This window comes from Mchenga conophoros, linkage group LG23, assembly GCF_057382185.1.
Source record: "Mchenga conophoros isolate Kocher_MC1m ecotype Shallow Benthic linkage group LG23, M_conophoros_male_GT1.1, whole genome shotgun sequence".
Lineage (NCBI taxonomy): Eukaryota > Metazoa > Chordata > Actinopteri > Cichliformes > Cichlidae > Mchenga > Mchenga conophoros.
In genome coordinates this window covers 28,669,405-28,741,493 of record NC_140547.1, presented here as the reverse complement: position 1 = coordinate 28,741,493, position 72,089 = coordinate 28,669,405, and the positions used below count along the sequence as shown (strand labels likewise).

General features: G+C 41.6%; 1 protein-coding gene across 1 annotated transcript; it reads right to left on the bottom strand.

The window, feature by feature from the left end:
- Nucleotides 1-45,624: 45,624 nt before the first annotated feature.
- Nucleotides 45,625-71,594, bottom strand: LOC146547428 (sodium/potassium-transporting ATPase subunit alpha-1). Its single transcript, XM_085263690.1, has 23 exons — nt 71,290-71,594; nt 58,992-59,105; nt 58,232-58,291; nt 55,933-56,034; nt 55,708-55,809; nt 55,409-55,522; nt 55,014-55,148; nt 54,389-54,506; nt 54,046-54,314; nt 53,658-53,966; nt 51,706-51,840; nt 51,336-51,528; nt 51,073-51,248; nt 50,838-50,974; nt 50,294-50,444; nt 49,074-49,242; nt 48,829-48,983; nt 48,558-48,681; nt 47,565-47,710; nt 47,354-47,484; nt 46,556-46,657; nt 46,325-46,416; nt 45,625-45,991 (listed from the first exon to the last, which is right to left on the bottom strand). Exons 1-23 carry the CDS (start codon nt 71,299-71,301, stop codon nt 45,963-45,965), a joined length of 3,075 nt encoding a protein of 1,024 aa, XP_085119816.1. The 5' UTR covers nt 71,302-71,594; the 3' UTR covers nt 45,625-45,962.
- Nucleotides 71,595-72,089: the final 495 nt, after the last annotated feature.

Genomic DNA, 72,089 nt, shown 5'->3' with positions numbered 1-72,089 from the left:
GGTCGAGTTTTCATGAGAAACAGGGGGCATGAGCACTTCTAACTTTAATGCGCAAGGAGATTACTTCTGATTGGACTACTTCCAAACTTGTCTCTCCAGAACATTTTAATCTTGTCTTTATTCTAAGTGTGTCAATTTTGTCATAGTTTTTGTCCTCATTTATTCATTTTTATTAGGTATTGTTTTGTTTTTGTAGAAAAAATAAACAATGAAAATTATCGGTTAACACTTCTAGCTAAAGTACAAACAGGTCGATTAATGCTGATGACTGCCTTGAAGTATCCTCTACGCTCCCATATTTCTATTGAATTATCATACATTGGGACACCAACAAGCTCTGTCTCTGCTCAATGCTTTATAAACTAATCTGTCTTTCCTCCTTCCTCCTCACCTTTACGTCTTGCATCAAGCTTCCAGTGTTTGTACCTGTGACAAAGATGATAGTGTCTGTTTCACCTCTTATTTCCCATCCACTCTCACTGTGCATAATAAAAAAGGACAACACTGTTTTGTGCAAGAGAGAAAGACAGCTTCCATTAACAACCATTAGAGCGAGTGCTAAAGGCTCTATATGACATTTAATGTTTCTGCTCTCTCTGATTTAAAGTGGTCAAGACAATGATAAAAGGAATGAAGAAAGTGAGAGGAAGAAGATGTGAATATATCGGAAGGAGGAAGCCTTTGAGTAATGGCAACGAGTGCCAAATGAGAAAAGGGGTTTTAATTATTAAGCAGCTATTCTTTCTCGATTTCGGGGCAATCGTGAAACCCAAATCGTCCTGTCATTACATCAGACATAAAATCAAGAACCAGAAGCAGGATTAGGCGAATGATTTCGCTCACATCTGACTGCTTTCTCACACAAAAGTGGAGCTCATCTTCCACTCGTGCTTCTTCCCCATCGTCAACCCGCTCCATCTTACTGTCTGCTGCAGCTTCAATTCTCTTCTTCTTCCCCCTCGCACTTTTAGCTTATCTCGTCCTTATTTTTATGCCTTGAAACACCTGCCTCCATCTCCTTGCCGAGTAGTCCAGTTTTTCACAGCGTCACTCGTGGTCTTAATGACACTCTCCCCCCTTTCTTCTTTTTTTTCTTTTTCACATCCCTCTGATCGGTCACTTTCATCCTATCTCTCTACAGATTGCATTTGTTTATCTGTCCAACTCTCAATATGTTGTCATTTATTATTCATGAACCTGCTTCAGATTGAAAAAAAAGAAAGAATAAAGATACATCTGCATCATGAAGAGGATCCTTTCTGCCTGAATGCGTGTGCGTTCGTCTTCTGCTCAGCTCTGCATTGGTGAAGTGAAGCAGCTTCCGACTGATTTTACTGCAGTGTGCTCGACTAGACTTTCGAATGCTTGACTAAAGAGTACAGATAGAAAAATCTACTAAAATAATCATGCTGAATGTTAAATGATGGCAAATACAGGGGAAGTTGAGCACAAAATGTTCCGACAGAGCACATACATCTGATAAGTGACAGCTACAGATAACGTGGAGCCAATTTTATGAGTTTTCAGATAAATAAAAGGCATCTTTTTGCCTGATTTAGTTTCTTTTTCTGTTTACCTGGTCTGTCTTGGTGGGAGATGAATGGACTGATTGCTTGTGTGACTGGGACTCTGGAGGGTCTGCATGTCAAATTCAAATAAAACAACCGCATTTCTTGGGTTTACTCCATCACAAGAACATGACAGGAAATTTACACCAGTTTACAAAGACAAGCTCACTTTTAACTCTGTTCTTGTCATGGTCCGGAGTCTGCGACTCCGTGTTTATGTTTAGTCTATTAGTATTCTGTGGTTTTGGTTACCTTGGGTGTTTGTATTCTTCTGTTCATGTTCCTATGTTCTGTGTCCCCCAGTCTGTGTTTAGTTGGTGTGTTATGTCATTGCGTGTATGTGTTTCCTGTTTTATTGTGAAGGTCTGCGTCTTATGTGAGTGTTCTCAGTTTGCCTCCCTAGTCTCGTCATGATAATCACTCCCAGCTGTGTTCCCCACCTGCGTGTAATCTCCCTGTGTTCTCTGGGTGTATTTAAGTTGTGTCTTCTGTCATGGTAGTTGCTGGTTCGTCTGTGTTATTTCCCTTCCACCCTTCTGTGTTGATTCTCTGGTCATTCTCCCTGCATGTCACGTTCGTATTCCGGTTAGTGTTTTATTTAGTTTTCCCAGTTTAGAGTTTTCACCGTTCTGTTCCTCGCCACCCTGTCTGTTGTACCTTTTAGTTGCAAATAAACTCACCCTCCACTTCAGCAGCCTGCAGTTTGGATCCATTATTATTCACACGGCTTGCCCCGGCAAACCGTGACAGTTCTGGCCTTTCTGAAAATGTGGCGGTGAACAGAGTAAGTGCTATGTTGGTTACATGCACCAGGCCAGGAAGAAGTCAAATAAACTCGGAGTAAAAAGTAAGGAAATTGTGAGGAAATTGGTTGATTATTTATTTGTTGTCAGAATGCTTCTTGGCATTACAAGCTATACCGTTGGAAAACCTGTTTATTTCCCCTTAAATGGTGCCACATTTGTAAAGATTATGCATTTATGTCTCGAGCACATGGAGTCCGACATGGTTTTAAACTACTTTCAGTACAAGGTTGCTTAACTTCATTATGTTTTACTACTCTCAACAATGTCACATCCACTGGCATACAGTCATCCGGTGCGCGCACACGCACGTAACAAATGTGAGTCTCTGTTTTTTGTGAGACTTCAAATAGCCGAAATACCTCCACACTACGGAACTTCTCTGGCCTTTCCTTTCGACAATCTCTCCGGCATTGGAACCGTCATCTGTGTTCTCTTCGGTAACCTGGTCACCCAAGCTCTCGGTTGATTTTTCTCTAGTCGGCACACTCATTTCCTCCATTACCCGGCCGCACGGCGGCTGGCTGATTCCCAAACAAATACACATGTGCGGCTTGGCACTTGAGCTGTACGTAACAAGTTACGTGACGTGACGCTGCGGCTGTGATTGGTTCGGTTCTGTGCTACTTAATTTGTATTGGATATTCATCTTTTTTATAAGAGAGGAAGAGAGAGAAAGATGAGGTCCATCATAATAGTTTCATTTTTCTATCGAGAAAAAGTTATTTCGCAATACATATCATTATCGTTCTATCGCCCAGCTCTAGTTTCAAGTTACAAGTACGAATTCTGACCCCGTTTTTCTTCCTTTCATCTGATTGGCCAATGTCATGTCAATCACAAATTTAACTATCCAATCAGAGAACAGATGGGTTTGACTGTCGGAGGGGCACTTTTTTTGAACTGCAGGTCCTTGAAGGGTAATACAGTTTGAAGCTGGAGGATCTCTATGTAAATATCCGATAGAAGCTAGGTCCCCAAACTTTCAGTAGCTGTTGAAAGGATAAAGTTGTGGTATATCAGTGGTTAGAAATACCATTATTACTTTAGGATTAGTTTAACACAAAGTCAGGGCTGACCCGGGACCATGGCTGTGAGTCACAGTGCGCAGCATAAAGGTCCTTTCACATCGGACACAGCATGTGCTGCTAATGCTAACTGCTAACTAAAAGCCAAGGATCCAGAATTTGTTGCGCTGGCTGCTGAGCTCTGTGGGTTTTTGCAGCAGCTCTACCTGTACTAGATGCACCTGCTCCTTGTTGTTTGTATCTCTGACTTTATTTCCTCTACAAGAGTTTTTTTCTTTTTTTTTTTGCTGGTTCTTCAAATATTCAATAAAAACATGTATGCTCATTCAGAACGAAGAAAGCTTTGTAACTATCCCCACTAGTGAAGACTGTCATTTCCACAATACTGAGACCCCCCAGGTCCACAGCGCTGTTGAAAAGGCTCTGGAGGTCCCTGTATTAACCCTTTAAAGCCGGTCGGAGCGGACACGCTCCATTTTGCGTAACTAATTTTAAATCACGGTAGCACTGCAACCACGTAAGCTAGCGCAATAATTTTTTTTTGCATATGAAACCGGAGGAGTTGTACTTGCATCTTATGCCATCAGCTTGTCCTAGGTCACAGTTTCCTTCCACATACAGCTTTGCAAAAACTGCGTAAAAAGCACTTGCAGCAAAAAAACATAATATTCCAGAAACACGCTTTGCCGATCCGATCAGCTGTTTGTAACACTTCCTAGTCCATCAGCGCGAACTATCGCATGTCCGCCATGTCCCGCCCGAAACCGGAAGTGACGTCATTTTGCGGAAATGTAGTTTTTTACCATCAGGGCCTTATGAGCCTATATTTGTGTTTTTAAAACTTATGTTTGACTTTATGACTTTCTGTGTCGTTTCTGGGATGCTTAGGACTCATATTGCACTGCTGGAAATAGTTTATTTTGATGCATATGCTGTTTTTTTTACAAATTTGCACTCTAATATTTATTTTCGTTTTTCCTGCAGTATATTAAAATTGGTGTATTTCAAAAATAAAACTATGAAGACACTCAAAATAAATTTCCTGTGGTGGGAAACTATTTTGTGCAACTTTTTTGTATTTACAAAGCCTCTTAAATTTCTCTAACTAGAAATATATGTTAAAAAAACAAAAACGATTTTCAAATTTTTTTTAGTTTATTGCATATTTTGCAATTTATGTAATTACTATGCACTTAATGCTTACATATTATTAAAATGTGGGCTTTAATGGTTGATTTGATGTATAGCGACTTGGAATGCTCCCACAAATGGCACTACAGCATGTAAAAATATAATATAAGCTCTGGCGGCCTTGGTTCTATACTAGGTCTTAAAGGGTTAAGCACGTAAACCTGTGTTTTCCTTCGTGGCGATGAAGGAAAACGCTGGGCTGGCATGTAAAAGGGCATTTATTCCCTTCAAGGACCTTAAGCTCCATAAAGCACACCTCCAACAGCCAAACCCACCTGTTCTCTGATTGGATAGTTAAATTTGTGATTGACATGACATTGGCCAATCAGATGAACTTGAGTGCAGTTTCACACGTATTTTTTGGCTAAGTCCACACACAAATCTTTTTTACGCACACACAAATTCTTTTTACACATACAAATCTTTTTTTACACACACACACAAATTCTTTTTACACATACAAATATTTATGACCGCAATTTGAGCCCATACCAGTCTGCATGACTGAGTGCTTGATTTTATACACCTGTGGTAATGGAAGTGAGTGGAAAACCTGAATTCAATGATCTGGATAGGTGACTGAATAATTTTGGCAATAAAGTGTAATAAAAACAGCAAAGCACAAGTATCTTCAGTCTTTGCAGGGACTGCGGTTAGTCTTGCCGTGTGTTTAAGTGGACGTCTGTAAGTACACCGCAGAACATTGCAATGTCATAATAATTAATGTAGTTCATTTCATCTGTCATTAGTTTCAACGGTTGGTGTATATGCCTATAAATAACCATCATACTATACCCATGATCACATCTTGCTATGCCCCAGGCTCCGCTGGTCCTCTCTAATACAAAGCGACAGACACCCACTCATGTAAACACACATGCTGCTAATTTAGATTCAACCACTTATTCATCAAGCACAATCTATTTGCCAGTATGATTTGCACAGACAGACCCATTTATGTTAATCACTATGATTGAGAAGCACATCATCTGCAGATTAAGCAGATCTTGGTTGTACAGCCCGACCTTCTTCAAAACTTTCTTGCTTTTGTTGCTCTGTGTGTTTTGTACTATGTGAGCATTTCTGATCCAATGCTTGTCCTTTTTGGGTTAATTTAATTTTAATTTGAATAAAACACATTATGCTCATCTGATAATTTATTTCGCCAGATCTGCATCTATTCATCTTCAGTCTACAAGAGAAGAACCTGTTTTATCATCTCCTATAAAGTATTGTGTCCACTCTCAAGGCTGTTTGAAGCAGCTTCAAAGGGGGCCCACTCATTCGAAATTCATTTCAAGTAACACGTGAAGCCGCTTTTCATGGGCTAAAAATAGTTCTCATTCTCAGTCAGGTTCGGTAATAGAGGCAAAGCATTAGAAACACGGTGTGCAAAGCTTTAACTGTCTGTTCTTTGTGAATTTCTGAGAGGTCTCATTTGAAAATGCTACCATTCTTTGTTCGAAGAAAAACAAATACAAGAAATAACGTCTCTGCTGTTGAAATTATTTAACAGACAGTTGGCAGCACATGTGCCTGCATTTGTAATCCAAATTTATTTTCTCTGTCCACTGGTCCATGTGATGTTGATGTCCAAGCTGGTTGAGATATGTTCCAAAATGTTTCGGGTGCCGTTTGAACAGTTCAGCATCTTGTTTTTCAGATGCTGCATATACATGAGTTGAATTTTAATTCTACTCTTGTATATGTGTTGCTGTTTTCTCCTACATCTGTCATGGTCCTGGGCCATGTTGGCCCAGTGTTCTTAGTTTTCTTGTATGTTTGTATTTTGTTCCTTATTTAGGCCATGTTTTCTGAGTTGCCCTGTTGTGTTGTTCCCTAAGTGTTTTCCCTTCATGGCTTTTACCCCCTGTGTGCCCCTCTGTGTATCTGTGAGCCCTCGTCTCTCCTTATGTTTTATTCCATGTTTCCCCTGCCCATTATGTCCAAGTTCTCCCCGTGCTCTCTCTCCCCCCCCTGTGTGCCCTGTGTATTTATGAGCCCTCATCTCCCTTTGTGGTTGTTTCATGTTTCCCCAGCCCGTTATGTCTGTGTTTTTCCCCGTGCTCTCTCTCCTCCTGTCTGAACCTCTGTGCACTTCCTGTTTACTTTGTGACTCTCACGCCCGTACATGTCATGTTCAGTTCACCCCGCCCTGTCTCGTTATGATTATCAGTGTCACCTGTGTTCCCCGTGTGTTCCCACTTTCCTCGTTTACCCTCTGTGTATTTCTGTCTGCGTCTCCCTCTGTTCGGCGTGACGTCGTCCCTCATGCTGTGTGTGGATCTCCCTGTGTGTTCTTAGTTTATGGTTTCCCAGTTTAGTCTAGTTTGTATGTTTGTTCTCCCAGCAAATAAAGCTGTGTTTTGAGTTCACCTCCCCGAGTCTGAGTCCTGCATTTTGGGTCCAACTCCTGCCTGCCGCACAGCGATTCCTGACAACATCATCAGAATAACATCAGCAACTGACCAGCCATGCTGTCTGAGCATTCAGAAAGCGTTAGCTGAGAAGTTAGCTAATGCTATTAGAAACTATCACAAACAAACCAACATGAGTGACCTAAATTCGACTAACAGCAAAGCTAACTTGAGAATATATTTGTTATATTTGCATAAACAAATAAAGAAAACGCTTGAAGTGGTTAGCATTTGTTCCAGAAATGAGGTTTCGATTAACAAAAGCATTTTTTTCTTCTTTTCCCACCACATTCCAAAGCTATGACATCACAATTACATAATTGGTCACTTGCAATGGTGGACCAATATTTTTATGATGATGCAGTAACAACTATAACACATGGATATCAGATGTACCTCTTGAAATTGTGAAGCAGGGGCTACAGAAAGAAGCTTTACTATAAGAACTGTAGAAGAAGTGAATCATCTCTGGGAGCTCGCAGTCAGGTCTGGAGGTTCACTGATGCTGACAAATTGGCTTTTAGTAATTTGCCATGACCAGATGTGACTAATGAACTCTCTACTTCTGGTTTCTACCGTATTTTCACGACCATAAGGCGCACTTAAAAGTCTTAGATTTTCTTCAAAAAGTACGGCGCGCCCTATAGCGCAGTGCGCCCTGTGTGTTGTAAGGAGGACGTAGTAGAGAACACCATGAGAACGCTAAAGGGTGAAGTGTGGGCGTTGATCGTATATACCGGACAATCGCACATACCTGTATAAAAGGACAGGTATGTGCATTATGTGGAACATCGTTGTTTTAACAACCCTGAAAATGGCAAAGAGACACGCTTATGAAGCACAGTTTAAACTGAAGGCCATCAGCTATGCGGAGGAACATGGAAATCGGGCGGGGGGGAGAGAATTTAAGATTAACGAATCGATGGTTCGCAAATGGAGGAAGCTAGAAAACAAGCTCCGGCAGGTCAAGAAAACGCAGCTGAGTTTCCGCGGACATAAGGCGAGGTGGCCCGAGTTGGAGGAAAGACTCGAGCGGTGGATCATCGAGCAAAGAACGAGCGGGAGAAGCGTTTCGACAGTCACCATTCGGCTAAAAGCAGTTTCACTAGCTGAAGAGATGAACATTGAACATTTCCAAGGAGGTCCGTCTTGGTGCTTTCGTTTTATGAAATGGTGCCATTTTTCCATCCGGACCAGGACTACGGTAGCGCAGCAACTTCCAGCGGATTATAAGGAAAATCTGGCCATCTTCCGCTCCTACTGCAGCAAACACATCGGCGACAAAAACATCCAGCCCAGCCACATCACAAACATGGACGAGGTCCCGCTCACTTTTGACATCCCGGTGAGTCACACTGTGGAGAAGAAGGGGACCAGCACGGTAGCGATAAGCACAACGGGGTATGAAAAGTCTTCTTTTACTGTTGTGCTTGGCTGCCATGCTAATGGACAGAAACTGCCGCCTATGGTGATTTTTAAGCGAAAGACTTTGCCTAAAGAGAAGTTTCCAGCAGGAATCATCATTAAGGCAAATGAAAAGGGCTGGATGGATGAGGAAATGATGAAAGAGTGGCTGAGGGAGGTGTATGTAAGGAGACCAGGTGGTTTTTTCCACGCATCACCATCGCTGTTGATCTGTGACTCTATGCGTGCCCATCTCACAGCCAATGTGAAAAAACTAGTGAAACAAATGAACTGTGAGCTTGCTGTCATTCCGGGAGGCCTGACAAAGGAACTCCAACCGCTGGACATCGGTGTGAACCGCCCGTTCAAAGTAAGGCTGCGAGCGGCCTGGGAGCGATGGATGACCGATGGAGACCACAGTTTCACCAAGAGTGGAAGGCAGCGCCGGGCGAGTTACGCCACAATTTGCCAATGGATTGTAGATGCTTGGGCTAACATGTCTGCTGGCACTGTTGTTCGAGCTTTCGCAAAAGCCGGCATCATTTCCGAGGAGCCGCACGGCACGGAAAGTGACTCTGACAGTGAAGAAAGTGAACTTGGCATGTTTGATGGAGATTTAGTGCAGCTGTTCAATTCAGACACAGAGGATGAGGACTTCGATGGGTTTGATTGATGATAAAAATGTGAGTACCAAACTTTGTTTTGCTCCTGCTTTATTTTTAAATACGCACACTTGTATGCTTGTGTGTTGTTGATGATGACGATTACTGGTAATAAAAATGTGAGTACCAAACTCGGTTTTGCTCCCGCTTTATTTTTAAATATGCACACTTGTATGCTTGTGTGTTGTTGATGATGACGATTACCGGTAATAGAAATGTGAGTAAGGTACCGAACTCAGGTTTGCTCCCACTTTATTTTTAAATACGCATACGGTACTTGTATGCGCCCTATAATCCAGTGCGCCTTATGTGTGTGTTAAATACAGTAATGGCACACATAACTGAGACTGCGCCTTTTAGTACAGTGCGTCTTATGGTCGTGAAAATACGGTAAATCACTCTGAGTGCCAAGTCTGACCTCTGTCTTAGATAACACCAGTGAATAAACAGATGGTAGTAAAGGTGAAGAAAGTAAGATGTGCTCATTTTGTACAATATTCTTTTATTTGTATTCCAACTAGAAGAACAATGACTGTGATTTTTTTGGTTCTATTAAGCAAGGGTGGTGTATTTACCTCCAACTGTGTTTGAGAATCACAGTTCGTCCCAGCCACTATGGTGGTAAACTGATTCCACGTTTTTTCCCCTGTGTTCGATCTTAGCAAAGTTGGAGCTCCTGTTTCTCCTTCAGCTCATTGCTCCGCTCTCCAGTGGATTCACATGCATAGCTAACCTGCAGCTTCCTGTGGAGCTCTCCGTTCAGAGCCAGAGTCAATTCGTCTTACCCTCGCAGCCTGCCACCTCCACTTTGGATTCCAACCTGCCTGCTCAACATCCTGCCCTCAAACAGCCATCTCCCTCTTCATTATTCATTCTCCCACCCCAAATAAGGGATCTAAACTACCCACATCTGCCCATACAGTCTAGTGTTTCAGCTCCGGTCTCCAATCTCTCCACTCAGCTTTTGATAGATTCAGGATTTGTAAATAAAACCCTTAAACTTGCTCAGCGCTGTCATGTCTGCTCCTTGGATCCAGAAAACCTGGTAATCATGAAAGCCACATCGTGCAAGTGGGAAAGGAACATGGACAGATTTATTTAGATTTTCTGTTATTCTCATAACAAAAGCAGGTGCTTGTTGCGCAGCTATCCTTTGCGATGATAGTTAAAGACTCAAATCATGGCTAGAAGTTAATATGAAATCAACTTTCCTTAAATTTCCTTGTTTAATTAAAGAAAACCACCAAGTGTAACCATTTCCCAACCCCATCTTCCCCGCCCCCCAAATAAAAGATCATTCACTGTGTATGTGTCATGATAATCAGCTCATCTGTGAATGATGACTCCTCCAACAGTCTGCCTTTTCAAACTGTGGCATGGTTTCCAATTTGGCAGGAGGCACTTGATCTGCTGAGGCAACGAGTGCAGAGAGACTTTAACTATTTATGGGCATGTTTGGAAGCCCGTTCAGACTGGAAGAATAGAAGAAGACAGCGGGAGAGAGGAGGAGGAGGAGGCAGTGGGGAGGGGAGAGCTGTGACATAATGCTGTGAGGCAGAGCTCCGTCTGCTGGGACTTCCATGATCCCACTCGGTTCCTGGTAAACACACTGCTAACAGCTAGGTGAGGGAGCGGCTATTAATAGCTCTCCGCGTACCCGCCGCACCCACCCTCCATGCCACACACACACACACACTCATGCATAAATGTATTCAGTGACACATGCATACAAGCAGCCGCGCTCATACATAAACAAACACAGGTGGATGCACATGCTGCCACGGTCACGCTCTCCTCTCCTTTCTTTTGTCCCTCATCTTTCTCCCCCACCCCACCCTCACCCTCTGTACGTCTCTCCTTTGTGCTCCCATTCTCCCTCCGTCTCCTCTTGGCACCACCAACTCTTCTCCCACTTATCATATGCTCTGTAACAGATGGTGGATATGATAATTACCAAACAGAATAAACAGTAAGTAAATGAAAAAAATCCTCAGTGACTCCATCTCTCTCACACACACGCTTTTGCCACCTCTGACAGTCTGACGACGTTGTCCAGGAGAGAAGAGCAAATCCTAGGTAGGATTTATTTTTTATTTTTTTTTGGGCAAAAGGCTTAAGGTTTCGCAGTCACAGTTACACAATTTCATGAAATAAAGATTGCAGATCTTTATCCCTGCCGTTATCAGTGTGACAGTAACTCTCTCCCCAAGAGCAACCAAACCAATTACAGCGCCAGCAGTTTTAATGAATCCTTTGATTAGAACGAAACACCCCGATTGCAGTTTCTGGTGCTAAATCCTGCCCCTCATTACAAACCAGAATAGTACATTCCCTCTTGCCCCCTTTTCCAGCCCATCTTCCTTCATTTCTCCACATGTGCCCTGTTTCTTTTCCTCTATTTGCACATCTGTTATGAATGCCCCATTTTCATCATGCTGTTAGATTAAGTGGGCTACGAGTATTACAGGTGGGTGCCATCAAAATGCTAAAACCTCTTGACTTTTATTTTTTCTTTATATTATTAAGTAGGTCAAGCAGACAGTACAAAATGTGGGTTAAAAAATATGAAGCTCAGCCCAGCGGAGAGCTACACGATGACAGCTAAACTGATTATCAGGATTATTGTGATCAACACTGAGATCACACTGAGTTATTTATTATGATCATTAGTGAGGAAAACTGTTTTACTGAGCTGTCATGTAAACAAAACACTGCATTCACAACCACGATGTGCTGCATTCCTGCATGTCCAAATCATTGCATCCAAATAAAATGAGTCCTCCATATTCTCTTAAATTCAGCAGCTCTTAGAATAACCATAAAAAATGAATTTTTACTTTGTGCTGAAAACTTGAGTCTTTCGGCAAGTGTTCAGCAGCTGTGAAATCCATCTCCTTTTCCCATGCAAAATGTTGTGCCAGTGCAGAACTGTAATCTGATTACTTTTTCAAGTAACTAGTAAAGTAAGGGATTACTATTGCAAAAACGGTAATTAGGTTACCGTTACTTTCCCGTAGGAACGCTGCGTTACTAAAACCGTGATTTTTTTTGCGAGAATGTCTCATGACAGTGATGTAAGCGAGTGCGATGTTCCTGACAACAGCTGTGTGCAGATCAACAATGGAAAATATATCGAGTGCAGGAGAGAGTATGAGTGTGCAGCATTTAAAGCGTGGAAGTACTGACCTTACTTTGAGTTTGATGCCATAAAAAGTGACAAAAACATTAGTGTCCATTGTGCGTGGGAAGAAAACTTATTTTTACAGCGAAAAAAAAACCCCTAAACAAGCACCGAGTGCGCAACGACGTAATGGGAAATTCACAGAGAAACTCGTGGATTCTTCAACTGACCGCGGCACACCTGCACCAGGGTAAACCTCTGGTGCTGGGGTAGGCCCAGTCCTGCTTTACAGGTGAAAATAGAGCAAAAGGACCGCTAGTCTTTGACTTTATTTATTTTCTGCTGTGTTTTACTTGCATCTATTTGAAAGAGTGAGTGTAAACACAAAAAATATTTTATTTTATGTGCTGGAATGTGCAGAAAATAGGTTTAAATGTTAAACTAATTTATTGAAGTCAGAGAATGTTGCATATAATTTTATTTTTGCTTGATACATAAAGTTAAAAGATTAAAACTGATAAAACAAGTTTAAAAAAAGAGACTTTTCCATTTCATTACATTTTGTATGATGGATTATGTAGAAAAAGTAGAATTGGGCTGAAAGATCTATCGCTTTATCACCTATTCAGGTTGTAAATCGTGTTTTTAAAAAGTAACTAAGTAACTAATTACTTTTGAAAATAAGTAATCAGTAATTAGTTACTGATTACTTTTTTCAAGTAACTTGACCAACACTGCTCACCACCATGTTTACTGGAAACATACACTGTATTGCTAAAAGCCTACACTGGTCCATCCAGACGTAGGCAGACTGAAAAGGTGTGTGATTGAGAGGCGGTCTAATATCTGTTGCATATTTGTCTTTTACCGTTACTGTTTACCTTGTTACCATCTGGCAGACGTTACAGGAGTCTGTCTGCTCGGACTACAAGACTTAAAAACAGTTTCTACCATCAACCCATACGACAGCTCAACCACAACACTTTAAACACACACAACACAGTCCACAGAACGCACTCAGAAGCTACCCTGCAGCTTCACAAGTACTCTGTATAATCTGCACTGGTCACTCCACTTTACTGATATTTATATTTAAAAAAGAAAAAAAGTGCAATACTGTAAAACAGAGCGTTCTCACTCCCGAGGCGTAACATGCCGACGTTTTGTCACGTCCCGCGGCGTTCCTGAGGAACGCGAAAGGAGACCTTCGGCGTTCTTATGGTACGCGGCGGGTTATGGCTGGAATCCAGTGCAATGACGCTCCCGCGGTAGTAGACGTTCCAGCCCTGTATTCCAGCCCTAAACCTAACCTTATCCCTAGCCCTGACCATAACCTTATTCCTGACCTTAACCAGGACTTTAATGATGTTAAATAGCGTGTTTCTAAGCGATTTGAAGAAAAAGAGCTAACATGTGTAGGTTCAGTCCAGACGGTTCTCATATTTCCTCTTTTTCCGAGGTCGTCATTTAGGAACGTGGTGGGTAGCCGAAAACGTAATATGGTGACGATTTGTCACCTAGCGTAAAATGTTACGCTTTGGGAGTGAGAACGGGTTGTGTAAAAAGTGCCACTAAAAAACTTTTGTACTGTTCAGTAGTGATGGGTCGTTCGCGAACGAAATGACTCTTAGAGCCGGCTCCTTGACATGAACGATGCGAGCTGGCTCCTTATCGCGAGCCGTCACGTGGGTTTTGTTTTTTTTTTTTCTCTCAGCCTCTCTCTCGCACTTTTTTCCCCGCTTCACTCTGCACGCAAGCCTTGTGGTTTACACTGGGCAGAGGGGGAAGGGGCGGTAGCAGTAGCACAGGAACAGAGCCAGAGAAAGAGAGCCAGGGACAACAACGTCACATTAGAAAGGTATAGTAATCATCCACAACTATTTTCAGTTGCAGATGATAATGGATTCAGAAAGTTTATTCATGCAGGCCCATATGACACAGAATATGCATCTTCTTTTTGTTTTCATATTTTAATTTATATTTAATTGTGTTGTGGTTTGCAGTGTTTTGTGTTGTTTCACTTTAAATTTGTAAAAGGAAAAAGCTGAAAATTTAAATAGTTAAAAGTTGAAATGTGAATAGTTGATTTTTGTATTATATGATTCATTTATTACATTTTATGTGGAGTGAATAAATAAAAGTATATTTACGGTGGCCCCTAGAGACAAAGCACGTACAAACTTCAAATCATGTACGAACTCTGAAGCACGTACAAACCCTAAAGCACGTACAAACTCAAAAACACGTAAAAACTCCGAAGCACATAAAAACTCAGAAGCACATAAAAACTCAAAACACGTACAAAACACAACAGAAGTGCTCCAGGATGCTAGGCGCAGTGTTGAGCTTTTGTTACCTAGTGGCTACACAAGCCAGCAAGTACCAACGACTGGATTTGGTGTGTGGTAGTAACAGGTAAATGAACCGTTTTTTTTAAATTATTTGAATATATATGAGTGCCTGTGTATAAATACACAAACAATACACATGCTTTCAATTGTGTAATTTAAGTGATCTAGTAGCTCTGCTTTGGAAGTTCAGTTCATGCTAGAAATGTGTTTTGAAGTTTGTACGTGTTTTGTCTCTAGGGGTCACCGCATATATTTATATATAAACATATATAAATAAAACCACTTTTTTTTTTTTACGTTAGTAATTCCTTTTGTGCATAATTTTATATTATTGTTAATAATAAATAAATTAAAGCAACAAAACAACCTGAAGAGCCGGTTCGGAGCCGAAAGAGCCGGCTCTTTTTAGTGAGCCGAACCGAAAGAGCCTGATCTCTAAAAAGAGCCGGAAATCCCATCACTACTGTTCAGTTTGTACTGCTGCTCATTCCTGCCACTGCAATATCCCATCTGCCGCCCCCCGTCACATTGCTATTTAAGATTTTCTTTATTTAATCACTAGTGTGTACATATATTCATTAGGGGTGCAACAATACTCGTATCGATATTGAACCGTTCGATACAGTGCTTTCGGTTCGGTACGCATATGTATCGAACAATACAATTTTTTTTATTTATTTTATCAACTTTTCTTCTGATGATGCTGTCTGCGTTGAGCGCTCAGTGGATCTGCGTTCGACTACTCCACCTAGGCTGCACTGTCGAGTGCAGATCCACTGAGCGCAGCGCAAGCTAGCATATCAGGCGTTGTGTGGAGGCGAGGAAAAGGAACCCAAACGCAGGACTCGCAGGTAGGTGAAGACTGGTGAAGGTTTATTATAAGGAGTGGATGAACAGAACAGAGGTAGAAAATGGCTGGCTGGCTGGCTGAAGGACTGACTGAATAGCTGGCTGGCTGAACGCAGGCGGAAACGACAACATAACATCAATGACACGACAAGGGCTGAAGGGAAGAGAGGGCTTAAATACACGACTAACAATGACAACGATTGGAGACAGGTGAGTGAACAGCTGAACCTAATGAACTAATGATAAATGGGAAGAGGACTGAACATAATGCACACAGACCAAGGCTAACACAATAAAACAGGAAGTGGAACAGGCAGTAGATAAACAGTGAACGTGAACTGAAAATACTGGGTCAACAACCCAGAAACCCTGACATAGCAAGACAGAAGCTAAGCTTGTTGCGACATGGCAACTGCCTCAACGTTACCTGAAATTGAACCTCCCCCACCCTCATTCAGATCTGGCGTTTGGAACCATCTCGGTTTTCATGTGAAGCATGACCCTGATGGTAAGCGCGTCATGGACAAAAGTTAAACAGTGTGTTGGATGTGCCACACAATGCTCAATCTTGGGAACTAGTGCGTTAGCGCAGTTAGCTCGTTAACGTGTTGACGCCGTCCAGCCCCACGCACGGGGCGATCCGTGGTAACTCGTTAACGGAGATTTTCCGCGTTATGGCGTTAATGTCATTTTAACGAGATTAACACTGACAGCACTAGTGGGAACACAACGAATATGACTGTACATTTACGCCGACATCATCCTAGTGCAAAGACAAGTGGAAGCAGACAAAAACAACAAGCACGCATGCTACAAACTTCACCAGAGTCATTTAGACAGCCGTTAGCACATGATTCTCCTTATGGGGACCTGATATGTTTAATATGCTGCTGAGAATATAGCCCAGAAGAAGCGTATAGTATAGCTTTTATTTTAGAAAGAACCATTTCTCTGTAATAAACTCTCTTTTCCAAAGATGAGTAATTTCTCGATCAGATAGATTTATTTTTTTATTATTTTGTTGTTTCAGCAACATTAAATTTAAAAACTGTACTTTTGAGTTAAAATATATATTTACAATTTTAATAAATGACAAATTAAAAAGGAATGACCATTTTTTGTATCGAAAAAATATCGAACCGTGACACCAAAGTATCGAACTGTGAATTTTGTGTATTGTTGCACCCCTAATAAACTAACACCCAGCACGCCCCTGCGGGCGGTTTTTATACATATACATATATATATACATACATATATATATATAATTTTTTTTTCTTTTTTTCTCCTTCTACTGTACCATTCTGCTGAGTGACTGTCTTCTGCTCGTCGAATACATTTCATTGCAATGTTGACCCTGTGCTAACTTGCATATGACAAATAAAACTGAAAACTACTGTGATGTCACTGGTTCGAGCTATAATCAGGAAACTCCAAGCTTAGGTAAATAGCTTGGACTGACACATGCAGACAGTGATTTATGGAGCGCATGATTTGCTTTGCCTTACTTTTCTAGTGGTGGAGCACAGTACTGCTGATTTAATTGTAGGATTTCAAAATTGTGATCAAGATTCAAATTCAATTAATTGTGCAGCCCTAATTCGTAGCACAACTAACAATTTTTACTTATGCCTTGTGGCAGGGTGTGGTTTGTGTCAGGTCTTTGTCACACCCCTGTCTCCCACAGGTGTGAAGGAGGGAAACAGGAAATAAAGACCAAGAGGGAAGAGGAGCATGCAAAACTGTTATAAAGGGCTTCATTTCTTTCTGTTGCTCCAATCTGAAAATACTCAACCACAAACTGTGGATAAGTATCGATCCTGTCCCACTAGTATCGATCCAATAACAGTGTTGCTATCAATACTGTCGATATTTGGATGGATTCGCCCACCTCTACTCTCGCACTCTTGTTATTTTCTTGCAACAACTCTAAGTGAGATTTCTGTTACATGTTGGAGACACAGCTATCTCCCTAAATTCTTTCTAAAATCTTGTTAATTGTGCCATTGCTGGACATAAAATCCCTGATGACTATTGGCCAGAAGCTCAACATTTGGGTCCTTTTCAATATATAACATTTAAATTGACCTTATAAACTTATAAATTAAGCAAATTACATTTAAGCTGTTGCCTTACTTCATATAACTGCCCCCAGACTCATCAATTACACCTGCTCGTATTTACATTTTCTTTCCTTCCGCTTAAAAATCTCTCAAACATGTTCCTCTCCCCCTCTTAGTCTCCATTTCGTCCTCCTTTGCTCCAATACTCTCCACCTCCTTGAATATCTCCCCTGAAGCTGTATAACAATTAATGAGGCCATATATCATAATTAAGGCAAAAAATAATACTTTGTCTCCTCTCCCATCTCATATGCTCTCAATTTTAATGAAGCTCTCGCTGAGCCAGACAAATCATCTGAAAAGGAAGACGACTTCTTAACTGCTTCTGTGTGGACATATTTGAAGTGACACCTCTGGTTTTGCTTCAACAAATCTGTTCCTAATAATATCTCGGCCGCCCTAAGTACGGGGGCCTTGTGTCCAATGTTCAGTCAAATATAATGCTTATATCTTTGTGCAGTCAGGTGTGGGCTTTGCCAAAGTTTTTATTCACAGTTCAACTTTTTCTCTGCAGCAATTTATCTGAAAGCATCTTTTTTTTCTTCTACTCACAATCGTCTCCGAACATTTATCCCATACAAAATAATTTCTCTTGTTTATGTCAGGCTAAGGTTTCGTCATGTCTCTGTTACCCCACCTGCAACCGTGAAAAACACATTCGTTACAAATGAGGAATGGCAGTGGTTAGGTTGGGTGGTCCCTTGTTGTATGTTGTGCCAAAGCCTGCCCAGCCTACAAATGTACTGCCATAACTCTTTCTATTCTTAAACGTTCATCTGTCTCAATAAACTTACACACTTGTATAATGTGCGTGCTGCAGCACCTGATAAATGGGACCCTGTGAGCAGGTATGACACAGAGCAAGAGAGCCAGCCAAGCAACAACCGCACAAACACACTCTCTATTACTCCTTTTGTGAATGCTCGTGTGTGTTTTGTGTGTGTGCTTCTGTGTAAATTGCTGAAAACAACCATCAACACCCACAGCAGACGTTTAAAAAAGCAGTTAGTTCGTTCTGTTAGTGCTTTAAAATTCATTTTTATCATGAAATTATTATGTAAATCTGCATGATTCATCCGGCTCTAAAAAAAAAAATTGTGTGAGTTTCTGAATAACAATACTGACTTGTGAAAATGATTGGAGTCCTTCTGACAAATATGATACATTTTAACCTTGTTAGCGTGTCCGTATGTTGATTTCAGGCATAAGCAACCAATCATATCAAAGTGCAGAGAGCAGCTAACATATTTAAATGATAATACACTGGAGAACACAGCAGTACTGAAGGCACATTATACTTCTCTTTACATCTTAGCTTTAGAGTCACATCATCATTTGAGCCGACACATGCACAGCAGCAGGAGATGAGAGCGGCATTACTTGTTGACAGTTCCCAGTTCTGCCAGCATTAGATGGCCAGCCCAGTACAGACAAATACCAGGGTGCAGCAGCTCCAGGCAGGTCTGTTATTGATATGAGTTTGAATGAAATTACATTTAGGAAGGAGAAGCTTTTGAGTCTTATTTTCATTTTCTTGTAAAGTTAAAGTTTGACGATCTTTATGATTTGCATGCTTTGCAAAAGCCAGTAACTATAACCAAAAATTGGAATCCTAAAATTTGCATTTTTAATTAAGGTTTTAAAGCCTTATTTCATTGGCAGTTATGTATTCTACAGGATCTGTCACACAACACAACTGCATTGGCAAAAGTCTTTAAAAGTCTACGAAAGAAATCCATCCAAAGCAGCTTTTCCAGTACAGGCTAAAGAAAAAGAGGCTAACCCAAAATAGTTCATGCCTTTAACTTAACAGTCTAACCTCACACCAGTTTTTCTTCCATGTCCAACACCCAGCATCCAGCCTTCTCCCTCTCTTGTCTCTCCTCCATCATCTTCTCAGTGAATTTATGTTTCCTGTTACTCTCGAACTTTGATCTGTTATCTACTTTGGCTCTAGGCTTGATATCAAGAGGACACTCAAATCTTATTTTGTCTGGGCTCACCCGCGCTCAGATGACCATTAAATCTTATTTTCTCATTCCCTGATGCTGCCTAACTGAGTTTACCAGCCTACTACCAGGAACAAGAAGGGTTTTCCAAAACCTAAAACCCTAAAGCCAGTTGCACAACAGATGCAAACAAAGCATTAAAGCAGTGCACATCACGTGTGACCCAATACAACACTTTTTGGGCTTTTGTGTGTGTGTGGGGGGGGGGATAATCTGTAGCTACTGCTATATCGTTACTGGAATAAAGACAAGTCACTCATTTGGTATTGTAACACCCTAAGAAAGTATGTGCTTGAAAAACCTTCCAAAAAAACCCATCAAACAAAATAGCTGTCTGCTATTTTGCTGTACTTGTATTAGTTGCTTTAAGCAAGTAATTGGAGATGTGCAGCTCCTGAAGACCTGGGATGATGCGTTATCACTCACCGACACAGTGGATTTGTTTCCTCCTCTGCCACATTTAGAGAAGCTCCATAAATTGATGATAACTGCGTTTTGGTCCTTCGAGGAAACACTCGAAGAGTTCCTCGAAAGACACATTTGTATTGTACAATTACTGCTGGAGCCCTCTGATGTATTCTTTTATTTTCTTGCATGATTAATATTGCACAGTTTTAATGAGGAGTTATCAAGCGCTAAATGCTGTGTCGCTCCAAACATGGACAACAAGTTTTAGGGTAAATGTCCTCCACAATCACAACAGAAAAAAGTCTCATTGATTTGCACTGTTTCACAGATTTGACTGAGTAAACATAAACAAAAATACTTGAAGGGGAAGAAACGCTTCATTAAACAGAGTTGTCTTTGAAAGTTAGTTTCCTGCCTTGACACGCAGCAACAGTGCCGCTGCAATTGTTGTTGTTGTTCAGGCTGCTCAGCACAATAATTACTGGGGGGGAACCCCAAAGCACAAAGAACAGGAGAGAAAGAGAAAGTGCAGGAGTGTGTAACCAGGATGACACACTGTTTGCTGCTGAGGATGAACCCAGTCACCTTCATAGAAATACACTGCTTAGAAAATATTCCAACCAAAACCAGGGAAGCTAACATTTTCTGTGATTTATTCTAACTTTTGAAACTGTACAAAGGAGTAGTTTTAACCATTGAGTTGTTATACCATTTTTCCAGGTGTGAAGAACATTACACTGGCAAATTGGCATGCTGTGTTTATTTATTTATTTTTTTAAATGAATAGTGTTCAAAAGGAGTTTGTGAGTAAATTAGTCACACTGACAAGCAAGACAACAAAAATACGCCCATGCAAAACACATTCCTGCATCCTAAATATTAGTTGACTGTTATTTGACATATCAGCTAGTTCTGCTGTTTAGGTAATATACTGCTGAACAGGTGGTCGCCTGGCTACTGTAGAAGTAAAGCTTTTTGGCTTCACCTGCTTCCTGTGTGCAAGGAGGAGAGATGAAAGTCTGGAGTCCAAAAAAAATAATGTAACTGTTTGATCGATATGTTTTGACTTGGGGCCTCCAGCATGCCATCGATCTACTGGAAAATCTGTAAGTCACATCAGATTTCATCATGCTTAAAAACGAAGCAGCTGTCAATCAGATACTTTCCAGATGGAATTACATGGTGGATCAAAATCTGATGGTACTTTTCAGTGTTCATATTTCATCAGCTTTATCAAGATCTCCAACATCACTGGCTGAAATGCAGCCACAAACCATGACAGAGCTTCCACGGTTTGACCTCCTCCATACATGCTGACAGTGATTTGAACTTCATCAGACCTGCTGGCATTGATTTTTAGTCCAGTTTTTGTGTATTTTTCATACACCAGCCTTTTCTCCCTGTTTCCCTTCCTTAAGAATGACTTCTTGACAGCCACCCTTCTACTGAGACCATTTCTGATGAGGCTTCGGGTATTTTCTTTCCTGTTTCTTACTGTTCATCAGCTGTAGATTTTTTTTTTTTGTAAGGCCTGACACTTCTTTAATTCTCCTCCACTTGTCCAGTTTTCTCAAATCATGCACACCATACTGAGATATGTTCCCAACACTGGTTCATCCCTTCTTTGTTCCTTAATGATTCATCATAGGTATGTGGTTCAACAAAAAAACAAAAAACAAAAGACTTCCTCTGAAAATGCTCAGGTAAAGCTGGGCAGACACTGTGCGATTTTTTTCAGTCGCGCGATTCAGCTCCTGCTCAAACTGTACAATTGACTCACAGGGGTTAGAAGTTCGTGGTCACGATGCAGGGTCTCACACTATACGGCCCGATGCTCTGATGCGACCTGAGTGCTCACACTGTGCCTCCATAAAATGAAGGTTATAACAGAAATTCTGTCGCTCTCCCTCTCTGTCTTTCACTCACACAGACACGCACACCACCACCATCAACTTTGCTAAATTGCTAATGAAAAACATTGATCAGGCAGCTGTGATTGAGCAGCAATGTATAGATCCAACCGTTTTCACGGTTGTTGTGGTCGTGATAATTTTGTGAGGCCACATCGAAAAGGCTCGGATGAGCTTGCCATAGTTCTACAAGTTGTGCCTCCATCGCTTGTGTCCAGATCACACGCTGCACTGACGTGCTGCGCCGTCTTTTTCGCTGGCATTTGTGTTTGCGCGTGCGCAGTGTGAGAAACTGTGGTGACACCCTCACGACGGTCGCGAGGATTTCAAACAGGTTTGAAATCCTCACGACCAAGCGATTGATGATCGGGAGCTGGTCGTGAGGTGTCAATCGCTTCTCGTTACCCCACGTATACTACACGATGCACGACGCACGATGAAGGCCAAAATCGGGCCGATCGCCAAAACGGTCGCACGACTCAAAAATCGGCTCAAAATGGGCCAAAAATCGCACAGTGTCTGCCCAGCATAAAAGGACTGGACTGAACATGAATGAAAAAGCAGTCAATGTCCAGACGAGGAAAAAAAAAAACTTCAGAAAGCAGGGAGAGCTACTGTTTGAGACCACAAAAATTACAAAAATCTGGTTCTTTGGAAGCCCATTTATAAATAAATGCCCATTTATAAATAAATGGGCTGTAGCTCAAGACTTTTGCACAGTTCTGTGCTTTTTGAGGGCATTTTCACATCAGTGTGTATAAAACTGTTTAAAAGCTAGCAAGGGGCAGCTAGCTAGTGGAAGTTCTATGAGTTCTGTTTCTATGTCCTCCTGCTGGCACCAGGCCTGCTGTCGAGTCCAATAATGACCACATTGTTTTGGTGCCATCAGCCACACTGGTGGCTAAATGTTTGTCTTACTCACACACAGAAAAACACAAAAGAGCTTCCCAGCACAGGCTTTTAACTTTGTGTGCATCTGTGCGTGTCCTTGCTGGTAGTTAATGTGGTTAGGGAAGAAAGCACAGACAGCCGGGTGGTTCGGAAGAGCTAGTTTGCTCAGAAACGTGCATGTTTGGGGGTTCACGTTTGTTACCTGTGTATCTGTGCCGAGTTAAAGGCATGTGTGTGTTTGTGAGAGGAGCGGAGAGAGAGTTGGCCTAGGCAGTGGAAAATGTGCGAGCCAGAGACGATGACGTTGGCTGAGCGGAGAAGAACAAACTACTTCCTGAAAACCTATTCAACTCTTTGACTAAACACTCACTCCAGCAGACCTTCTGCAGCTCTCTTTTCTCTCTTTCAATGGCTCCAGCTGAGACTTCCTGTGTAACTCAGTTCAGAATCAGAATCAGAATGGGGTTTATTGCCAAATGTTGAGCAGGTTTACAACATTAGGAAATTGCTGCGGTGCTTCAGTGCAAACATGCTGTCATAAATAGCACTTAAATAGACATGGAAAAAAATAAAAGTAGGGATAAGAATTAAAAGTGCTACGTGGAAAGATATGTGCATGAGATATACATGAGATATATACATGAGAATAAGAATTAAGAGTGCTACGTTGAAAGATATATACATGAGTGCAGGTGGTGATCAGTGCCAAACATAGAATGATGCAGTGACACAGCGTAGGGTCATGTGTTAGTGGCGGGTTCATACAGCACTGTGGCACATACCCAATTAGACAAAACAGGCCTTTAATTTTAAAAGAAAATTTGAAACAGCATTAGATGGTAAATATCTAATTTGCTTATCTCATTTCTATCTTTAATATTCTGTGTTGTCTAGAAAACCTATTGCTTTATTTTGAATTAGTCAGCTATAATGCCACATTCATTTTTTGCCAGTTGATTATAACTGATAGTGCTTTTAATCCACTTTCTAAATAGTGTGCAGTTCAACAAACTACATAATTAATACACAATAAAAAAAAAAGCTTCACATTCACTGTCTCACTTTTAGTAACTCACAGAGCAGTGAAGTGTAACTTCAAGCTGTGACGAGGTTTTATTGTAACAATATGACTCTGTGGGTTGGTCCTGCTCCTAGTGGTTTCCTAAAACCACTAGGAAATGTTTATGTTCATTTTGCAATGTCGCACAACTACTTGCAAGCACACAAATGCACGTGACACACATGCCAATCATTTGCTGCTTGGAAGTTTGCAGTTATATTCACCCACTTCAGCAGCAGCACAAAGAACAAGGACACACACACCGGAAACACACAAACACAAACTGGGTCAGGTAATTAACAGTTTGTAGATCTCAGCCAGCTTTAATCTAATCAAACCACCAGCCTACGTTTCCCCCATGGGTTTACACATACACACACATACACACATATGTTTGGTGCAATTAAGCACAGCTTTGCCCCTTCCACCTCTCAAATATTTGTTTCTCTAAAAGAATATAAATTTTATTAATTTAGTTTACGTTTGATCGCAGGTCAACACGAACACCATCGTCTAGATTACGCTATTCGCAAAATATAACTGAGTAACGTTACTTTCATTTGTTTATGCTAAGGGCAAAATTATGTGTAGAATTCATATTAAAAACTAAACTCGTTACAATTTGCTATGGAACAAGGCGAAAACATCACTAACCATGTGCTTTAGAGCTGCGGGTCAATATTAATAATGTTGAGCTTTATGTGCAGCTTTAAAGCAAATATCAGGCATCCACGTTTCCAGGTGTGCTGACATCACGGTAACAGATGTGCCCATGAATTGCAGCTCGATACTCAAACAGAAAAACAGGATGCTGATTCTGTGTCATATCTCTAACCAACCCCATAAAATATATGACCCTGGGTTCAACAGTACAGTAGTGTGCAAAAGTCTTGAGCCACCCTTCATTTCTTTATCTGCTTGGAAGAAAAATATAAACGTTCTTGTCGTTTTTTAAACTGCTCTTGAGCAACAGTTCTTCAGGCTTTCTGGACGTCCTTCGAAGGCTTTCTTTCGCTGCTTTTTCACTCATTTTCAGTGCAGTCCTTGTACCTGAACATTTTTAGACGAAGGATTTTTTTGTTAGTCAAGCCCCTTAATACTGAAACTAAGAAATTGGTTTGGCTCCAGACTTTGCATAGTATTGCAGTTCACCTGCTGAACCAGCCTCACAGCACATTGTCAGCTTAAAAACAAGGAAATGCTTGCAAAGAGCAATACGACTTCAGAGAGACAATTCATCCTCATTTGTTCCATTAATCTTGAGCAGAAGAACTGAGTTAATTAGTGTTCAGTGTGCCGTAAACTCAAACTCAGCCAACATGTCATACAATCAAAGAGTCCAACTCAATTTTAAGGCTTTTTGAGTCTTTTTATAGTGCATGAGCCCATAAAAGGGATTCTGGAGCAAGACCAACCTGAATCTAGTTCATTATGCTTTTTAAATATATATTATGAAAGTAAAGTCAGCTGTTTTCAGTGCAGTGAGTTTGAATCACCATTAATCAAGCTATAACACCTTAGCAAGACTAGAAGAAACAAATCATCTTCCAGTAGATTCCTACAGAACAATTTTATTAAGTCAACACTGAACATTTAATTAGGCATCATTTGAAAATAATTCCATTGGTCATGCTGGAAAGTATGTTCAAGCTTTATAAGCATACATATCATCTGCATTTCAATATTTCAATGTATGAAAGACTTCTGGTAACAGAAGCTTCACAAAAATGTATCTACAGTTGTGAACAATGACCAGCACACGTGAACAGATATCTGCTGTCTCCACAGAAGAGCCCCCAATTCTGGGATGTTGTCACATATTTCACCATAGTGAAGTGAGTTTATATACAGTCAGCAGCAACACAAGTTGAAGTAAGTACTAATGTCTCTATCTAAACTGTCAAACATTAAAAATTAAAGATGCTATGCCATTTATAGGAACAATACACAGTGCTAGCTAACTCATCTCATCTTGTATGACCATCTAAGCAGATCTGTGCCATCTCGGTGTGCTCTAATTCAGCCCTAAACTTGACATTATTACGCTCCTGCAGCTGACAGTTTCATCATTAGAGAGATTTCTCATCCCACTGCAGTTCCTGTTATTATTTCTGCAGCGGTGACATGGTTTATTCATCTGTAAAGTCTCACCATGTGTGTGTGTGTGTTTGTGTGCTGCACTGAGAGTGGACAGCTGTAGTTGCCTAAGTCCTGCCTCAGGGCCGCCTCCTCCTCGCTCTTACTATGAGCTAGATTGGGAGCGGTGTGGATGGAGAGTGGAAAATAGTCTGAGTGTATGGAAGGAAGGGAAACATTTCTGCAACCTGGTTTAGCTGCAGTAAACAACGATACAGAAACCCATCTACTCCCAGATACACATACAATGTGAAACCAAGAGTAGTGCAGGGACAAGTGGCTACTTCTTTGCTCCTGGACAAATTTTCTGCCTCATTGAGTTCTTTTGGAAATGGCGGGCAGCAGCCACTACAAGATGCTGCCCCCAACCAGAACGACAATGAGACCAATAAACACATGAAAGTCTATTTATTGTCCTATTTCTTTCGGCTCGTATTTGCTTCACATAAACAAGCAATCCGGTCCCTGAGCATTCCCTTAAGGCTGTGCGACCAGATTTTCTCTTATATAAGGGTTATCATCATGTGGTACCTGGAAAAAAGGGAGTAACATTTGGACCCGAGTTCCCATTGAGACAAAGATGCTGTACAGGCATTTATACAAGTCCATTTGTGACACTGTCATCAGCTTCATTGACGCTTGAAGAGGGTTATCCTGCTAAAGGCCATCTCAGCAAATTCAATTCTTGCTACAAAACTTCATCTCGAGTGTGCAGAGGTCTTTCCTGATCTCCTAACGAGGGTTATGACGGTAACCAGGTCCACTCACTCACACACAACTTCCTATCTTTTTACTACTTTCCCATTAATCAGCAACTAAAAAGACAAAAAGTGAAAACTGGAAGCACAGAATCCAGAACGCACCACCTCAATCCCATAATGCCGTTTTAATATGACAATTTTAATATCCACAGTATGAAGTTTGAGCAATGTTCAGATTTTGGGCTGTAATAGCTGCATATTTTTATCTATGCCTCTTTGTGTGTGTCTCCGTCTGTCTCGCTCACTATGCCACGTGGCTTTATAAGAAGAGGACACAGATTTATCTCAACTAAATAGAGCTGGGCGATATAAGATTTTTTCATATCACGATATGTTTTTTTCATTTCAGGCGATAACGATATCTATCACGATATAAGCCAAATAACTGTATTTGTAAGATTTAAATGTGCCGTTGCTCACAAGTAAAATGTGAAATAATCAGCAGCTTGTTTTGATTTAAATATTTATTTCCCATAATAAGTTCAACAGGGTAGATGTACTTAAGGAACATGAGACTTTTTCAGATAAATAATATTGCATTTAAGTTTCAAAATAGAACAAACGAAACAGACTACTAAATTGTCAATTCCACTTAGAAAAAAAACATTAATTCTAAGAATAAATCTTAGTTTGTTTTACAGAAGAACAGACAAAATTGACTAACTTTTGTCAATATCAAATAAACTGAGAACTAAAAGGAAATTCTCAATCTCTCCTTGTTGTATAGCTTAGCTTTTCAAACAGTTTTAACAGTTATTTTAGTCTGTCACGCTCTCGGTTGATTTTTCTCTAGTCGGCACACTCATTTCTTCCATTACCCGGGCGGCACGGCGGCTGGCTGCTTTCCAAACAAATACACATGTGCGGCTTGGCACTTGTGCTGTAGGTAACAAATCACCTGTCGTGACGCTGCGGCTGTGATTGGTTCGGCTCTGCGCTAGTTAATTTGGATTGGCTGTTCTTCTTTTTTTTTTTTTTTTAAGAGGACAGGAGAGATGAGGCCTATCGCAATAATTTAACTTTTCTATCGATAAAAAGTTATTTCGCAATACATATCGTTATCGTTCTATCAGCCAGCTCTACAACTAAATATATAACACTAAACTACATCGTCCGTGTAGCATCCAGTCGAACTGAGAAGGCCAGAACTGATGGTTGTTGAATGACCTTTATTATTCCTTGCCGTGTATAAGACAACAAACCAACGTAAGAGCTAGACAAACAAATAAAACAATTACCACGTTATTCATGTAACACCATTTTAACTGCTCATTACGCTGGTCTAACCGTTTTCTATTAAACTATACAATACATATTATGCGTTTCAGATTGCTCAAATTAAATCATGTTCATTACAAACCTTGTTCCCCTGTCGACTGTAGCTAGAAACATTCGTTTGTGTACAATTTAACCATGTTTTTCTCTCCCTTTTCTCCGTTAGCAATAGTTTACCGTTTTCTTGCGTCTTTTTTGTGCATCAAACTAGTTACCGTTAGCAACATTCACTTCCTGTTACCACAAACATTATATTACGTGTATATGAGCTAGCTTTACATATCCGCCGTTACAGTCCGGAAAGGTAATTGGACAAATACAGTGAAATTATGCTCAACTGCACATACACTTTAACAAGCAAACAGCACAAACTTCATATTTCCCTAAGTTCTGAATTTTTGTTTTGAAGAGAAACTATTACGATTACCAAGAATAATTTGATATATTTATACTGTTTTATACCAACTGACAAATGCATATACATGTATAAACTACAACTCAGGCTTTTCAATTTACCTATGGAACCAATCAATCCCTAGATAAAAACAACCACCATCATTTAAAACAAGTGAAACAGTTTTATGTGTTATAAGAGCAAAACAAAGCTAGCAAAAGGACCCATCTTCTGTCTATGTGACGGTTTCATCATGTAGACCGTCTATGTGCATTGATATGATGATGACATGATGATATAAATGTCAAATCTCAGAGCTCAGCTGGACTAGGCTTCCTCTTTACATGATTATGTTTTAGCATGACTAAAAACAAGACAGCGGAGAGCAGGACAGGATGAGGGGAGGAAGCCATGCCGCAATCTAGACTTTTGCTACGTACATAAAGGTACAAATCCACCAGACAAAGTTAAAATCCAGATTGAATTAAAGTCTAGACAGGAAGGCAATAACGGATATAGATCCAGCAATCAGCAACCTTATGAATAACCACAGACAGAGACACGACACAGCAGCTGGGATCTACAATTACATTATCTTTGTCTTATAGTAGAGGACTACAACCTTAATAGAGAAAAAAACAGTCATTTTTAACCTGCTTTAACTTTGGTTTGCTTTGAAAAGTACCCGCTGGCATTTCCTTTCACCTTTTGCAGTATTACTAATGTTGCTACACAGACAGGACAGGGAGAACAAGCCATTCCTAAATACAGCAACAGACACCTTTAAAGGCTTCTGTGGTCACCATAATCAGAAAGGATATTGAGTTTTTCTCTAGGTCTCCTTGTATGTCTTTTCTTTATCTGAAGCAGCCCTTACACACATGCCACCAAATGATCTGACAAGTACAGAAATAAGAGTGGTTATATTAATACTGCTTATGATTATTTATTTTAAAAAATGACTATGTCTAGATAGATAGATCATATAATTACACACTCGTGAGAGGCCAAATTATCAAAATCAAAGCACTTGACACATAAGCATCCTTATAAGCGTGACCAGCTACACCATCACCGAGTCAAGGTTGAAGGAGTTGCTCAAGAGTTTGTTGGAGTTGCTCAAGAGTTTGTTCACGTCATCCACCGGCATGTGTGCGTTTTCAAACATCGAAGCATGACTGGTTGATGGTTCCCCTTGTTACTGGAGTGCAGAACACAAGAAAAATGATCAGCTGCATTTTTCTGTGTAGGTTCTTAGTCATCCAGGTCATGGTACTCTGAGAGGCTTCAAAATAAAGTGAATGAACTTGTTCAAGTTTTCTGAAGACGTTTCACCTCTCATCCAAGAAGATTCCTCAGTTCTAACACCAAATGGTGGTGTGCCCCAGGGAGTTAAATCCTAGAGGGAGTTGTCCCTATAGACTATTGATCATGTTCATCATCACAAGAGCCAAGGTGTGAGAAGGGGTTGAGGGGCCCAGGAAGGGATCTTAAAACTGCACTGTAGACAGTTCAGTAGTTGTTCACAGTGGACAAAGATGGCCTCTTTTACTCTTCTTTCAATCCATCTGTGTTCTCTGTCCAAAATATGAAGATTGTTATCCTCGAAAGAGCAAACATTGACCTTTAGATGCAGATGTACAGCTGAGTGTTGACCTGTCGAGTTGGCTCTTCTACACTCAACAAAAATATAAACGCAACACCTTTGTTACTGCTCCCATTCCCCATGGGATGGACGTAGAGACCTAAAATTCATTCCAGATACACAATATAACCATCCCTCCCAAACAGTGGTCACAAATCAGTCCAAATGTGTGGTAGTGGGCACATCTGCTATATTGAGATAATCCATCCCACCTCACAGGTGTGCCACATCAGGATGCTGATCTGACATCATGAGTAGTGCACAGGTGTACCTCAGACTGCCCACAACAAAAGGCCACCCTGGAATGTGCAGTTTTTTGCGCTATTGGGGGTCTGGGGACCCAGAACCGGTCAGTATCTGGTGTGACCACCATTTGCCTCATGCAGTGCAACACATCGTCGCATGGAGTCTATCAGATTGTCAATTGTGGCCTGTGGAATGTTGGTCCACTCCACTTCAATGGCTGTGCGAGGTTGTTGGATATTCGTGGGAACTGGTACACGCTGTCGTATACGCCGGTCAAGCACATCCCGAACATGCTCAATGGGTGACATGTCCGGTGAGTATGCTGGCCATGCAAGAACTGGGACATTCTCAGCTGCCATCTGCCCTGAACAATGTGAACCATGATTCATCCGTGAAGCGCACACCTCTCCAACGTGCCAGACGCCATCGAATGTGAGCATTTGCCCACACAAGTCTGTTACGGCGACGAGCTGGAGTCAGGTCAAGACCCCGATGAGGACGACGGGCATGCAGTTGAGCGTCCCTGAGACGGTTTCTGACAGTTTGTGCAGAAATTGTTTGGTTGTGCAAACCAATTGTTCCAGCAGCTGTCTGGGTGGCTGGTCTCAGACGATCTTGGAGGTGAACCTGCTGGATGTGGAGGTCCTGGGCTGGTGTGGTTACACGAGGTCTGCGGTTGTGAGGCCGGTTGGATGTGCTGCCATATTCTCTGAAACGCCTGTGGAGACGGCTTATGGTTGAGAAATGAACATTCAATGCACGGGTGACAGATCTGGTTGACATTCCTGCTGTCAGCATGCCAATTGCACGCTCCCTCATTGCTTGTGGCATCTGTGGCATTTTGCTGTGAGACAAAACTGCACATTCCAGGGTGGCCTTTTGTTGTGGGCAGTCTGAGGTACACCTGTGCACTACTCATGATGTCAGATCAGCATCCTGATGTGGCACACCTGTGAGGTGGGATGGATTATCTCAATATGGCAGATGTGCCCACTACCACACATTTGGACTGATTTGTGACCACTGTTTGGGAGGGATGGTTATATTGTGTATCTGGAATGAATTTTAGGTCTCTACGTCCATCCCATGGGGAATGGGAGCAAAAACAAAAGTGTTGCGTTTATATTTTTGTTCAGTGTATGTTGTGCCATGCGCTTATGGAGTGGTTGTTTGGTTTCTCGGATGCAGCGGTCTAAGTACTCCTCGCTGCATTGCACAGCATACACTCTGGTGTTTAGTTTGTGTTTGGGAGTCGTCTTTGGGACGAACCAGTTTTTGTCTGAGGGTGTGGCTCTCTGATAAACCTGCTAAATTAGGGAAGATTATGTTGTTCTGTTCGTCATTCTGTTTCTCCCTAGTTGGTGTCCCTAGTGACCTTCTTTCCTGTGCATCTTCACTGATTTGATAAAGACCCAGCTGGGATAACCACATGTTTTAAGAGCTGTCTTTACATGTGTTCCTTGTCTTTCCCTGCTCCCTTAGAAGTAATTTGATGCACATTACACACATAGCAGCTGGGTTTCAGTTTCCAGCTTCTGGTCACCAACTACAAATAGAAATTACTAGTCACATCTTTACCATTAATGTGACCACGGCACTAAAGTTTTAGATTCTGGAAATTGCTACCATCAGCTCTTGCATTAACTGAATACAGCCTTTTATTAGATGCTATCAGACTGGTAAATGTTCATGTCTCTTACTTGCCTTACCACAAGATCACATGCATTGCTTCAGTGAAAATGCTGTAACCCACAAGTTCAAACTCTTCACTGATGATGTACTGTTCTATAACTAATAACTGAATAATGACAGATCATGTTTATCTTTCTTTCCCTGTTATGGTAGCAGTATTATAGTAATGATACTAACCTTTCTTCCTCTGACCTAATCATCTTTTAATATTCTTTACTATCTATGAATTTTATATGACAGAGCTGAGTGTAAAAGCAAAGCTCTCAATTTACCGGTCGATCTATGTCCCTAACCTCATCTATGGTCACGAGCTGTGGGTAGTGACCGAAAGAACAAGATCGCAGATACAAGCAGTGGAAATGGGGTTTCTCCGAAGGGTGGCTGGCCTCTCCCTTAGAGATAGGGTGAGGAGTTCAGCCATCCAGGGACAGGCTCAGAGTAGAGCCGCTGCTCCTCCACATTGAAAGGAGCTAGTTGAGGTGGTTCGGGCATCTGATAAGGTTGCCTCCTGGGTGAGGTGCTCCGGGCATGTGTTCTCCGGGAGGAGTTCCCGGAGAAGACCCAGGACACGCTGGAGAGATTATATCTCTCGGCTGGCCTGGGAATGCCTTGGTGTTCCCCCGGACAAGCTAGAGGAGGTGGCCAGGGAGCAGGAGGTCTGGGCTTCTCTGCTCAGGCTGCTGCCCCATTGACCCAGCCCCAGATTAACTTAAGAAGATGGATGGGATTTTATGTCTGTACTACCAATTTATCTGCTTCTCCATTTTTCTTTGTTTTTTTCCATTATTATTCAACTAGAAGTATAATCATCAAAATCCAACTCTTTCCTTTAATATTTATTCCAAATGCATTAAAATTGCTAAAATTGGTGCAACTACTCTGAAAAACAAGAATTCATTTTACAATTTATAATCTATACAAGAGACAGAAGTATGTGTTCCTGTTGCCCAAAAAAAGAAAAGATCTTACTATAACTAGAATTTCTTGCAACATGTTCACTCTCAAGGATGCTTCCAAGGATGCCACTCTAGTTACATATACATACAATGTGTACTGTGAGCAGAGCTTGATACTCCTAAACACTTAGAAATGTTGGTAAGGTCAGAATGTATCTTAAGAGAAGGCCTGCAGAAAAGTGAGGCCCTCCTCTGAGCACACTGGTTTGTCTAGAGTGACTCCTAATCGGCCATACATACCTGAATGATTTGGTATCAGTTTGAAAAAGTGAATTATCTAGAACTCACTGCTGTTTTCAGTCCGGGGATAGATACACTTGGAAATGCCTGAAGGTTGGATCCTATTCTTTTCCCTGTATCTGTAACTCTCTCACTCCTGCGACCTCACCAGCTTATATGACATCTGTCACCACAAAATTTCCCTCTCTGAGCAAAGTGTATCCTCAGAGACAGAGTGGAGTGATGCGAGTTGAGTTAGCATTGTATTGTCAGCATGCAAGCACATGCTCTGTAGAGCACCGGGTTCATGCACACACACACACACAGACGCACTCTGGAGATCAGAGTGCCAGAGCTGTCACTGGGGTCAGTGGGGAGATGTGCGATATCTTGACAGAGCTGAAGTGCTCACTGACACACAAACACTGCAGAGCCTCACAGTCTGTCCTTGTCCCTTGGAGTGACCAAGAGAGTGTATGTGTGTATGGTGAGCATGTGTGTGTCCACTGGCTGTTGTGTGCTTTTGGTATTAGTTTAAATTAGACTGATATTAACTCTTAGATGCACATAGTGGGGGTTTTTTTCTGGCTAATTTTTTTTCCAGAGAGAAATCTTGAGAGAAATCTCTTTAAATGTCATTGAGATTTAACCTCCTAGGACCTGGCGTCCACATATGTGGACATAACATTTTGGGTTATTTAGACCAAAATACTCAATTTTGCTCTACAAGGGCCTGGTATCCACTTGCAGGGACATCATACTGCTACTGTTCTATCGAAATTTTAAATGAATATCCTCATATGTGGCTCTCATTTTTCATAGAAACAAAAATCTGGTAAAAAAAAAAAAAGAAAGAAAGAAAAAACATTCTGGTAATGCTTTGTCCGTTTAATCCTTTTAATTCATCGGGTCCCAATCAGCCAAAATATCAAAGACAAATTAAAAATGCATGCTGTGGAAGAGTTCAGGTCTTAGGAGGTTAAAGACAATCTCTAAACATTCAGTGTAACATGTAAATATTCTGCATACTTTGGTTGTAACGAGTAGTAATATGACTTACTGTTGATTTCCTATCACTTTGAAGCAGTCTGGCCAATCTCTCTGCCCTCTGACATCAACAAAATGTTCTCACCCAGAGAACTGTTGCTCACTGGATACTTTCTTTTTCAAACCATTGTTTATAAACCATAGAGATGGTTGTGTGGGAAAATCTCAAGACGGGCAGCAGTTTCTAAGATACTCAGACAATCTGGAACCATTAACCGTGCCGCATTCAAAGTCATTTAAATCATCTTTCTTCAACATTCTGATGCTCAGTTTGAATTTCAGCAGACTGATTTGATCACATAGACATGATTAAATATGTGAGTTAACGAACTGTTAAACAACTGTACCTAATGAAGTGGTCAGTGAGTGATTTGGTTTCTCTGTCATCCAGCCATTATGCTGGATGGAGATTGGAACGCCAGAGACCAAACTACCAACCTTCCAGTTAGTGCATGACCTGTTCTACCACCTTAGCTACAGCGACAGACAAGACAAAGATTGAGCTATTTAATAATAATAATAATAACTTTATTTATAAAGCGCTTTTAAACAAAGTGCTGTACAACTATTTAAAACTAAAAAGATAAAAAATAATAATAATAAAAGCGATACATAGCAATACAGGTAAAAGACACAATACAAGTTAAAAACAGTAAAAATTTAAAAACTAAAAGCCATAGAATTTAACCAGAATGACGAGACGTATGTTTCAAGTAGTAATGGTGAGGCTTTTTAAACCTAAGAGATCTACCTGCTGTCAAGAATGGTGGTGGTAGCATCATACTCTGGAGCTGTTTTGTTGCCAGTGCTACTAATACATTGTACAATGTAGAACGAAGGAGGACTACATCCAAATAATTAGCAGGCTTATAAGAAACAGCTGCGCTTACTACCAGAAGGAGGCTTTTGGCACTCTTGTCCATCCAAGGTGGCTGAGAGCATTAGGCAGTTAAGTGCTGCAGATCTCTCAAGGAAAGCTACTCCGTTTAATATTGCCCTTTAGAGAGTGGTAAGTGGGACTCTTGTGTTCATCATAACGTGGCATATAGTAGGGTGGACTTTGACAACTGTTTCCCTCTTTTGTTGCAGGTTTGCACTATACTGCTGCTGTATTGTCATGCTGTTTTGTTGTTATGTGATGCTTTTATAACGAACAGTACTTTGGGGTGTAATTGTTTTATGTAGATCTTTTATTAATTAGTGGAACGTTTTATTGCTTTAGTGGAGGTGCGGCCGCTTGCTGAGGGGCTAGGCACGTGAGGTGGAATCCCCTTCCCGATGCATGCGAGTGTACACACCGAGCATAGGTAGATTGCACCATTTAGAGTTTAGTGTGAGTGACAGTGAGGTCTGCAGTGAAGTTACACGGGTGAGTAATTGGTGGCACCCTTGGGCACTCCTCCCTGTAGGTTGCCTCCTCAAGTGGCCGGTCTCCACTATTTTGTTTAGTTATTCTTTTATCATGCTGTGATTGTTTTAGGGTAGCATCGTGGTAGGGAGTCTGGTCATTTTAATCATCGTTTGTTAATAAAGTGTTTTAATTAACTATTTTGCCGTCTCAACCCTGCTACCTTAGGTGTCTTCCTGATTTTAGTTATGTTTTTAGTAGTTTCTCTTAATAAATTTTGATTTGTAAACTTCCTTTTTCTCACCTCTACCGTTAATAACGAGTCTGTGGGCTTTGGTAGCCAGTGCAACACGTACATTGGCTAGAGAAATCTTTCCTGGGGTGTAACGCCCTCCCCCAGGTGGCGTTGTCAATATCTTAGAGGAATAACCGGGGACGGTAACTATCGCCACACCACATACACATCAAAACTGCTTTTAAAATGGATAAAACAGGCTAGCATTAAGCTTCAGGAATGGTCTTTTCAAAGCCCAGAGCTCAATCCTCAAAATTTGTGGAATATCTTTAGGGGTCTCTGAGCCTAAGAATTTAATTGCCGGTAGTGATCTGCCATTACCTGTATATGACAAATAAAATTTGAAACTAAAAAGCCAGGTCGGGGAAAGCCAACTACTGTACAGTTTAAAACACGGACGTCAAACTCAATTGCACAGGGTGCCAAAACTGAAGGCACAATTTAGGTCGCAGGCCACACTATTGTTTTAGTGAATACACTAAAACAATGTTTGCTTGGGTTTTTTCTTTTTTCTTTTTCTTTTTTTAAAAAACATAAATGTGAATAAAAACAGACAGGAATATTATTCCAGATTAAATAAACTTAAAAAAAATAAACCTTAACTTTAACTATTTTGCTCTTCATAAAAATATATCCTGTCAAAATTATGCAAGTTAGAAATATGAACATGCTGCCAAAAAACCCCAGAAAAAATAAATGAAAGCATACACAAGGTTGGAGCCGCATGTAGACTGAGCTGGGGCATTGCTTCAGGAATGGAACTAATAAACTGTGCGGGCCATTCAGTGTCATACTTTCCCTCGAGTGTACCATTACACTACAGCTCCATCTGAATCTGCACAGGTGCAGTTCAGCAAAGTCCACTGACTTTGTTCAACATTACTTGGCAACAGGGAAAGTGAGGCAAGTTGCACTGGTGCATTTGTGACAGCTTCACTTGAAATGCCTTCACCGCATCATACATGCCATGTCCATGAACTGACAGATTTCCTTGCTGAGCTCAAAAACTCGATTGAGAACTTTTCCCCAACTCAACCAACAGATCTCTGTATGATAAGGAATGTCGGCAAACTCTGAATCTATTTCCCTCATAAAAGACTGAAATTGATGGTGATTTAAACTTTTAGCTCAGATAAAATTTACGGTTTGCGTTACGGTGATCATTACCTTTTAGGACTTCACCACACAGCTTTTCCTGGTGTATGATGCAGTGATATGCTGTTAACTGACCGGTACAGTTCTCCTCCTGCATCTTTACTCGCATCCTGCTGACTAGTCTGCTTTTTTTTCACCGCACAACACTGGCGCTCCATCTGTTGTAAGTCCAACAAGTTTGTCCCAGGGCAGTTTCATGTCGGTTACACTTTGACATACGTTTTAAAAAATGTATTTTCCTGTCGTTGTCGCGTGCATCGATTTAATGTTCAATATTTCCTCTAGACAGCTGAAGATGGCCAGCTGTGCAATGTCCATCATGTCTGTACTTTCATCCACAGCAAGAGAGTATGCAATAAAGTTTTTGCTTCTTTCACACAACTGTGTTCTTAAATCAGTGGCCATCTCACAAACCCAATCAGCAATCATATTTCTCCTCAGGCTCACATTTGCCAAAATCTGCATCTTTGTCTGGACACAAGACGTCGCACACCTTAATCATGGAGCTCTTCAGAGTGGTACCGGGCTGATTTGGCAGTCTCCTCTACTACAATAAAACTTGCTTTCACAACAGCTTCACTTTGTGATTTTGCTCTGCTGAAATGTCAGATTCTTCTTTAGCTCTTCTACATTCTGTAGTTTCTGCTCTGCATTTAGGTTTTTCAGCTTATCCTGATGTTTTGTCTCGTAGTGCAGTCTTAAATTAAATTCCTTAATTACAGCCACATTAGCTCCACTAATAAGACACACGGGTTTACCAGCAATGTCTGTAAACATATTCAGTCACCCACCGGTGCTGAAAGGCTCTGCTTTCAGAATCAACTTTTCTCTCCACCATTGTGAGCGGCTAGCTTCGCAGACAGAGAGTGTCACCACCCAGAAACAGATCACCATGTACCCCAACCAGAAGCCTTGGATGAACCGGGATGTTCGTCTCCTCCTGAAGGCCCGCAACACCTCCTTTAGGTCAGGAGATGCACACGCCTACAGTACAGCCAGGGCTAATCTAAAGAAGGGCATCAAAAAAGCCAAACACCATTACAAAAAGAAGGTAGAAGAACACTTCTCCAACTCCAACCCCCGATGCATGTGGGAAGGACTCCAGACCATTACAGACTACAGGACCACCAAACCCTCCCCCGCATCCTCTGATGTCTCCTTCCTCAACGAGCTCAACAACTTTTATGTTCGTTTTGAGCGAGGGAACCCCACAACCAAAACAGACATGACGCCAGACGACCAACCTCGGACTCTCTCCCCCACCGATGTAGGAGCGGTGCTGAGCAGGATCAATGTCCACAAGGCTGCAGGTCCTGATGGCATCCCCGGGCGTGTTCTCAGAACATGTTCTGGGGAGCTTGCAGGAGTGCTCACAGACATATTCAATCTGTCCTTGGCCCACGCTGTGGTACCGGCCTGCTTCAAATCCACTTCCATCGTCCCGATACCCATCTAGCTAGGGCTGGGCATCGTCACTGATTTCTAGAATCGATTCGATTCCGATTCACAAGGTCCTGAATCGATTCAATCCATGATTCGATTCAATCCGATTCAATTCGATTTGAATCTGGGAAATTTTGCCTCAGACAGTCAGAAATATTATAATTCAAATCAGTACATTTACATATTTTTGTATCTATAAAAAGAAAGCTGACACACACAAGACTTTATCAAAGGTGTGAGCATCACAGCAAATGCCTTTGTGTCAAAGTAGCTGAAGATAAAACACAGAAAAACATGAAGGTGATTTTTCTGGCCTGGGATTTTATAAAAATATTCTGCAGTACATCAAAAACGAAAGAAAACCATTAATCAACTTATGAACATTACCTCTGAAGTTACAGTGGTTTTATTAGAGACACGGCTGAGCGTTTTGCATTTTGTATAATTTTAAAAAGTTAAAATTTGTTCAGAAGCCTATTGAACGGCAGAAATTAGGTTTTCTTTTCGGAAGTAAGTAAAAGAAAAAAACCCATCAGCCGATAGCGCTGTAAACAACGGTAGTCTTGTGCGTAACAAGCAAGCGAATAATGCGGAAAACAGATTTCGGGGATGGACAGGAAACTGTTCTTGAAGTATACAGAGAAAGAGAGAGAGAGCTGTGCATGAAGTGTGATTTTTATTGTGGTGGAAGCAAAACAGCAAAAGTAAGAGGGAGTCCATGACGATGTTTATGTGATGTTTGGATCTTCTTTTGCTGCTGGTTCGGTCAATATTGTTTGGAGAGAGATAAAACTAACAGCTTTAGAATCAGCGCAAAAAGAGCGTGGACCCGCCGAAACATCAGAATCAGCGAGCTGTCAGCTTTCAGCCCCGACCGTGTCTGGTGAGAAAGGCGACATCTCACTGATTATGATCTGCGGTCTGCGCTTTGTGTTTGTCTTTGTGCAGAATCTGCGTACCTGCTCTCATTTACTGTTTTAAATGTTTAAATTTTGTGACGTTTCACCTGAGATTCTGGAATTTTGGGGAAAATACATTTATATTAAAAAAATCGATTCAGGATTTTAATGAATCGATATCACGTTATCCAAGCCAGAATTGATTTTAATCGATGAATCGTTATTAAAACCCACCCCTACATCTAGCCTCAATGACTACCGCCCAGTAGCACTCACCCCCATCATCACTAAGTGCTTAGAGCAGCTGGTCCTAGCACACTTCAAATCCTGTCTCCCCCCCACCCTGGACCCCCACCAATTCGCATACCGCCAGAACAGGAGCACAGAGGATGCAGTCTCCATCGCACTGCACTCTGTCCTCTCACACCTGGACAACAACAACACCTATGCCAGAATGCTGTTTATAGACTTCAGTTCAGCATCAATACAATCCACCCCTCACAACTCATCAGGAAACTGACAGACCTGGGCATCAGTTCCCTCATCTGCAAATGGTTACTGGACTTCCTGACCAACCGCCCCCAACATGTCCGGCTGGATAACCGCTGCTCATCTACAATCACGATGAACACCGGTGTACCACAAGGCTGTGTGATGAGCCCTTTCCTCTACTCCCTCTTCACCCACGACTGCAGACCTGCTGATGGTTCCAACACCATCATTAAGTTTGCAGATGACACCACGGTGATTGGCCTCATCAGTGACAACGATGAGGCCGCCTACAGGGAGGAGGTGGATCGTCTGGCTGAGTGGTGCGACACAAACAACCTGCTGCTTAACACCGAGAAGACTAAGGAGCTCATTGTGGACTACAGGAGGAATGCTGACCCACATCCACCCATCCACATTAAGGGGACGGCTGTGGAGCGTGTGAGCAGCTTCAAGTTCCTGGGAGTCCACATCTCCGAGGATCTCACCTGGACGACCAACTGCTCCAAGCTGGTCAAGAAGGCTCACCAGCGCCTCTTCTTCTTGAGGACTCTGAGGAAGAACCACCTGTCCTCAGACATCCTGGTGAATTTCTATCGCTGCACCATCGAGAGCATCCTGACCAACTGTATAACAGTCTGGTACGAGAACTGCTCTGCCTCGGACGGGAAGGCGTTGCAGAGGGTTGTGAAAACTGCCCAGCGCATTGCCGGAGCACCACTTCCTGCCATAAAGGACATCTACAGGAAGCGGTGTCTGAAAAGGGCTGGGAAAATCATCAGAGACCCCAGTCACCCATCACATGGACTCTTCACCCTCCTGCCCTCTGGGAGGCGCTACAGGAGCCTCCGGACTAAGACCACCAGGTACCGGAACAGCTTCTTCCCCACAGCTGTCAGACTCCTGAACTCTGCCTCCTGACATCTGACCCACGTTAAACTCATGCACTGAACATACACACCCCCACAATGGACAACTGTACCCTCAAACACAATAATAACATGGACTGAACCACCACTCACAACCACTAGCACTTTATATAGCCTCTGTAGAAATTATCCACATATCTCACTTATCTTAACTGCACTACTGTATAGCTCTGTGTAAATAATCATTCTGTACATACGATAATTTTTAATCCTACAACTGTTTATAACTTGCATAGCTCACATTTCTGTATAACTGTATATCTCAGATTCTGTATAGTTTCTTATTTCATATTTATATCCTGTTCATATCCTGTACATAGCTTGTACTCACTACAGCCTGTACATACTTATAGTTATAGAATATTCATAACATACTTCATACCATGTACATTATAACATACCATAATAGACCCATTTCTGTAATATACTTACATATCTATATTATTGCTAATATATATTGTAATATATCTATATCATGGCTAAAGCACTTCTGGATGGATGCAAACTGCATTTCGTTGCCCTGTGCATGTGCAATGACAATAAAGTTGAATTCTATTCTATTGACTATGTGCACGTTAGCATATGCTACTTCCGGTGCAGAAACTCCTGTGGGGAGCTTTGTTTCCGGTGTCCTATTCACGCCCTGTTTACGGTCCAAAACAAGTTAAGCAAATGAATGAATCAAGCGGCGATTTACATTTCTATAGATGTCTTGGGCATTTACCCAATATATCTGTAAATGATGCTCATCGACTTGTTGATATTTTTTCCCCGCGCCTCAGGGCAAAAGAGAAAAGGGATTCAAATGTTATATTTCTCAGCTGTCCCTCGTTTATCGCGGGTTTTATGTTCTAAAAATAACCAGCGATAGGTGAAATCAAGTAGCCAAATTTATTTTTTGACGGTGCAAAACGTTTGGTGGACATCGTGGACATACTGTACTGCACTTCAGATTCACACTGCTAGCGATCGATGCAGCGATTCTGTACTGTACAAGAGAGACATCACGGAGGAGATTGTCTGCAGCGATCAGGAAGCAGGACACAATGTGACGTAAAAAAAAAAACGTGCAAACTTGCACTAAAAAAATCTGTGAAACAGCGAGGTGAAAGGTATCTTCGCAGTAGCGATTGACCGCAAAGTAAAGCTACCGGAAATGTAGAACCCCACATCCGGTCTCAAACCAGGAAGTTAGCATTTTCTCGTGCACAGGGTCAATTCTATTCTAGAAGTTTGACTTGATTGACGCGGGAATGTTCCCAGTTAGCCTAGCGGTCAGCAAGGAGGCTGCAGCGCTGCATTATGGGATCTGTAATTTGTATATTATTAGCGCCAAAATAAATGCAAACTTGTGAACACATGTGTCTGCTGTGAACAGGGTCTACAGAAACAAGCTAATTAGCTACACGAGTTTTTTCATTTATTTATTAGCAGTCTGTAAACATACTCAACAAGCAAGTACTCACTTCTACTTGAGTATTTATATATATATTGTTTATATTTAGCTAGCCCACTTAATGCTTATAGAACAATACTCACAAAATGTACTTGTGACCTTGTGAACAATAGAAATGTATGAATATTTTTGAATGTACATGTTTTACCAGTAATTTTGACAAAATCTACACTTACCAGTTACTTTAGCAGTCTTCAAAGCTTGTAGCTAGTAATCATCATGTCCTCGTGCTAACATTAGCTTCCAACCTGTGCAGGTGTGGACTAAACCAGTGGCTCCAGGCTGAGGGGGGTGCGGGACAAAACAATTAAGTCCCAATAACCTAATGAAAAGAAGAGTTGTTTATTTCTTCTCTATTTAATTGGCTTACAATAAATAAATTAATAAGTTAATTACTTCACAGCAGTGGTGGTATTGGCAGTAGCAGCTGCTCTTACAGTTATGTAACACAGAAGTCCTGACAATATGCCATAAAAAGCATGCAAAGTTGAAATGATGACTGTGAGCTGCTTTTGCTTCACCTGTTAGTAACCAGCTACATATCTGGGCAGAACCATTCACATCTCCTCTTACTTTTTATTGCCACCCATCAGAGAGCTGGCAGTGTTAATTCTCTTTCCTCGTCTGTAACTGTGTTTTTGTAGGATGCTAAGCTGCCGAGTTTGTGCTCTTTGCTTCTTAAAGTCTTAAAAAGTCTCCTTTTCTGTGTGGGGGGTACTGGTGTGTGTGTGCGCTTGTCAAGACTCAGCAAGCAGTGAGTGGGAGGACTGAGACCACATACAGTAGATGCCTGAAACATAATGGAAATCGGATTTGGCACGCCGGTCCATCTTGGCGAACTCAAACACCCACCATGGCCTTAAACAACTCAGAGACAGTGCTGCTGCTTTAAAGGTCACGCAAAGTTAGAAATCTCTTTATTTTAAACAAACATCTGGCTCTTGAGCCAAGATGAAAGGGCTTCAGCACAGAAGAAACACTTTGTATGGCTGCAGGAGCTGCAAACGCACCTTTGAATGGTGTAAACTGTGTTTTGTTTTGTTTTTGTTTTTTTGTTTTTTAAAAAAGGGTAGCATCATCTGGGAGGTAGATGCATGCTGTGGGGTTAATTGTGAGATATTCTTCTTCAACCGTCTTGCAAAGACGGTTGGACCTACCGTGTGATTCTGAACAGCAAAAAGCAGATGCAGTACACTCTGAAAGACTTTTGGGTAATCTCATTAAAGCATCAAAGTGGTCTGATGCGAACATTTCTTGATTCACTCCTGAAAAGTGTTTTAGTAGTGCAGCAGTAAGCACACACTGCATGTAGATAGGGAATGAGATCGGTAACCAGCTGGGAGCAGCTCGTTGATAAGTCTTCCCCTTGTTGTGCTGATAAAAGGCTGCTCACAATTTGACCCACGGGTTAACACTGCCAAGATAGCAATAAGGTAATAAGGCAACAAAAAAAGGAGGCTTTTAGGTTTTCAATTTATGAATGATTTGCTGCATATAAGAAGAGCAAGGATTTGCACAGTAAGAAATCACTCTATCAGCCAATAGCCTGCTAGGAAATAAGTTACTCTAATCCACTTGATCAAGGTCCCTTCATTAAAGCCTGTTCAGATATTCTGTGACAAACCTTGAGTTTAAAAGCATAAAAGACATTATTTCAAGATTATATTTGCACAAACCCAAAAGATTTTTTATTAAAAATGAAGGCTTTACCAACAGCATTGTTTACACACAATTCAGGTTTAAGTGCATGCACTGTGATTGCAGTGTAGTTTCTCGTGGACATGTGTTGATGCTTCGGGATCACTGTGGGTACAAGACGCCTTTGTATTTCTGTAGCATTGTTTTAATTAGACCTGGATTTCACCCCTATATTTAACTCTAATTAAGGTCACCTGATGTGCAGGTAAGAAATGTGAGGAAAACAAACCATAGCAGCAATTTTGTGTCGAGCAAAAAACATAAATGAATAAAGTCAATGCTATTGTGTTTCTATCCCCTTTATTTACATTTCAAAGAGAATGAGTAACAGAGAGTTCCCATCTAGCCATCTTTATGAGTGTGTAATCTCTTAAATGGTAACAGTACATTGGCTTCTGTCATGCTGTTTTGTTTTGTTTTAATAAACACTCCTGCTTCTGAAAAAGATGGGATGCTGTGTAAAATTAAAACACAAAATTGCAGTGATTTGCAAATCTCAAAGCACAAATTTTATTCACGACCGAACAAAGAAAACATACATTTTCAAAACATACATGCTGGCAGAGACATCTTAAAACAGTTGGGACAGGACTACGTTTGCCACTGTGTAGCATCCTCTCTTCATTTAACAACAGTCTGTAATTGTGGTGGAGCTGAAGGAGAGCAGCTGCTGGACTGTTGGGAGGTAATTGGTGTCCCATTCACATCTTTTTCCATTCAAGATGCTCCAAATGATTTCAGTTGGTGAAATGTCGAGACTGCTGGCCAGTTCAGCACCAGGACTCTTCGACTGTGAAGCATCATCTTGCTCAAACATGCAAAACCTGTAAAAGAGCTTTGTTGCTCTAAAAACCTGTATATACCTTTCAGCACTGATGGAGCCTTTCCAGATGTGCAAGCTGCCATTTCCATAGACAATGAAGCACTGACAACAAGCCGGAAAATCCCCCTCCTCGTCAGTCCAGAGGACACGACATCCATCTTTTCTAAAACAAACTCCAACATTTGATTTCTGTGCCCAGTTTCCCACTTTGCTTCAGTCCATTTTAAATGAGCTTTGGCTTGATCACGATCATGTTCACAGATGACTTCTTCTTTGCATGATGGAGATTTCACCTGCATTTGTGGATAGGGTACTTCCTGAGCTCATGCAATCTTTGAATCATGCCTGTTAATGATGAAGTGCTGCCTGAGGACCCGAAGTTCACAGGTATTTTATATTGTTTCCCCATCCTTGTCCCTTGCGCAAAGAGATTTCTCCAGATACCCCGAATCATTTGATATTAAAACTGTAGACGAGGAGAGTTTTCACAATTTCACATTCAACTTATAGATGCCTTTTTGCAGATTGAACCTCTGCCTCTCCAAGATGCTGTTTTTATACCCAATCATGTTACTGACCTGTTGCCAATGAAACAGTCAGAAAATCTTCCAGATGTTACCCTTTATTATCACTTCTTCAGCCCTTTGTTGCCCCCGCCCTGCCGTCGAATTCCCCTTTATGCAATTTTAAATTAAATTTGAACATTTGATACATGTTCTATTAAGAATAAATAAAGGTTTACAAGATTTGCAGATCAATTTTTTTTGCCTTTTTTTTTTTTGGTAAAGATTTAGGGTTGCATTTCAAAAGAAAGAAAAAACAAAGAAGCAGCTCAGGCCATTTGCATTACATTTTCATGGATTCAGTCAAAAAGGCTGGAGATTTCCCAGGCAAGCACACACGATTAATGATGACAGGAAACATTTTGGGACCTGACTCGAGCGCATTTTTATTTAACGTTCATAACTGTTAAAAACATGTATAAAATTGGTCCTGTTTCAGAAACAAGGCACGCATAGTCATGTCAATGTTCAGTGTTCATGTCATTATTAGCATTATCATTTATCAGCATCATCATCAGCATGTTCCATCTCAGTATTTGTCTAAGAGTAGTATCAAGCATTCCCTAATATAAAAACACGTTCCAATTTTTTATTTTTTTTTTCCACAGAGGTTAAAATTTTATTCCGAGCAGCAAGACAATATTCATGCAAAGACGGGAGTGGAGGAGAAGATGCGAGCTGACTGGACTGACAGGTCTTTAGTAGTAGGTCTCCCGTTCCACCCAGCCTGGATACAAAAGGAGGAGAAAAAAAACTCACTTGATTTAGAGGAAAACTCATTGGACACATTTCATTATACACTTTATTTTAAAGCATGGAAATAGGCAGGAGGATGGCAGAAGATTAAGGAGATGCCAATTTTTCCATTTTAGCCACTAGCCTCAGGGAGCAAAGAAAGAAGGAGAAGGGAGAAGGGAAAGAAGGGAGGAACGGGTAGTAGAGAAAGTAGTCCACACACACACACACACACACACACACACACACACACACACACACACACACACACACACACACACACACACACTAAAAAGGATAATAAAGGCATGGATTCTGGACTCACCTCCTGGGCTGCGTCTGAGGATCAGCTTACGGATTTCATCATAGATAAAGATAAGCAGGGAATAGGGGAAGGCGCAGAACCACCAGTTGGGCCTGGAAACGCACACAAACACAAAAGAAGATGAGAAACTGATCCAGAGCCCCAGGTCTGGATGAACGACATGTGGTAAGTAAACCAGATTAGAGTCCGTAAAGTACTTATTGGTGGTTTCTGGGGGAGGGCTTTACTTACTTAAGAGGATACATTCTGAGGGCAACATCCATGCCTGGGCAGTAGGAGAGGAAGGCAGCCAGAGCGGTCTCCTCAAACAGTCCAAAGATCAGGATCTTGTTCCTGAAAGAGCAACAGAAATAAATCAGGCTGAATATTTATAGTTTTATATGGTTTTATTGTGCCGGGATGCTGCAGTGGATACACACATTAAATATGACCAGAGCTCCACAAGTTCTTAATATGGTTATGTCAGGCTGCTCACAGACTTCAATTGTGACCATAGAACTGGTTTAAACTTTGTTTGTGGTGGCCAATCACAAGGAAGTTGACTGAAAAGTAAGGACTGCCTTTAAGACTGCTTGTTTTAGACAGTGGCTGACCTGAGATGCACCTTCATCCAGTCTATAATAATAATTTATTTAAAAAAAGAAAAAAAGGAGAAAAGACTTTTGAACTGTGAGATGGGCAAAGCTACTCCAGTCAAGTCCATGAATAACAATGTGGCACTTGAAATGATGAGAATAGCTTCCCTTTAAACAACTGACACTGATCTGAGCGACCGATGCAAACCACAGCCGGAGTGCTTTTTAAATTAAGTATATCCTTCTTAGAGCCCAGAATATATGCAGAGGTTAGCTGGAGTTCTTCCCAGAGAAAGAGCACTGCTACTGCAATGTGGATAAATAAGCATGACATTAAAGGTGGCAGCTGTTTCAGGACCATTTCAGAATGAAATATCCACAGCTAAGTTCAAGCAGAGGTGACGGAGAACAGTGATGCGCCTCCGCATTCACAAACGGAGGGCGTTTTACTCACTTCATGCCCTGCTGGAAGACTGAGTTCCTCCTGGTCTTGCAGATGATCAGATCGGCCCACTGCACGATGACGATGCTGACGAAGAAGGCCGTGTGGCAGGTGAACTCCACGATCTTCCTCTGCTCGTAAGTCTGATGGAGAACACATCGTTTGCATCAGCTGATGATGGAACAAACTGTTACTTGAGGTCTTCCTTACAAATGTTACTCACCCACTGCTGTCCATAGCTGTCCTCCAGGTCATTGATGTACTTGTTATCCCAGGAAACTCTGATCCCCACCAGGGTGGCCGGCAGGAAGCCGTTTTCAGCCAAGATCACAAAGTAGGTGAAGAAGCCTGCCAGAGCCTGGATCATACCTGCAAGAGGGAATGATCATTATATCAGACACTTCATAACATTCTGATGTTTTAATACTAAAATGATGAATACATGCAGTTAATTTGTGTGAAATTAAACTGGAATCAATCATTTATTGATTAAACAGATCAGCTTTGTGCTCTTTCGGAAAAAACGAGACGAATGAGAACGTCGCCGTCTGAGTCGGTGAATATGTTTATCCAGTCCTTTGGGTAATTTTCTGGATCAAACCATTTGTCAATGGGTGAGTAATTAAGTAAATAAATCTGATTAACCAGTCTTTGAGGCATTAACGACTTAGAATAAAAATTACAAGTCGACTAAATTTCATTTTAAAATCATTATCCATGAGATGAATAATCCATAAAAAGATGCTGTGATACTTTAGATGTCTGGCAAGATGCACTGATCATCATCAGATATTCAAAGCCTCCTTAATGCAAACCCCCAAAACAGTTATATCATGTTTTTAAAACAGTAAGGAGGGTGAGAAATTTGTTTGAGTCTATAACGCTCTTATAAGGAAGTTCAAAAATGGTCAGAGGGGTCAGGTTTATTTCTGGCTTCATTACCGAAGAGGAAAACATCAAAAGCCCGAGGCAGTGCTCTGTCATCACTCAAACATACAACACGCATACACTTCAACTCTCTATCACTACAGGACTATTTATGGTGCATGCCTCTCTTCTTGTTATCTTGCTCCACCCAGACACTGAGCTGCCCTCTTAGAAAGACAGAAAGAAAAAAAAAAAAAACAACAACATCTAGCAGAGATCCATGTCTAGAAAATGTCATTTCAGTGGGCAATTTCCAGAATTCGCATTCAAGTCGAGGCCATCTGTTTACCGATTTGTCCATAGGCTATACTGATGAGCCTCTCGTTCACCAGCTTGTCTGTTTTGGGGTTTCTGGGCTGTCTCTTCATGATGTCGCTCTCAGCCGCTTCATAAGCCAGGGAGATGGCAGGGACCTGAGAGGCAGCACGCAGCACCAATCAACAAAACAAAAAGCACCAAAAAACATAAAAGTTCAAGTTCCTTGTTTTTCAGATAACTTAAAAATCATACAACTGAGCGATGAATCCCTAACCGGCAGCAGAAAAAAAATAAAACACTACCATGTCAGTTCCCAGATCAATACAGAGGATGGTGACGGTTCCCAGGGGCAGAGGGATGTTGGCGATGATGAAGAGGAGGAAGGGAGTGATCTCAGGGATGTTACTGGTCAGAGTGTAGGCGATGGACTTCTTCAAGTTGTCAAAGATCAGACGGCCTGATGAGACCAAAGCAAATTTGTTGTATTCATAAATGCTCCTACTACTTACACACAAGTAAGCTAGTGTCAATTTGTACAATCTGTTACCCTCTTCCACTCCAGTGACAATGGAGGCAAAGTTATCGTCCAGCAGGATCATGTCGGCAGCCTGCTTGGAGACGTCGGATCCAGCGATGCCCATGGCGACACCAATGTCCGCTTTTTTCAGAGCTGGAGAGTCGTTCACGCCATCACCTGTCACGGCCACAATGGCTCCCTGCACACAAGACGGTGCCAAAGTCAAATTAAACAGAACAGAAGGGGAAAGGCGACGTTCTTTCTTTCAAATGACATTACATCGTGTGACACAATCTCCTGCCTTGTGAAAGAAAAGCCTCAAAAGGTTTCAGGGAAACTCCCATTTTTGTATTTGACAGCTGTGATAAAAGTGACTAAGAGACATAAATGTGGAATCAGTGGAGGAAGATTCGCCGCTACAGTGTTACGTGTGACAAGGCTTTGGAAGGCTATTCGGTGGCTGTGTTGGATGCCAACAGGGGCAAAAAACAAACAAACAAAAAACAAAAGCCTGTGGGATTTCCTTCATTAAAAAATAAATTAAAAAAAGGTGAGTGCCTCAATTATTTGTCACATTAGCTCCACACAGTGTTATTATTAGGCCTCCCACTTGAGCTAATGAACAGCGCACCAAGCATATTTTTGAGATTTATTAAACGTTGACAAAGAAAGAAGCTGACAGTTCAATTATTTATAGCCGAACGTGCATCAGTAAACTACCAGATCTATATTTCACTGCACCTGATGTGGCAAATAATGGCTATTAAAGCGTTGAGATGAGAGACGTGTTTGAAACGTTACAGTCATAGCAGTCTGCTAAACGCCGCCCTGCAAATAGCTGTGAAGAGTCTGTGACGCAGAATTGTTTACCGAAACCCTTGATCGGACATTATAAACAGGAATTATTTTAATAAATATCTCCATAGTCAGAGTCCACGTACAACTTTGAGAGTTTTCCCCCGCTTACTGATGCGCTCAGATATTCATGCACATGGTTGAGCTCACAGCTTGACAGATGTTGGCGCTCAATTATTCAGCCAACTTGATAAATCAGACCAAAGCAGCAATCATAACCAACCACTGGGAGAAATTCACAGATGCATTTACATGACAAAGCAAAGGCAGGTGCTGTGTTTGCCAAACTAAAAAACACGAGCACAAACGCTGCAGGTGTTTGTGCGAGCAGGACGGTCTGCTCCACAGCACAGGTGAAAGCACTGTGCCACATTTTCACATTTGTTTTGCTATACCTGTCTCTGGCAGCCCTCCACAATGATCAGCTTCTGTTGTGGCGAGGTTCTGGCGAAGACGATCTCCGTGTGGTACTTCAAGATGTCGTCGAGCTGCTCTGGGGTCAGATCCTTCAGGTCACCACCGTGAACGACGCAGGCCTTGGCATCTCTGTGGGGAAAAATGACATTCATACTTAATGTTCTGAGGGTGGAAATTATAATAGATAATGGCCGAAACACCCAATGAATCCAAGGTCCACTACTGATAATATGTCCCAAATCTTAATATGATAACCTAGATTAGATCTCAAATCCCCTCCAAAAATTGCAGATTAGCTTGGGTAAAAAACCAAAAGTTGAGGCATAAAACGATGTGTGCTGCTGGTAAAGTTTCTGGGCTGCCTTTCCTCATAACAGCCATCCCTCAAGATTCTCGCCATTTAAAGCAATGCATTGTCAGGGACTACAACATCTAGTCCTTTTGCTGAATGTAACAGCCACATTTAAAAAGAAAAAGGGACCAAGAATGTGGCCATGAGGTAACCCCACAGAAAGTTGGTACCTTGGATTGACTTCGTTGATCGGGATGTTCAAACGTGCAGCAATGTCTTCAACAGTCTCGTTGCCCTCAGAGATGATACCCACACCTTTAGCGATGGCCTTAGCTGTGATTGGATGATCACCTGTTACCATGATCACCTAGAACGAGGGAAGTTTGTGCTGATAAGTCCAATAAGTCAACACTCTCATTTATGAAGTCTAAATGTCTGCTTTGAATGTGATCTCCGCATGCATACCTTGATTCCAGCACTCCTGCATTTACCCACGGCATCGGGCACAGCAGCACGAGGAGGGTCAATCATGGACATGAGGCCGATGAAGCACAGGTTCTCAGTGGGGAAGTTCACCTCGTCGGTATCAAAAGCAAAGTCCTCTGGGAACTGCTCATCAGGCAGGTGATAATGGCAGAAACCTAGATTGGACACGAAGTGGTCATTTAGGTTTCAACTCAGTATTATGAATTCAGAAATTTAAACCCCCAGCAGCCACAGAGCCTCACCCAGCACTCTCTCTCCCAGACCTCCCAGCTCAAGGTACGCATTCTGGAAAGAGTCTTTCATCTCGTCATCCAGAGGCTGCTCTTTGCCCTGCATCATTATGGTGGAGCAGCGGTCCAGAATTCTCTCTGGAGCTCCTTTCATGACCAGCAGGTGCTTGGACTCTCCTTCACAGGAATTCTTGTGGATGGAAAGCTATGAGCACAGAACAAAAAAAAAAAAAAAAAAAAAAAAAAAACAGGAACAAATTTTTTAAAAACTGTTGTTTTTTTTTTTGCACAGTTATGAACCCAACTTGCAATTAAGATAATCTAATATTGTACATGACAATAAATGTGACATTTCATAATGCAATGCATACTTTTGCCATACCTGGTACTTGTTAGTGGAGTTGAAAGGGATCTCAGCAATTTTGGGGGTTTTCTCCCTCATTTCTTGGACTGAGCCACAGCAGAGTTCAATGCACTTCAGCAGAGCCGACTCAGAGGCATCACCAGCCACATCTCTCTGGATGATGAAGATAAAATGGGGAAAAGAATCTTAAGTAGATTATCAAACTATTCAACTGGGTTGCCAAATTACTGTACGGAGAGTTTAGAAAATTGTTCTCTGTTAAATTTACTTTGGAATAAGGCATAGCACAAGAAACAAAATGCCCGTTATAATTTTTCTTCCCATTGTAATAATAGGCCTTGATGAAAACCAACCCCATGTTTACCCTTGCCTCATTCTTGTAACAGTGACAGACAGGAAAATAATGAGCAGTGAAAGAACATGACTGATAGTCTTGGAGCCAAGAGACCTACGTGCAGCTGCGTGTGTGTGTGTGTGTGTGTGTGTGTGTGTGTGTGGTGAGGTACACAGTAATTATGTAGTTACATGTGTGTGTGCGTGTGTATGTGTTTATGTGAGCCACTGCAGTGGGAGTTATGTGAAGGAAAACAAGCCGGTCTGTCTAAGAGGAAAACATCTCAGCAGGGGTAAAAATGAATAAAAGCCCAATAACAGAATTGGACCCCTGTTAGAAGGTTCAAAATCCTTCATAAACAGAATAATGTAGAGCTGGATATGAAGATATGATTTTTAAGACCGATAACTTGGTGATTTAAATGGTCAACATATCGGCCTTTTTTTCTTTTTTTCAATTTTGCCACACACGGAACAAACAGATCTTCTCCAACTTGTTAGGTTTATTTATATTGATGATAATGACAATGCAGTTCCATAATAATCTAGTTTTATTGTTACAACAAGTCAAGGATTACTTGTTCACGCTGTCCGGCTCTCCTCGGATCAGTTGGCAGATATGCCAACGGGGAAGTTGCAAAGTCCCTTCTGGTAGACAAATGTCACCATATCAACACTGATTACACCATTAAAGGCCGTTTCTCCCTTCTATTCTTAGAATTTTGATTTATTTGCCATTATAAACAGCAAATATCAGTCATCGACTTACTGCCAATATATCAGTTGGGTTTTAATTGCCATTGTGAGCACTGGGATAAAAGCATGATTATGACTGTCATACTTTTGTAGCTATTGCCCAAATGGGCTACCAGCTGTGTCTCATATCAGTCGGGCTCTACAAAAATAAAGGTTGTTTACCAGAGTTTAATCTGCAACCCCTCCCCCAACTGATGAATGCTGTGAAGTGTCATGTGGGCCTGTATTTAAAAGGGGGCTTTTATCATAGGCTTTACAGGATTCTTTGGTCAGTAGCACGCCACAGAAATTATCAGTGGATCTCCCAGCTAAGTCAGCCCACTGGAAACACCAACACAAAGTACTGAAGCTTTGACACTCTTGATAAATATGTCCTAAACTGCTTTATCATGAAGCATAGACAAAAGCTGCAGCATCATTACATTTCCTTTCATAGAATCGAGCCGGTCTCTTGTCCTTTGTTAGAATATTTAGAGAGGCATTCACGCAACCGCACAGGTGTTACAAACACTGGGAATGAAGTGAACAACATTAGAGGATAAAAACCAAACAATAGGGCAGAGGAACACTTGTGTTTTTCAAATCATTTGAAAAAAGGGCATATTCAAATTTAGATAATGAGTCAGCAGTACTGGAGTTTTAAATCCTGCCCACATAATGAGCACACAAACTAAAAGCTTACAACAACAGAAAAACATTTCTTACTGTTGAACAAAGGATTTAAGAGCACACAGGCTTCTGTTTTTAGCTCTTAAAGCTAATCATTTCCTAAAATACATAAACACATACACAATTCATGCAGGGGAAAAAGAAAAATCCCGAGAATGACTCAATTTGATTCCAATTATCCAAATAAACAGAAGGACAGGTGAAAGGCCTACCTTTAGAATGGGAACGTTGCTCTGCTCAGCCAGGAAGACGGCGCGGTTGCAGAGTCCGGCGATTCTAGCCAGAGAGACCCACGTGGCAGAGCTCCTGTCAAAAGAGGTACCGCTCTGGTTCTCAGTGGTGTCGGCCTCATGGATCTGGTTGTCAAACCACATGTGGGCCACAGTCATTCTGTTCTGGGTCAGGGTGCCAGTCTTGTCGGAGCAGATGGTGGAGGTGGAGCCCAGCGTCTCGACAGCTTCCAAGTTCTTTACCAGGCAGTTCTTCTTGGCCATACGCTTAGCAGTCAGAGTCAGACACACCTACAGAGGAGAATGCTTGGGTCAGCCAACTGTTTGAGAACCACTGGATCTTTAAGACACATGAAACATCTGGACTCACAGTGACAGTAGCGAGGAGACCTTCTGGCACATTGGCGACAATGATGCCAATGAGGAAGATGACGGCCTCGAGCCAGGTGTACCCAAGGATGAGGGAAAGGATGAAAAAGGACATGCCGAGGAAGACTGCCACACCAGTGATGATGTGGATGAAGTGCTCAATCTCGATTGAGATTGGGGTGCGTCCGACTTCAAGTCCCGAGGCTAGCGTGGCGATACGACCCATGACGGTACGATCTCCAGTGCTGATCACAATACCACGGGCAGTTCCTGTCGCAGGGATAAGATCATTAAATAAAAAACAATAAAACATTAGCTTCATTGTTCATTCTGTGTCATTATACCTTCAACACAGTTGGTCGAGAAGAAAGCAATGTTCCTCGTCTCCAATGGGTTCTCGTTGGAGAAATCAGGAGTACGAGTCTGGGGCTCTGATTCACCAGTCAGAGACGAATTGTCCACCTGAGTGGAAACAACACAACAAACATATGGTAACATCTGCCTTTAGTTAAATAAAGATCACTGAAAGGGTCTTGACTTCAGGTTTGGGACCCAAAACGGGTCAGCGATTTGCTTTTTTGTTTTCCATAACAAAATAAGTGCCTGTTAATTAATGAGGCACAAGTCAAGTAACTAAAATAGTGACTTCAAAGGAAGAGTCAGAGAGGGTAATTTGGTTCTTCATGCTCTACTTCACAATCACATGGCAATCTGATAATGAAGTGTTAAAAATACAAACAGAGTGCATGACATTGTTTGAAATCCACAATAAAAACAGAATTAATTGGTCACAGCGAGCCTGGATTTTATGAAAGGAAGCACTATTTTTAGAGAGACATTTCAGGAGCTTCGAATCACTAACAAGCACTGAACTGAAGGATTAAAAGGTTTCCCCTGGATGATACTGATGAGAAATTGTTTGTTAAAAATGAAATAGAGGCAGATATAAATAACTTATGGAGCGCCCACCTTGCAGCCGTGGGCGGAGATGATTCTCAGGTCGGCAGGGATCCTGTCACCACCTTTCACCTCCACTAAATCACCAACCACCACATCCTCAGCGTTGATGCTCTTCTTCTCACCGTCACGAACAACCAGGGCTTGCTATGAGAGAAGAGAAATGAGAGAAACAGATGCTGATGTGAGACAAATGGAGTCGGGTGAACGTCCAAATCCGTTTCAGCTGATTTCAGAAAGCACTGTGTGATTTAACAGGCATGAGACTGAGACGTCCCTCTCTGCTGCTCAAAAATAATAAACACAATAATAATCACTGTGACAACGCTGCTTTCAGTGTAATGTAATCCATCAGCAGGGGTCTCATTAGGATAGCAAGAAAAAAAAAGCTCAAATGTAATAGGCACCTGTGGGACCAGGTTCTTGAAGGAGTCCATGATCTTGGAGCTCTTGGCTTCTTGGTAGTAGGAGAAGCAACCAGTGATGATGACGACAGCAGAAAGCACAACACCCAGGTATAACTGAATGGCAAAAACAGCGAGTTCAGACTTTTCCCCAGCAGTTCCTTTCTTATCCAACTTAGCTTCCTTTATTCTGTTAAGCTTCTGAAGGTAAATCCTATTAGGAATAAGTGTCTAGCATTGCCTGCTTTATGATGTTAAACTGGCTGAAATCATTTTCCACACAGTTAAGGACTGTAGCTTACATTATCATTCGCAGGTTCCTCCTCCATTGCAGCCTGGATACTATAGGCCAGGAAACAGAGGATGGCACCAGTCCACAGAAGCATGGAGAAACCACCAAACATCTGAAGGAAAAACGAGAACAGGACTTGCCTTTTAACTCACGAACTTTATGAAACTTGTGTCACAATTTAACGTCGACGCCGAACCCCCTGACAATCTCCAAACAAGGAAGATTTTGAAGTCACCTGTTTGCAGAATTTGACCCACTCTGGGGTGGTTGGAGGAGGAGTGAGGGCGTTGGGTCCATCACGGGCCAGGATCTCAGCAGCCTTCTCACTGGTCAACCCCTGACATGAGAAAATACCGAAACAGAATGTTATAAAAATGCGCCAAGCTGACACGCAAGAGAGCTTGGACAACGATGTCTGCCTTTAAATGTCTTCATCACCATTTCCCAACCAGGGACAAATACACACACTGCCAGATATTTAAGCCCAGGGGGGACGGTAGGTGCTACTAGTTGCCTGGAAACACATCATCAACGGGAAAAAAAAAAAAACCTACACAAAAAACAACAACAACAGGGCCATCTACTTCATCAGCAGGTAGGAGGAAGATGAAGAAGTGAAGATGAGAGGAGCGAAAGATGAGGCAAATGGGATCATATGAAATCAGGGCAGAGGGGCGTCTGTGGCTAATAAATTATTCACAGCTGCTTTAGACGCATGCATGCGCACGCATGCATAGCTCGGAGACCCCAGTTAGAGGCACTGATTAACTACTCTCCTTGATCCCTCCTGTATGACCAGGAGCACATTTGCATGAGGAGAAGGGGGCCGTTTGGAGGGTGCGACTGAGATGGCAGTGGCTGGAGACTGGGGGAGTGTCTTTAAGACAGGAGTGTGCATTACAGTTCATGCATTAAAGCCAGTGTATGAATTATACAATACAGTCGTCATGCCACTGGGCTAATACCAAGAAAGTTAAGTGCATTTCAAAGGAGCTTGCAAAGAAAAGCGTCTGGACTTCTTTAAGTTGCTTGAAGACGTTTCACCTCTCATCCGAGAAGCTTCTTCAGTTCTAAGGTCAAATGGTGGGGAGTCCCAGATATAAACCTAGTGGGAGTGACCCCCCACAGAGGGACAAAAGGACCCCCTGATGATCCTCTAATCGCCTGAGCCAAGGTGTGAAACTGGGCGTGGGTCCCAATCAGCCAGAGTTTCAGGTGAGTTCATTGTGAAACCTGGCCCCACCTTATCATGCGAATTCCTGAGGTCAGATGGCCCAGGATGTGGGACTCTCCACCATTTGACCTTAGAACTGAAGAAGCTTCTCGGATGAGAGGTGAAACGTCTTCAAGCAACTTAAAGAAGTCCAGACGCTTTTCTTTGCAAGCTCCTTTGACTACGATGACCTGGATGACTGAGAACCTTCACAGACTTAAGTGCATTTCCTTTTACACAGTGGCATGTGAGGTTCTGCACTGCAGGGTCTGTCACAATAAAAACAAGAGCTTTTCAACTTACAGTTATGACAAGGTGGGAACATACCTGAACTCCGCTTCCTCCAAATGATCGACAGCAAAGATTTTAAAACTTGATTCAACTCTCTTTGTCACAGTTCAATTTCCATTGCTATTCCTCTTTGTCCCACTGTTTTTCAATTAAAGGTTTAGCTTAATGCAGTTGACTTAAAAGTGAGGTCTAGGAAGCAGAGGGCTGCAAAATATTTTCTCTAAAAATCATAATATTCTGTTCTAAAGAGTCCTCTTTATAGATGGGGGGCTCATTTATACCAGTAAAATTAGTATATTGCGACCATCACTCCCTCCCACGTTATTTTTGGACCTGCATAATCTCCGATATGCCTCATCAATCTGTCATGAACAGCAAACCATCCCTGCTACTGCATAGCTTGGCTAATCCAGCTAGCCAGCTGGCGAGCACAGGCAAATATTTTAGCCAGTCCACAGCATCAAGTGACGCAGCTAAAAACTGGTATTAGGATTATGACTGGGCGGAGGGCTCTCTCCACTGGAAGTGTTCCCTGGGCCCCCAGAAGTCTCTTGAACCCTCCTGGCTGAAACACACGAACAGAGCCTGAAGATGAAGTAGCAGCCTCGACAACCCTTCGTCACGCGAGCACAGATCGCTCCCCTTTTTAAACAAAGTCTCGTGTTTAATTCATCTGAGCACCATTAATCATTCATGTGCCGAATGTCAGCTGTCAGACCGAAGAGGGAAAAAAAAAAATAAATAAAATAAAGGAAAAAAAAAAGGGGGGGGTTAAAGGCAAACAGCAGCCAGTTTGCAGCTGGTATTGCAGCTTTTTTTTTTTTTTTTTTTTTTTTTAAATCTAATCTAATCTCCGTGATAGATGGAGACACTTTGATGGAAATACACTCTCTCCACCCCCCCCCAAAAAAAATTACATTACGATGCCAGAGTCTGGAGACGAGGACAGCAGCTGCCAAAAGTTAGACTGTTTAAGGTTTTTAAAGCAGACAGAGAGCCAGAGGGCAGCACATTTTCAGCTTTCACTCACATTGGTGAGGTCTGTTCCATATTTGCGGTTGAGCTCGTCCAGGGTTAGCTTGTGATCATCCTGCAGGGACACAGAGACAAAGTGGCATCAGACCAGAGTTCATGTAATCCAAGTGTGTGTGGGCTCAATGTGCTGAAAACCAGTGATATTTACCTACATTTTACAACGACTTCCTCATATAAGATGAATAAATGAATGGAAAGATAATGAGCCAACAGAAGACAGAGAGAGGAGATGGTGAAGAAGAGGTGAAAAAAGAGAAAGGAAAAGATAAATGTAAAGTAAGTAGAAGGATGAGCTGAAGGAAGGCAGCAGGCAAAACAGGAGCATGAAATGAGGAAGCAAGAAAGGGAAAAGAGGAAGGAGTTAGGCAGGAAAAAAAACTGGAGAAAAACAACAATTAGGCAGTGGCAGGATGAAAAATGATGTTTTTTTAGAGGACACTATTCAGAATTTAATGAGAAATTAACATGTGATTGGTAAAAGAAGGTATGATAGATCAACAAATGAAACTTTTTACTTTGACAGATTTGTGAATATATTGACATCAAACACCAATTTTATGCTCTTTAGTACTGGCTGCATTTTGGTATTCCTTGTGGAGAGGTATATATGAAGGAAGTAGCGGTAGAAGATGAACACAATGGAGAGGACAGAGTGTTCAAATGAAAGGCAGGGGACTGGACAATCACAGGAAAAGGTCCTGAGGTGAACAAACGTAGCAAAAAAAACAAACAAAAGTGACCACTGACACACTCACCATGTCCACTTCCTTCTTTAATTCATCCATATCCTTTTCTTTCTTCTTACCCTTGCCCTTCTTCTTGCCGCCCTGCTCCGAGGTCGCAGCGAGCTCATACTGCTCTCGTCCTTCCTGGAAACACAAGGCAGATGGGGGTTAAAAAACAAACAAACCCAACAACAACAGAAAATGAGATACTGTTTAGTTACAGAAATAACTTTAGATTATCTCAAGAAGCTTTGTGAATGATACCAATAATGCATAAATTGGCAGTCAAAAGGTACAAAGTATAGTGTTAGTAATGAGACACCACTGAAACGGTTATTGTTCTCTCGAGTCACAGGAGTTATATAGTACTTTTCTACTGCAAGCTAATTGAGTGCTTTCTTACTACAAGTCATATTCACCCAGTCTCACACACACATTCATACAAGTGTTTTTCTCTATACCTAAATGCTTTCAACCTAACAGTCACACTGAGATGGATGCATTGGGGGTTCAGTATCTGGCCCAAGAATACTTTGACATCCACACTGGAAGAGCAAGGGATCTAAAACTTCCCAAAGCAATTTACATTTTTCCAGTATTTTTTTCCCCTCTTTTTACACATTACATTACATAATTTTTTTTTATGCGAGTGCATCTGCCATTTTGCTGCTCATACTGAGGCTGCTAGTTTGCGGCCAGCTCAGAATTCTGGATAGACAGAGGTGGTTTTCCTATGTTAGCTTCTTTAAAATGTGCATGTTCAGCTGGGTGAGGGTGATTAAAGTGCCACCCCGCACAACTACGCACATTTAAGAACTCACCAACGACCACGGTCACTTTGCTAACAATGTATGCAAACTGCTGCTTTGCTAAATGACCTATGTATAAAAGATTCTTTCTTTATTGGTTTCCTAATGAGATCTGACATTAAATCAAGACATTAAACCAATCGTTCAGTCCCAGAGTATAAACACAAAGGACATTTAAAAAAAACAACAAAAAAAACAAAACAGATTTCCAAGTGTCCAAAAATCTTACTGTCATGACCTTGATATAGTCGTTTTTTGATGTGCCACCACTGGATAACATACCAGCACAGATAAAAAGAAACCAATACATGTGAGGCAGTTAATTCTGAGGCATTGGACAATTCAGAATTCATTCTGGGTTTATATCCACATGCCTATAATACAACTTCTACCATGTAGTTATAAAGCCATATAAGATCAAATCTTCGAGCCTAACAGTGAGTAGATTCCCTCCTGTGATGCCAAACCAGCTTTGATCCTTTGGGGAAAGGACATAAAACCTCTGGGAATATCCTGTGGTTTCTAACACTGAGACTTTGACCCCGGATTCTTTGGGTCATCTGGGTCATGTGGGCTTGCGGTATGGGGCGCATTCTAGAGAGGCCAGAGGAATGCTTGGGTCACTCTATTTGGTAAATGTAGTCCTTTAATAGCAGTTTTTGCTGCATGGCATTGTGCATTTCCCTGCTGGGGGAAGACTGTTGCCACTGGTAACTGCCATGGCCCTTACAGTGGGGTGCCTTTTCTGCATTGGTATTTGCGTGGATGGTTTGATCAAAGTGACATCCACATGACATTCAGAACCCAAGTTTTGTTTGTTAGCACAACAAAGCAACAACATGATGGATGTTATTCATTTCACCTGGCAGTGGTTTAAATGTTGGGCCAGTGAATATTAATCACTGCATGACACTTTAAGTGGGGGTGCGTGCCACTGATTTAAATGAACTGCAACCACTTGATGGCACACGCATGCTAAATAATAAAATGTTACAACTTGAAGGTGAAACTTCATGTTCCAAACCTTTTCTGTGCAGAAACAGACAGAATCATGCATAAGTAACACGATGACTACTGCCGAGGTGCATCTGATGTCTCATGACTCCAAATGCCAGAAGACATTTTGCCATACTGCGTCTCTTTAAGCCTCCATGTGGGTCAGTGCACTTAAAACCAGATACAAAAATAACAAACATGGCCTTGTCTAAACCTCAGAAAACCTTGACCTAAATTGGTGAGACAAACTGCCACAAACTTCAGCCAACAGTCCAAGAAAGAATAGTCACCTCTTAACTTGTCACATACATGTGGACACCATCTGTCACTGCAAACAGCTCTCTTTTTCTTTCTTTTTTTCCCCAGTAAACTTCTAAAAGCCTCTTATTTTTAAAAAAACAATAATCCATCTGTAAAATTGTGTTTCAGCAACTGACAATTTTGAAAATTTAAGTCAATTAAGCTTTCAAAGGATCAGTCGAGCTCTAGAGGCACATCTTTATCTGCCAGCATCAATAGTCTCACTTCGGAGAGTGGCAGAGTTTTTGCGCTTACTGGTCAGTTGCGAGATAAGACTTTCTGTGGTGAGCCAGATTACGGTGCTGGGTGAAACCAGTTTCACTTGTTGAAAACACCCACGTTTGCAGTAAAAGGTGTCACTGTTGCATGCAAACGCATGCACACACAAAGCACTTTATTCACTCGCCAGTTTTCTAAATGCAACGTGAACAGTTATGCACCCCAGCCAAACACCAGAGTGGAACAATAAACCACACTAGTCATTTACTGGTAGTCACACTTATATATATCACCCTATTTTGTTGATTTGAAACTCCAACTGGGACACAAATTCTCTTGCTGTAGGCAAGTAAACAGAATATCTCCAAATTTGGATCTTGCAGTGTCCACATAGAATTACTCATAGTAGTGAAAGCAGGTTTAAAAATTATCAAATATGGAAACACTTCTGATTTTACATTTCACGACAGAGCAAGACTGCGCAAAGACCGTCTTCTAAATGGCCAAGCTAGAGAGACGGTGAGACAGAGTGGGCAAGTGGAAGAAAGGAAGTCACAGGAAACAGCTAGGGGTAGAAGTAGCGTTATTTTTAAAGCTCAAAACGCACAGCTCTGAAGCAGCACTTATGAACTCCGTTCTTTAACAGTGAGAAACATCGCAAGGCAATTCCATGTGCTGCTGAACACCTTCATCCTGTCCAGGGTTTTAAATGAGGTGAATAATGAGCCTACAGTTTTTATTGACACCATAACCAGATGGCCAACATAACCACTCCTTATATATGAGGACATGAACATTCTGCTTTCAGACTGCCAAACTCAGTGGTTTTTATGATACTCCTAAAAGACTAAAGTTATAGTCTCTATAGAAAGACTTGGTGATATGATGAAACAATCTGGCAATAATAGGAAATTATACAATTTTACTTTCATTCAGACTTGCAGGGTTTCTGAATCAATGCAACTGATGTGCTTTTTAAAGCTTTTTACCACCGATCAGTTATTATTTAGTCACATTTACAATGTTGAACTCTCAAAGGAAGATAACCGAAATTTTCAAATTGTTATTTTATTCCAACTGTCCAATTTAACAGATCAGCCAAAAGCTGATATCCACTTAAGCCCAAAATGAAGTATCTCAACAATTATTTTGTACATGGCCACTTGACTAAGTGCAGACATTAAAATTCCTGTTCTTCTTTGAGGGCCACCATAAGACTGAACACTTCAGCTGCCTTTAGCCTTAATGTGGCACATTAGCAGGCTACATAAAGACTGACTGTGATTAGGAATACTGATAACCATCGCCATTTAAAAAAAAAAAAAAAAAAAAAAAAAAGTCGATACTGATATTTAGAGATTTGAAAAATCCCACATATCAGCTGTTTTCCCTTCTGAAAGAAACAGGTTTGTAAAATGCAGGCATTTATGAATCCTCACTAGTTTAAAAATTATTGTTTTATTGCAGACTGATCTCAGTCAACCAACCAACTCTGATCAAGTCAGCTGGTTGTTATTTGTTCCAATTCAAACACAGGGGAGTTCCACCTGGTAGTCAGCCTATGCAACAGCAACACTTACACCATGTTCAAGTGTCTTTTTCCCATTACTTAATTCATTTATTGGTTGTTATCAATGACACTACCAATATACCGGCAAATACCCAATAGTTCAGCTCATATATCACAGATATATGAAGCAGGCTGTAATTGTCTCATAGTAACGGGATGTAGGTTTTTATATATTTCAAGTAAGATAATGTTGATATAACCTGGACAATTGGATAACTCTATTGCCCAAATGGGCCACTAGCTGTGTGTTTTAACAGGTTAAGCACATGTTTGATTCTCAGGGTTTGTGCTACGAGGGAGAGAAAGCTAAGCTAGTGTGTGCTTCAGGTATGTAACAGAAGACAGCAATTCTAGAAGCAGACATCGATCAGTGGTTAAGTCCCATCAATAATTCAGCGCTGTACAAGGTACAGCACTTTAAAGGTGTTAGCATGTTAGCAGAGAAGGAGGCTGTCCAACACCAAGTGACTACCAATTTGCTTCGCTCGTTAGGTGGTGATATTTTGGACCCAGAATGACTATAAATGAACATCCTAACCACAGTCCCAGTCATGGAAACATGCTAACTAATATTGTTTTTCTACCACATTAGCCCTTAAAGTTTCCCAGAGAGCCACCAGAGCACTGTGTGATCCCAAGCACATGTTGTTATTGTTGCTTGAGCCCCCCTGGCCAGCTAAGCTGGGAAAACATCGAGCCTGGTTCTTGCTCTTAGCCTCTGGAACCTCAGGGGGCCCTCAGGGGCCATCTGGCTTTAGTGAGAACACTCATGAAGAGAGGACCAGAGCCCAAAGTTGGACACACATTTGTTTCCAACAGAGATGACACCAATTTGAAGAGTCTGTAAAGTCCATGTCCTCCATGTATAAAAGTTCACATCCTGAACAATGTTTTATTGATAAAAATTCATTCACCTCTGGAATTTTAGATATGAAGAATGCCAGGCTTGTGTATACCACCCGTTCTAATCAATCAATGAAAAATCATGCATTTGTCTTTGATAGCTTGTGATTATGATTTGATCATTTATCATCCAGGACTGCATGCACTCCTCAGCTGAATGGCCTCAAGAACATATCACTTGACTGACGCACGTCAAATATATCATTAGACTTTGTGCAAACATTAATCGTCCTCAGAAAAAGAAGTTGAACTGCAACCATTTTAATTTTGACTGTCCAACTTAAATAATAATTAATAATTAAATATCTGTTAGCTTAAATAATTACAGTTTTTGGTTCTTTAATTACTATATAATAGTAGTTACATTAATTATCCTATTTAGGGTCAGACTGATACAGGATTTTTAAGACGAATACTCATGTTCAGTGATTGAAAAATCATATTAGCCGATATTTTCAGGCACACAAACCAGTTTCTTCATAAATTTGTTATGTGTAGCTACTAATTTTAGGATAATGACAATTTTATATGCCTATTTGTATTGTTGGTTTTTGTGTTTGTCTGTAGACACTGATACTAACATAGCGGCAAATACCCAGTATTAGTCAACTGTAATGGTTGGGCTCTAGTCCTAATAGGAAAGATAAAAGTTTATAATTGAAGTATCCAGAAATGAAATTAATAAGTCATTAGTATTTTTTGTCACAGCAACAGTGTATTTATGAATATGAATGATACATAAAAGAGGCCACAACAATGCAGAGAAACCCCAACTTGGACTAGTGATCTGTGAGTTTTTAAACACCTGCTATTTCAAGTCTTTCACTTCAGGTAAAAGATCAGAGTCTGAGAAGATGCCAGAATAGAAACACTAACCTGCTACAGAGCACAAAGTCCCTGACGGCAGACTCAAAAAAGAAAGCAGCTGACAAGCAACAGTCAAGCCGGAGCTGCTGCACCGCTCCCCTAAGTCTGCTCTTGACATTTCTTTTAAAAGACAGAGTAGATTGATAAGTAAATTTCCCTGCGTCTCGCACCTCAGTCAGTTGATTTGTCATTGTGCGCCTCAGCCAAAACACTTTTTTTCCCTCCCAGCCTTGAACTGGAACCTAAGTTTATTCTTAATCAAGTGACACTCAGATTATTTGTAATCACACAGCATTTCATTCAACTCATTGCTACTGACAGCATTCAGCCTCTAACTCTAAAGGCATTTGCCTTGACTATAAAGACAAAACAGTGTTAATGATCCCTCTGTAGCTCACTGCCAACACGTGGCCTTAAAGTCAGCCACAGTTGTCTGCCATTTCTTTGTTCGGTCTTTGATGCATTACTGTCGACGCACCTGCCTCTGTGTGGGGAAAGCCCCATTTCATCAGTTGCATCAGTTTTAAACCCAGTGAACTTGCTCTGGTCCTGCCAGATAAGGGTGACACATAACTAAATCCCATCCGGGATTTTACCCACCCTCCCCCAGTCTTACTTGCACTGTACAGAAATGACTGCATCCCCCGTGACGGCGCTGCACCTGTCACTTTACTAACTACTACTGAGACATCATAAATTAACACGCAGAGGTGCTGCACCTACACTTAACTCCACAGTCACATGTTGACAGCTCATCTTCCTGGTGTCAGAAGAGGCAACAGAGAGTCAGGTGACTGAAGCTTTCGCGGTCTTTTTCCGCTCGCAAGACAACAAATCAAAGCACAGAGTCAGAGATATCAACTAGATTAAGGATATCACACAAGACATCGCTGTCTGCATATTTCCTGATGCTTATTTAGCTCGAAGCACAGCTGCAAACAAATACTACTACTTTGAGGATTCTGGGGTCCAGTGCACTTACACTGAGAGGCTTCTCATAACCTTGAAGAGCAGCATTCAAGGTCAGTGAACTCCTTACAGCAGCAAGGTGGTTAAGATTAGAAAGAAAATGCAAGGATGAAAGTGGGGAAGGAGGTGGTATGAAGACAATACACTGACAGATGATGAGCAAGGGAAAAAAATGAGAGGGAAGGATCTGCTCTACAAAAGCAAACGTCATAATAAACTGGTATGAATTCTCCCTGAACAATGGCCTTTTGTACTACCCTCACAAAATCTGCATCAAACACACAAACAACAGCCTCACAGAATCGTTTCATGTGCTTGGTAAGACCACAGGCACGTGGGCCATGTTATCTGTTATGATGCTGACCAGTGCTCATTGTTTTTTTTGGAGATTTTTGGGAATTTCAAAACAGGCTGGAACCACGCTCTCTTTTGTTTGTCTGCAAAAAGGCTACACAGTCCAGGAACTGTCAGAAAGATTTCGCAACATTACAGACCGATATCAGTGACATTGAGTTCAGCTCAGCTTTTATTAGCGATTGAATCCCGTGAGAACTAACCGGTAAGAAGAAGGCTTGAGATAGAAAAAGAAGCATGACAAAGTTGGGGAAAACAGTGAGGGTTTGCATCTCCGAGCAGAAGCAACTTCAAAAGCTGACCCCACTCCCAGCCTCCCGGCTTTTGCTCCTCGCATGGGAGAACAACATCCTAGAGGCTCAAGTGGACATCAGAAGAAAGCGGTCGAGCAGCCACATATTTTAAAGTGTTCGAAAACGTTTTACAGGCAGAATTCCTGTGAGCGAGTCCACCCTGGTGCCAGGGTCTCTTACCAGATACAAAAGCTGCTCATTCAACTGTGCCCCCACAAACACACACAGACTGTCCTGGGACTTTGCCCGGTTGCCACCAGCGACTGTTGCCACACCTCTGGAGATATGTGAATGGACAAAGTCACGTGTCACAGCCCCTCCTCCTCCCCCTTTCCTCCCATGCCCCCTCCTCCTCCTCCTTTATTCTTTCATTTCCTCCAACTACCCCTTTTTCTGTTTAAACACTGAAAAGAAAGTGTGTTAATTTAAATGTGGGGGAGGGGGTCGTGTTTAAAACTCCCTCCACGTCCCTGTGACTCTCAGCTTTTTTTTTTTTCCCCCCCATAAAAAAAAAAGAAAAGAACAAAAGTGAGTGAATGAATGAATGTCTGGCAGTGTTTCCTCAAGAATTCAAACTGCAATCTTATGTCATAATCGCACGAGCCAACAGCTCAGTGATTCAGCCTGCAGATCCTGGATCTAGATTTTAACATGGCGTGGAAAATTCCCATATTTCCTCATGCAGGAAAGGAGCACAAAAGACAGCCACCCGTGTGTTCTCTGCAGGTTTTTGGTTTTTATGTCCATGTTCCACATTTACTCAGCTACAGGCTCGCAGGGAAAGTTCAAAGAGCTGCCACGGAAAACAAATCACACGGCTCAAGCTTCTTAGCAAAACAGAGGGGAAGGCTCAGGGAGGGATGGCATGTGGAAGAATTGGAGGGAGGGAATTAAAAATAAAAACGAGGAAAGCCAGAAAGAATGGCAAAGCAGGAAAGAAAGAGAGAAGCTAAAGATGGCAAACAGATTAATGGAACGTAGGAAACACAACGGGTAAAGATTGACTGAGCGTAGGAAAAAGAAGCAGAGAGAAGGGGGTACGCGGTGTTCGGAAACAGACAAGGGGTACTGTGTGACAAAAGTCCCAGTTAATTCACAGTGACTGCCAAGCGGAAAGAATGTTAAATCCCCAGTAAAGAGGGGGAGCGGGACAAGAGCGGAAGGAAAACAGGTACAAACAGAGAACAAGGGGGGAACGAACTGTAAGGAATGGATGTGAAGGTGTAGATTAAAAGTGGGCGGGGACTAGCATGCCAAGTCAGCTTATGGTGGGAAGATGAGAGAGAAAAGTCTTTGATACGAGTGAGGGGAGTGCCATCCAGAAACAGCAATATTACCATCTTTTCACTGTTCACAGCATGTACACTTCAATGTTTCAACTACACTCGCATAGTCATATTTTCCATGCAAAACTGCAAGCTCAAGATCAGAAAATCCTCAGCTGTGTCCTTAACCAGTACTTTCACAGAGCCAATCTGCCTGTCCATAGATTTCAGATGAGACAAATTCAAGGAAAAACTTAACATTGGGTGTTTCAGTAAGGTACCGCAGCTACACGTTCCTGTACACCTGCTTTGGTCATCCTTTGTATTGATTTGCCAAGTTTCTACAACTCCATTAGGGTCCTCATTTGGCATTCCTAAGGATTGTGGTGGAACTCCCCAACATGTCCGTCCTAAAATTTTCTAATAGGACTGACTGCACCCTGTTCAAATAGTTATCATTAGTGACTGTATTGCCTCCTTTCTACTAGCACCTACTCATCTACTACCTACTCACTTGACTGTACTCAGTTTTTAGGATTTCCCATTAGGTGGTAGTGCCTGGTCTACTGGGCTGGGACCAACAGACTTCATGCCACTGATTCCCTCAAACATGGAAATTAGGGAAATGGATGCACACAAACCAAGACCCTAGTCCAAAGACTAGGTGCAGACATTTACCATCAGCTTAGCAGCAGGTATACGCCTCTGTTTTCCATTGCTGTGTTGTATTTATTTCACATGTAAATGTTGTCACAGGATCTTTGGGCCACATTGTTATAAGGACCCCACCCACAGTGAGTGGTAATTGAAAGGGAAAAGGCTTAAACTGAGCCAAGTTGAATCCAGTACAGTCGAGTTGGTGCTAGTGGAAAAGAGGCATGTGTGTCCTACAAAGAGGGCATTATCATCCTGAAGAAGCTTACTCCCATCAGAATGAAAATGACCAGCGGTCACATTGTAACAATATGACGGTTGAAAGGTCAAAACTTTGTCAAAACTCAACCCTCATAAACCCAAGTCAAATGTTACCACTTTTAGCACTAAAGAAAAGAAAACCCCAGAAGGGTGGGAGCCAAAACACTGAGGCTTTGCAATGCAGAGTCTAGAAACTGATGGGAGATGTCAAGGAGGCTATGGCAGCTATGGACATTTCAACCAGTTAGAAAGACCCTTGTCACATTTGAGTGATGTACTTTCAGCTTGCTGGAAGGCTGATATTGAATCATAAAAAATAAAAAATATTTCTCTTCAATGTGTCATCCATCCAAGTATGATTAAGACAACTGGGTAGTTTAACTCTCTATAACTGCAGAACGCATGCTGCACAAAAACAAACAAATTCAACCTGACAACCCAATATTCATGCAACTGTGACCATTTCACCCTACCCCACCCATTTACCAGAACAGGATAATTTCGTTGGTGAAAGGAAACTGCTATAGCTAAAGCGTTTGAATTGGTTGTAAAAACGGATGATTTTGAAGACCTGAAACTTCTTAATAATTCAGCCAACTGAGGAGAAAAAGATCTTAAAGGTTGAGCTAGGTAAGACTATGAAATATTTAGTCCACTTCGCCCCCATTGCTCCCCTGAAAGCGTTGACAGCTGCCTCTGCGTTCAGATCCCCCACTCCGCAGTGCTCGCCTAGTTCAAGTGCAGAAGCTGCAGTTTGAACAGGTGAGGTAACCTCCCATCAGCTTCTGCACTGCGAATTTAAACAAAAGGAAAAACAAGTGTGTGTGTGTGTGTGGGGGGGGGGGGGGGGGGGGCATAAATAAATATAGATAAGCTTCAGCTACCTGCTCCTCTTTCCTAAAGAGCTTTTAATCCATGAATGGATCATTCAGGTTAAGAGAGTGCACTGCACAGAAATGTCCGCAGCCCCTCCATCATGTCTGGAAGTTGTTTGGCAGTGGCAACTGGTGCCTCTTGGCCCCCACCTCCCTCTTTTCAAGCAATCAATCCACCCTCTTGCTAGCTCACTTTGCTTTTGTCTCTTTATTGCACTGTGCTGCTGATGTGGTGAGGAAAATATATTTTTTTTTTTTTTAAAAAGGGCGAAAGAGTAATGTCATCCTCATATTATGAGGGGAGCAAGTGGGAGGCACACTTCCCCCCCAAAAAATGATCTTCCCGTACCTGTGCTCACTCTCTGCCCCACTTCTTCTCCATTGCAACTTAACCCCCCCCCAACCCCTTCGGAAGGCTCTATGGTGGCCATCATCTCTTCCAAGTCTAGCTATTTGTCCGTGCCAGCACTGAATGTATTTGAGAAAAGGAGAGAAGAGGAAAGGGAGGGGGGCAGGAAAGGAGGGGAGACACTGTGGGGGAAGTGGAGGCTCGAATGGGGGCAGGGCATGGCTTTCATCACATATGGGAAGGAGAAAAAAGAAGCGGTGGCCAAGAAGCTGAGAGAGAGTGAGGAGAAAACTCTGCGGAAACAGAAGGAGGGAAAAAATGAAAGAGGAACAGACTGAATGAGGCGTTCTGCTTCACATCTCCCACCAGATCTCTCTCAGCCCATCTTCCCTCTCCCCTTCATCCCACCTCTCCATCCCTTGCAGGCTGAATCTGTAATGAGTGCTTCCCCTGCGCAGAATGGCAGGGTGTGGCGACTGCTGACATTACATGCAACTGGCTTCAGTTTCATCCCCTACAATTCAAGCCGGGGAGGAAGGGGACGATATCAGCCATACCAAGAAGCAACAGAGGAACAATAACAGACTGAATCTTTCCATGTAAAAAAGCTGGACACTAATATATGATGAAAAAAGACAAGGAGGCGTGGGAATTTTAAATCAATTTTAAAACATCACAAAAAGGGCTTAAACTGTCCTCTTTTCTTTTTTCTCTTAACAATGCCTGCAAGCAGCTTATAGCAATTTTAATCTATCAGTGATGGATTGCTGCCACCATGGAGCACAATTACCCTTTCATCCATTATATTCCTGCAGTTAAAGTCACAATAGTGAACCCGCATGACACAAAACTACCCAGCAAGCAGTCGAAGAAATTCTCCCTAAAAGGAGGTACGGCTGACTTCAGATAAGTTTAAGATAGCTGCTCACAGTTGCAGGCAGAGAAAAATGGGTCGGGCTGCTAACATATCCCTCCCACTGCCAGGCTGTTATTCCCAGAATAAAAACGCCTGGTGCTGAAATAAAATAAATAAATACATACAAGTAGCGAGAAAGAAAAGCCACAGTTCTTCCCTAAAGGCATACATTTCTGTGCTATGTGTTGCTCACGAAGAGCTTTCCCACTCGAGTTGAAGCTTAAAGTGGCTCTAAAGTCAGTAAAGTGAGGACACCGTTACTTTCTCGAGCGGGTTTATTTCCACAGCTGCACCGTCGCAGCTGGAAAACTTTTGACAGCTCAGGCGGTTCAGAACATCTCGTTACATAACGGGACGCCACTCAAAAGCATCTCTGTGAGCGATGGAAACTTACTTCACAGCGGTCTTTATCCTTGACGGGCTCAAGTCAATGACAAAATACATAAATAACAGAAGGAGAAGAACAAGAAAAGGGGGGAGTCTCTACTCTCTGAGGGTTCGAAACACGGAAGTACCCCTCAAGAGGCATTTGAGGAGAAGGCATTTTGAAGCGTTTCGAGCGAATCGCAACACATGGTGTAGCATCAGCATCGACTTAAAGCGAACCACTTGTTTGAATGGCGAACTTTCAAATATCTCCTTTTGCCTACCGCTTATTCTCAGCGGGAGCAAATAAGAGCATTTGTGGAGTCGAACAAAGAGGTAAAATAAACATTTTTTATACTCACTCCTCGTCCCATGGTTGCCAAAATGCGGGGTTAATTCTTCCCAGTTCAAGTAAAAAAACAGAGCAACGAAACTCCACCTTAAATTTATATACAGTTAAAAAAACAAGCTAAACAAAAAACAAAGATAAAAAAATAAAACTCCTGGATGTGCCTGTTATTATATATATATATATATATATATATATTTTTTTTTTTTTTTTTAATTTATTTATTTTTCTTTATTTTTGTAGTCAGCACGTGTCACTCCTCCGCAGCACACATCCGAGCTCGCAAGCCGTCGCGGCAGACCCTCCAATACTTATAGACGGCGTTTCTTCCATAGTGACGTCGACGCCATTTGCCATGGTAACCCCACGGATGAAGGCGGGGCATCCTCCATTATTGGGCGTTTTTTTTTTTCTTTTTTCTTTTCTTTTTTTTCTTTTTAAGCGCCACACACAAACACACACACAATTCAACACTGATGGGCACTAATCTGCACCGCAAGTAGTCCAAAATAAAAATGATAATAATAATAATAATGATAATGACAATACTAACAATTAAAATATCATGGCAACTGTTGATTTTCTATGTTAAATGTTATGTATCTTTGCTCATTCACTGAACGAACTATTTGTTTTTGAGAAACATTGCTAGCTTACAAAGTCTATGACCCCTTCCTTATTTCCTAGTCTTCTGCATATTTGTGACACTTACATGTTTTAGAAATTTTAATAGTGGACATAATTTGTATTAGAATTACAATTTTCTGTTTTTTTAAATGATTATCCGTTCCTGTATTAATGAAATAAAAGCTA

Coding starts and splice junctions, on each gene's coding strand:
- LOC146547428 (XM_085263690.1), bottom strand. Junction 53,967..54,045: donor GTCTCCTCGCTACTGTCACT/GTGAGTCCAGAT, acceptor TCTCCTCTGTAG/GTGTGTCTGACTCTGACTGC. Junction 46,417..46,555: donor CTCAGAATGTATCCTCTTAA/GTAAGTAAAGCC, acceptor GTGCGTTTCCAG/GCCCAACTGGTGGTTCTGCG.